The sequence below is a fragment of the Gossypium hirsutum genome, chromosome A04, assembly GCF_007990345.1.
Source record: "Gossypium hirsutum isolate 1008001.06 chromosome A04, Gossypium_hirsutum_v2.1, whole genome shotgun sequence".
Taxonomy (NCBI): domain Eukaryota; kingdom Viridiplantae; phylum Streptophyta; class Magnoliopsida; order Malvales; family Malvaceae; genus Gossypium; species Gossypium hirsutum.
In genome coordinates, this window is record NC_053427.1 from 72,098,599 (window position 1) to 72,170,687 (window position 72,089).

General features: G+C 31.6%; 2 protein-coding genes across 3 annotated transcripts; both read left to right on the top strand.

Moving 5' to 3' along the window:
- Positions 1 to 4,825: 4,825 nt before the first annotated feature.
- Positions 4,826 to 5,560, top strand: LOC107948879 (RING-H2 finger protein ATL33). Its single transcript, XM_016883533.2, has one exon. The coding sequence runs from the start codon at positions 4,826 to 4,828 to the stop codon at positions 5,558 to 5,560; it is 735 nt and encodes a 244-aa protein (XP_016739022.1).
- Positions 5,561 to 37,279: 31,719 nt separating this feature from the next.
- On the top strand, positions 37,280 to 38,781 carry LOC107948880 (dof zinc finger protein DOF5.1). Of its 2 annotated transcripts, none has more exons than XM_016883536.2 (2): positions 37,280 to 37,432; positions 37,638 to 38,781. In XM_016883536.2, exons 1-2 carry the CDS (start codon positions 37,430 to 37,432, stop codon positions 38,550 to 38,552), a joined length of 918 nt encoding a protein of 305 aa, XP_016739025.2. In that variant the 5' UTR covers positions 37,280 to 37,429; the 3' UTR covers positions 38,553 to 38,781. The 2 variants fall into 2 exon arrangements, with proteins under 2 accessions (XP_016739025.2, XP_016739024.2); XM_016883535.2 differs by having other exon boundaries at positions 37,282 to 37,480.
- The last annotated feature ends 33,308 nt before the right edge of the window (positions 38,782 to 72,089 follow it).

Sequence of the window (72,089 nt, forward strand, 5' to 3'; positions counted from 1 at the left end):
ACTTTTTATTCTTAGTTTTTAGGTTTTTACTTTTAAGTTTTAGTTTTAGTTTTTGTTCTTGTTTTGTTCTTCGGTGGATTCAAATTGTGAATCACTCAGACACTGTCAAGGATTGCACTTCAATACAATATTTAGGATTTTTCTGCTCTCTATTTGATTTTGCAATATTTATATGTTTCAATTCAAACATAAGTTGTTTGTTAGATCCATGAGTAACTAAACCCTTAGGAAGATTAACAAGTGAATGTGGGTTTAGTTGATGACTTTTTAGGGTTTTTTAGCAGATTATTTGGTTTGGAAAGGAAGAACTTAAACCCTAGGCTTAACAACCCTAGGAAGTCATTTAGGTATATATGAACTCGAAATCGGTATAGTCTACAGTGAAAACCTTAACCCAACCCAGTCTAACCTGTGACATCGAGAGATAAGTAGTGCTTTCCGACTCTTTAGGTTAGTGGAAAGCCGAGATGCCCTACTAGGTTAATGACTAGCTGATTAGATAGAACCCAAAATAGGCGTTAACTATGAACACTGAAACGAGTTAGTCTTTTGCCTTTAGAATATGAGAATGCATAATCTTTTTTCCTCTTATTTTACTTTATTTTCATTAGTCTTATTTTCACCTCTGTTATGAATCATCGTAATATAATTTGGTTAAAGTACTAGTTAGACCTATTAGCATAGAAATTAGTATTAATTTAATCAAGTTTCCTTTGGGTATAATCCTCGGAGTACTTCCTGTACTTCGTTGTACAAAACTATATTACAACCTGACCCATATACTTGCGGACACCACCTTAATTCCTATCCTTAGTTGTAGTATTCTCACTTACATCGTTAGTATGCCAGGAGGCGATCAGCTTTATTGATGTGAACTTCATGATTAAGGTGTTGGCTAATGACTTTTGAGAAGTTTTGAATTGTTTTCTCAACAGCTGTTAATAATTCTTGATATTCTCATAATGCTCAATTGAGCCACGAACATTAGCAAGAACTTTACTCTTTATGAACATGATACTTAAGCGATTAAATCGCTCCCATTTTTCATACAAAGCAAGATCAACTTGAGTATTGGTTTCAATAATATGTGGCTCAAATTTCCTTATGGCATAATCAATATACAAACACTCCAATTGGAGAAGAATACTCTCCTTCTAGAACTTAAAGTTCTCACTAGTTAATTTAGGGATATCTACTCTATTATCAGACATATTCACAAGTTGTAAAACTGCAAAATAAATGAACATACATGTTTAACACAAATTTAAGACAAATATAAATCATAATTTACCAGTGCAAATTATGTAAATATTGAATCTAGTGACATAAAAATTGTTTGTGAGCTAAATTTTTAATTCAATTATATCCATTTTATGACAGAATAATTTATTATCTTTTTTTTCTATAAAAATTATTAAATTCATATTCATAACTCCTGTAGATAATTATGAAAATTCATCTAATAATTTTATCTTAATAGATTATGTAATAGGATTTAATATCTATGCTTTCTGAATGTGATTTTTAACTTTAATAATTTTATTTAACTAATGATGTTGTAGCTAGTCTTTAACTAAATAAAATTTTGAAAATCACTTGGTTAGATATTAATCCTTGAACTTTATTCAAGATCATTGCTAAGTCATTATGCAACATCTAATGTCTATAAACCTTATGAAATCTTTACTACAATAAATAATTTCATTTAATTAAAGTTATTGTGGCTAATTCTCTAATTAAAAAAATTATTTAGATCCCTAGACATATATTCTAAAATTTTATTGCAAAATACCTAATGCAATAAGTCTAAAAAATGTAATGCACATAAAAAATGTATGTAACTAATAACCAAATAATTCACATACAACCATTTCCTCTAGGCATAAATATTCAAACAAAAAATTTCTAAATCATTTATAAAAAAATCTTAGAAATTTTATTTTGATAAAATCCAACGATTTTGCAGAAAAGTTTGTAATAAAGACTCTCAAAAAATGTTTAAAAATAATAATTTAAAGAAACATGAAATCAACATTTTGAGAAATTTACAAACTTTTAAAACCGGACAAGATAGAGATACACTTGGCTCGGATACCAAATGTTAGCATAAATAATAATTTATAGTATAGTGCAGCAAAAAAGATCGAACATAAATACTTCTAGTTATCGCTTGAACCAAATGCCAAAATCAAATGTTGCGACACCACTGACAAGTACATCAAACCACCGATGAGGTCGTCAAATTTAGCCTACGAAAAATTGAAAATTGTCAAAGTCTTCTAAGCACTTGAAAACCTCACTAGATGGAGTATTTTTTAATTTTTAATTTTTCGGTGCTTAATGACCTTATGCTAGTTGGTATTTATAGTGATAGTTCCCATAAAAAACCACCAACTACACATCCCACTATCTCACATACAAAGATGTGGAAGTTGAGGACAGTAAAAATGAGAATGGGCAACAAAACGTAGGGTTATTCCCACGATCCATTAACGATTCCAACATTTAGGGATATTTAAATATTTTAAATTGTAATAAATAAATTTCTTAAAACTGATGATTTAGTTAAAACACTATTACTTTACCTTTTTAAGAATATAATTATAAATAAAGAAATGATATTGGTAAGATGCAAAAGTAAATTTTGTATGTGAGATAATATTAAAAACCTAAAAGAAACAAAAGGGGAGGGGAAAAAAATAACCATTGTTACTATTCAAAACACAACGACTGAAACAAATTATAGAGAGATGTTGAAGGACATTGGTAGCAATTGGGGATCCTACTCCTCTCACTAACCCTAAAGTGTTTTGTTTAGTGTTTTTTGAACACATGAATAGCAACGTCACAGCCCATATCTAATGAGTTTGGTGGAAATCACAGCACATGTAAATTAAACTCTTTATATATATATATACATATATGTTTTAATTATGTCCATAGCAAACAAGTTATTTGAGCAATTTGATATCTGCCATGTTATCATTGGATAGCAAGGGATTAGAATTTTGGGATGTGGAGCGGTAGGCTTCTTTTTGGATTTTGACCATAATACGTCTTCTATGTGTTCTTTTCATCTCGGGTTTCTTTTTAGCATATTGCATATTATATATTATTAATTTGGATAACCTTTTATTTCTTTTGAGGGCAAATATTTATACATCGTCTTTTAAAGCGTCACATATCTTTTAATTAATAAAAAGGACAAAAAAGCTTCTTAACTTTACTTTTGATGTTAAAAAAGGGTTAAAAAAAGTCTATTAACAATAATGCATTATATAATATTCTTTCTTTAAATATTTATACTCCTTACGTTAGCTTACACAGACGGTAACATTAGAGGTAACTTCGAATACATCCACCGATGGTCTTCTGGCTTATTTTTACTTTGTGATCCCATTCACATTTCTAATATCACTTGATACGAATTATTCATGTAGACCTTTAAAAGATTAAAAAATGTTAAAGCAGATTCATATAATATTACACTTGACGAAAATTGACATGTAGCAAACATGCCATCTGGCTGATCACACAAACAGATTACCTTTGTAATGTTGGTGACATGGCACTACCAAATAAGGAGACCTCTCTTATATATACCTCAACAAGCGAAGAATAAGGGATATTCTTCCCCTTTGAGCTCTCCACCAAAGAACCCATTTCCATACAACTTTCAACTATATATATTCTCCTAAGTCTTTTTTTTTTCTCCTTTCAACTTATTCTTTCGGTTCTCTACTTGTCATAGGTGAATTGACCTCTTAATAACCATTATCTTTTCTTCCTATCTCCTCCTCATTGAAATAATTTATTTATGAAATTAAAATAACTAGTATATCTAATAATAATAATAATAATAATTTATTTAATTTCTTTTTATTATTTAATGTTGAGCAAGTTAATTCACATTCCACAGCTCGTGACAACAAGCCAAACAACTGTTTTGGTTGGCATTTAAGTAATAAAAAGTTATTTAGTTAGGTATGTAAGAAAGCATCAGCACCGAGTCATCTTTCAGTTAACTGCACCATTTACATTAATTCTGCTGAAAGTAGAAATCCATCAAATGAATTTATAGAAAGAAAACTTGATGATTTTTCTGACGTGTTAGAATGAGAAATAATGATATGGAGCATAGGCTATAAATTCTATAGTCCACGATTTCATTTGCAATGATGATGGAAATGTTAGAAGGTTTAATTTTTTCTTCTTATCAACGTCACTGACTATCATCAATTACAATTCTTCTTTGGATTCACATCAAGCAACTGCTTACTTTTCTAAATATATGATAACTGAATTATTATTATTATTTGATAATGGAGTTGAGTTATCTTAGTAGAACCTAATTTCAATTTTCAAAGAAAACAGGTGGGTTTCTTCAATAATATCATTGTTAATTTGCTTGGAAGTGACCCAAAGAGAGAAAGGCAGGTTAATCAATGAAAAGAAGATATGTAATTCCATTCATTCTCTTATGACTTGGATTCTTGCCTAATATAAATTTGGGCCTGAATAATGTGGGCAACGGTTCAAGAACAAAAGTAGGTCGAGTTGCATTCATTTGGGCCTCCTTTCTTGACTTTTGCAGTCAAGATTTTAATTACCTTTATGCTTAAAAACTATATCCATAAACCAATAACATGCGTTGCTTTCATGATTTTATATGAAATTTGTCCCCACATTTCCCTTTCAATTATTGCTTTTCCAAAATACCCGAAAACTACATCTCCATTCCCCCACCACCGCCCCTAGCACCATTTCTTCCTTTACCTGTTCAATAAAAAATAATTCAAGTTTTACCATTGTTTTCTCCTTTATCATGGAGAACTCACCAACCGTTATCATGTCACAACCACCGCCGCCGCCGCCGTTCTTTGTGTCTTCGCCACCGGATTTCCAGCCTGACAACACGACTAACAGCACTATTATAAGCTCACCTCCCCCATTACCTTTCTCTTCATCACCCCAAATATACCCTCTTACAGATCAAAACGCATCCACTGTTACTATAGTGACAATCAATCAACCCCCACCTTTCCCTGATTCACCGAGAAGCATTGATTTATCCCCTCTTGAATTCATTCTCGCTCTTATGGCTGTCATAACTATCCCCGCTTTAATCTACTCTTTCTTTTTCGCCGTCAAGTGCCCTCCTTGGTCTTCCGGAGAGCGTCATCACGACAGCCCCGAAGACCTTCCCGGTGACAACCATGGGAGTAGTACTGTTGTTGAAATAACCGAGAGGAGGAGGGAGCCTGTTTCAGGTGTCAAGTACCGAAAAGAGACTCATTCTAAAGAAATCGGGAATGAGTGTCCCGTTTGTTTATCAGTGTTTGCAGATGGGGAAGAAGTAAAGCAATTGAGTGGATGCAAGCACTCGTTTCATACTACTTGCATTGATTTGTGGCTTAACAATCATAACAATTGCCCAATTTGCCGGGCTTCTGTTGCTGTAAAGAGGCCAAACAACAACCGTACGCCGCCGCCTGGTTCAGGCTCAACTAGATATAGTGATCACCATCAAGGCTTGCCAGATGCAGCCAGTTTGGTTTAATTTTTTTTAAACCCTTTATTGCTCAAATTTCAATAACTGGTAGTACTATAGAATCATGAGTCCAAAGTTGGAAATTGAGATATATTCACTTAGATTTGTCTGTGATTCTGCTATGAGAAGAACCCTTTTTGTGTGCATATTCCTTATTTTTCCAAATAGGGGTGGCCTTGTGTTGATAAATTGCAGCAAAACGCTTGTTTTCACCCACTTCATCAGTCTTGTAATTCTTTACTTGATTTACGAAAAGCATACCTCACACGCGTGATCCACGTTTTATACTTTTACTTCTCTCTTTGACACAAGTTGTATTCACCGACTGACCGTTAATGCTCAAGCTCAGTTTACATGATTGTTCCGGTAATAATTTAAAGAATACTTTAAATTAAATTAAATTAAATGTATATTATTTTTAATTTTAGATATTTTAAAGTAAGTATAAATAATTTATTAATTTTATTTGTTTTATAAAAAAAATTAGTGCATCTAAATTAAATTAAATTAAGTTAAATCACAACACAATACAAAACATAAAGGTTTCCTACGCTTCCGCTTTATCGAGGCACAGAACGTAGGATCAAATTCAGAACCCATCCACATGCTACTGCCCATCCATGCTAAGGTATTTGGGGCATTTATTACCCCTCCGTTTCAACATCACAAATTTAATTAAAGGAGAGTGTAATTATTAGGTAGTAATTTTTTTTTAATTATGAAGAATTGTAATTTTCTTTTATATGTTTGATTGACAGAGTGTAATTATATGATAGTTCTTTGTGCCATGCTTGGTAATATAAATAATAATTACATAGTTACATAATTTATATTTTTAACAGTAATAATTATTATAAAAAATTATTAATATGATAAAAATAATTTCTATTCAAGTAACACAAATTCAAATCAAATAATCATATATATTATGTTAGTCTAAAAAAATAGTTGATATTATGATTACTAATAGAAACAACAAGAAAAATAAACATCATATGCAATTTTATCTAATTGTTCTAGTCATATTTGTTGAGTTGTTTCCTCTTTAATATTTAACCTGTGCTCTTTATTATCATATGTTGGTCATTGACTGGGTTCATCATCATTTAAATTCGAACCCACATCATTAAAATTATCAAGATCTCATTCTTATTTGCATAATTAGCATCAACATTATAATACTTGAGTTCACAGTTCAAATCATATATAACTTTGATTATAAAAACTTATATAAACTTAATTTGGATATATGTTAAATCCTTTTTTTTATAATATGTAAATTAAATAAAAGTTAATCGAAAATTTATAATATATAATCTTTATAAAAATGTTTCTTAAATTGTCTAAAACTTTCATAGCACTTCTTAAAAATAATATAATTTTTTTCCGTAATTTTAGATTTTTTTTATAAATAAATATATTATAACACTCTCATAACATGTAAATTACTTTTTATAATAATTTTTTTGCCATAACTTTAGAAGTTTTTTAAGATTTAAATAATATATTTTTTGTTATAACTTTATAAAATACACAAATTATTTTTATAATATAAGATATTTTTTCCATAACCATCTCAAATACTCGTATGTGTTCATGCTTATAATATAATTTTTATAACTTGTATTAAAATAATTTTTTAAAAATTAGATTTGGGTGTTGTAATACCCCTTGCACCACCCGAGCGTTGCGTCCGAGCTACAAGATCTCACATTCGTTATCGAAGTAACTACAATCAATTGCAACATAATTTCTATTGATTCAACATATTATCTCTACTGACATGATCAATACATCGTTATCTTATAATATATTATCTTATCTGGGGTTTATATGAACTTACGAAAACTCTTTTCATAACCCGAGACCACTGGAGGACTAAACTGCAAAGTTTCAAAATGTTTCAGGCTGGAGTCGCAACTACAAGGGTGCAATGTCACGACTTCCAAAACAGTAGGTTGGTGACACAACTTGAAGACTAAAATGTAAAGTTTCCAAACTATATCGAGTTAGCGTCACAGCCTCAAATAGGAGATATCGCCATCAAAGGGGTGGTGTCGCGACTCTATAGGAAGAATACAATAATTTCAATCCCCTTTTTGGTTTCAACCAATCATTTACACAATATATAAAATTTTAGGACCTATAATGACAACATTCCAAGGTAAGAGTTATCTCAATTTCATCTAATCACAATATCATGCTAAGTTATGCTGCAATTTCAACTTAGGAAATCTTTAAAAACCAAATGGTCAAATGGAACACAACTCATGGGCCAAAAACTAGGCACAACTAGGCCATATGTCAAGCTTAATATCCACATAACCATAGGTACAAATTCTACATTTGTATTCATAATTAGGAATGACCATTTACATATCAAAGACCCTATATACTTGCCACAATATAAGATACCAGAACAATCTTATTTTGTAACCCTTTTATACCTAACCCAATTTGATGGATTCGAATATAAGATGTCATAATACTTACATATTTAACAACCTTTTTACAATATACGAAAGTCATACTAAATGTAACTCTTATTTATTTAAAATCCTTTCTAGGACAATAAGTTTGAATAAAACATTTATCGTTTGTCACAGACCTTCAAAAGTAATATAAAATCTTACAATATAAATATTTGATTTAATAGAAATATTCGTAGCTTGTATTACTATTTGTCATTTGAATAACATATTTATAATAATGTCCCTGAGTATGCATAATATTGCCTTCGGTCTACCACCATGACGCATCCCTAGCTTGGTCCCTCCTGACGCACTGGTTCGATTTTCAAACCTGCATATCAAAAGACACATATAAGTTCAAAGGAACTTATTGGGCTTTACTAATTATTACCTTTAAACGGTGTTGTAGAATTCTTCGAATCAAAGGCTTGTATTCCTTTTTAGACCTTGGCGAATACTTTTCTAATTCTTGGTTAGTGGATAAGCATACGCCAATCTTTATACCTAATCGTCTTATACACATTTCACCCGACTACCAGATCATATACCTCACACCATATTTTGAATCCCATTTCACAATGTCTTTGCAAATATTAGTTGGTTACACTTTCCAGAATGATACTCAGCGGATGCTACTATTAACATATTCTTTCACATAATCAACAATTATCAGAACACCAGTTAATCATACTATCAAATCAGTCCCGACAATTAAACTTTCTTTGAAGAATGTAATGTTTAATTCAAGTGATACAATCCCAGATGACTTCAATATCGAACCTAAGAAATTCCAAGTTTGGCGGACACTTACACCACCAATATTTCAATTACCCTAAGTTCCCTGTCATGGGGGTCACCATGACGAAATCATTAAACAAGTTCACTACCAAGAATTATTTCAGATAATGTGTAACACCCTTAACCCATATCTGTCACTAGAACAGGGTTATGGAGCATTACTGAAGCATTCAGAATATTTACAAATGATTCATGTTAATTACTATTCATTTACCGAAATTATTCATAATGTCCCTTAAATGGACCATTGAGGCCCAAATCGAGTATTAGAATCGAGTCAGAACTTAATTGGGAACTCCAAGAATTTTTCGCAAAATTTTCTAAAATTTTCTTAGGTACAGGGCTCACGCGCTCGTGTGGTCTAGGGACACGCTTGTGCTGCAGGCAATGTTCGACCCATGTAACTCTCTGACTTGTGCCACACAGCCAGCAACACGCTCATGTGAGTAGGCTGTGTAATTAATTTAATTTTCAAAAATTAGGTGCAGGGTTCACACGGCCAAGACACACGCCCATGTTCTAGGCCGTGTAGCACGCACATACGCCCGTGTCTCTGTCCGTGTGTTCAATTCTGAGCATTTTGTTTCTCGAATTTAAGATGCAGGAGACACACAGCCTAACTGCACACGCATGTACCAAGCCGTGTGTGTAACGCCCCGTACCCGAGACCGTCGCCGGATTCGAACACGAGGTGTTAATAGACTTAATTCATTACTTAAACAGCTCAAACAATTTATTTTTAAAATTTTCAGTCAAGCTAACAATCTGCGTCATAGTCGCTTAAAAATTCATATCTCGAGTTACAAAACTCGAAATACAATTCTGTAAATTTTCCCTGAAACTAGACTCATATATCTATTTACTAATTTTTTTATAGAATTTTTGGTTGAGCAAATTAGTACAGTTTATTAGTTAAAGTATCCCCTGTTTCAGAGTTTGACTGCTCTGACCTATGTGTATTACAAATCAAATATCTCCCTGTACAGAGTTTCAATGAGTATACCGTTTGCTTCTAATAAAACTAGACTCAATAAGGAATCTGTACATATAAATTATGACTTCTAACTATCTTTTAACAATTTATGGTGAATTTCCAAAGTCAGAACAGGGGATCCAGAAATTGCTCTGGCCCTGTTTCACAAAAATTTAAACATCTCATAAAATATAACTCATATACCTGTTTTGTTCCATCCATATGAAAATAGACTCATAATTATTCAATTCCATATATTATTCATCATCTAATTGTATCTCTACTATTTTTAGTGATTTTTCAAACTCACGTCACTGCTACTATCTGAATCTATTTTATGGTAAATTTTACCTATTTCATGGTTTCCATGGATTAGCTAGCAATTTAGCATACATAACACCAAATATGATCATGATTAGCCATTCCAATGGCTAATCATTACCAAGCATTTCCATACCACTCAATAACCATATCATAAGACCATATGCACAAAATGATTATAATGCTATACATGCCATACTCAAAATATACAAGCCATTATGCCAAGATGGTATACGGATAGTGTGAGCGTGCCTCCGACCGTTTCCGATTTCCGAGCTGGCTTGTCAACACTACAAGGAATGGAAAGGAGGGAGTAAGCATAAATGCTTAGTAAGTTCACATGCAAATAGCAAGTAACATAACTATATAAGCAAACATAAAACATCATTTGCATAATCATCACCGAGACATTCATATCACATTTTCATTTATCATCTTACCATATTGTTGTTATATCGAGTTTTCAACACGAGGGTTAAGTACATACCTGTTCAAAGTATTCATTTCACAACACTTACCAATACGTCCCTTTTATCTTGAGTATTCCTCCGCTTGAGTAGAATTTTACCCGTTGAACACATCGGAATATAATTCGGATACATGGAAAGTTTGCACATAAGTGCTACATATGTAGCCAAGCTACCATGTAACCCGCCCATAAGTGAACTCGGACTCAACTCAACGAGCTTGGGCGTTCGCATCCATAAGTGAACTCGGACTCAACTCAACGAGCTCGGATGCCTAGTTACATCTCTCGAACTCGGACTCAACTCAACGAGTTCGGACATTTGCATCCATAAGTGAACTCGGACTCAACTCAACGAGTTCGGATGCCCAAACATCCTAGTGACATGTCACTTGTATCCTAATCTATTCCTAAGGTTCAAACGGGCGTTTTCCTCGATCACACATCTTTGCCATCTTCCACGGAATATCGAAATTGATACTTCGGTGATAGTTCATATTCATCAAGTAATTCACATAATTACATATTATTCAACAATAACCACAAAGCATAATATTTCATGATAATAATCAGCATCATATCATATAAACAACATTAAATTGCTTAAAATGACAATTATGTTACTACATTTACACATGAACTTACCTCGTATGCGAAAATGGCTACTTTTACCATTTCGTCCACAACTTGGTATTTTCCCCATTTTAGCCTGAATTTTAGTTTTCCTTGCTCTATCATTTAAAATATAGTCTAATTAGGACTCACATTATTCAAATTGACCCAAAATCATATTTTGGAAAAATTATAATTTTGCCCCTAAACTTTTGCTTATTTACACTTTTTCCCCAAAGCTCGTAAATTAAACTTCAGCCTATTTTCTTATGTTTTATGACATGCTGATCATTTTTCCCTTCTATGGAAACATCAAATTCTCACTCTAACATGTACTTATGACTATTAGGTATTTTTACCGATTAAGCCCTTTTGCTATTTTTCGCTTAAAACTGAGTAGCACAAGTTGTCTAACATAATTTAAAACCTTATATTCTATCATAAAACACCAAAATACACAAATTTCACCTATGGGTATTTTTCCAAATATGAACCCTAGGTTGAATTATTGCTAGCATAAGCTTAATCGAGCTACCGGGACTCCAAAAACGTAAAAATCATTAAAAACGAGGCTAGAACGGACTTACAATCAAGCTTGGAAGCTTGAAAAACCCTAGCCATGGTTTCTCCTTGCTATATTCAGCCATGGGGTTGAAGATGAGCAAAATTGGCTTTTAATTTTGTATTTTAATTCATTTTACCCCTAAATGACCAAAATGCCCTTACTACTAAACTTTCCAAAAATTCCATCCATGTCCAATTTTTGTCCATAGACTTAGAAATTGGTAAAATTTCTATTTAAGACCTCCTAATTAATATTTCAAAACAATTTCATACTAGAAACTTCTAGAATGCAAGTTTTACAAATTATTCGATTTAGTCCCTAATTTCAATTTAAGCACTTTATGCATAAAATTTCTTCACAAAATTTTCACACAATCATGCATTCATATCATAGACCTCAAAATAATCATAAAATAATTATTTCTATCTCGAAATTTGTGGTCACGAAACCACTATTCCGACTAGGCCCAAAATCAGGATATTACAGTGTGTCACATACAGTTTAGACACACGCCCGTGTGTCTGCCCATGTGGACAAAATAAAGCTATTTCTAGCTTCATTTTTCACCCAGAATTTTACCAATATCCTGCACCAAAACTTACATCCAAATACCAACTAATCCAAACATTATTTCAAGACCAATTCAAGCATTTGATTCAATCAAATTTTAACATCTAAATATGGTATAACATAACATACACATATGTTTATAATCTTACCTTGGTTTAACCTAGACATTAACAACATTTGACCACATACATTTAACATAACACATGTTTTATTCATGATAACTTATCTTATAATACCAAAATAAACCATTACTAGCCATTCCAATGGCTAGGTTACAAACATCATTTTCAAGCCACTAATGGCCAAGTATCCTATACATGCCATTATATCAAAATGATTTTTACTATATATACGCAAAATAAGCTAGTGGATAGTGTGATGATGCTCCAACTGATCTCTAACCTTTGCGAGCTTCCAAGCACTATAAAACAAGGAAAATAAAACTAAATAAGCATTACATGCTTAGTAAGTTCATATAACATGAATTAAAACTTACAATTTACATTTATTAACATTAAGCATTCAATAACATGCTTTTTCATCAATTTGGAAAATTCACCTATACACATACACTTAATCAAATAATTTAGTTACATAAATGTTCACATAAGCATCAAGTAAGCATAGATGAGCTCATCATACTATATTCTTTCAAGACATCATTCATTTGGTCTCATAATTCTCATATTATGTCAAGTATTTTATCCGTTGAATCATTGAAATTCTTATGGATATTCAAACAGTACACTCAAGGTGTACAATTTAACAACATGCCCATTCATATTCAGGAGTACCCATTAGGGCACTAAATCGGAAAGCACACTCTCGAGCCTCATAAATATAACAGGATTACCAGTCCAGGCCAAATCATTTTTGTAATATATGCTCAGAAGAGCTCAATTAGGATTACCAGTTCAGGCTAAATCCTAATTGTAACATATGCTCAAGAGGGATTATATCAGGACTACCAGTCCAGGCAAAATCCCGTCAGCAACAATGTAGGACCTCATTCAGTAAGGAAATTTTGTTTATCCATTGAAATCCAATATTCAAACGGAATTTAACCCTTTTCAAACAATCTCAAGCATGTAATCATTTCTTATGTTATAACATTCAAATTAACTTACATAAATATAAAACACATTCCATACAACACAACATTCAATTTATCATATTTACAAAATCAATTAAGTTACATGAACTTACCTCGACACTTGTTCGCGTATATAAATCTACTAATCCGGAACTTTATCTTTTCCTTGATCTAGCTTCGAATTTGTGTTATCCGAATCTATAAATGAATTTATTCATCAATTTATCACATTTCACCTCCAAGTGGACTCAATTTACATCCTAGGCAAAATTACCATTTTGCTCCTAACTTCTCCATAAATTCTAATTTCGTCCCTAGGCTCGAAAAAAATGAAATTTATGCAATTTCCTCCCTATTCCAAGCTTAACCAAAATTTCACTATAAAATTTACAGCAATACATTCTATAAAATTCAGAATTTTTCTTCAATTTTCACAATTTTACATTTTAGTCCCCAAATCATGTTTTCATCAAAAATCTCTTTCTATTTATCTATTAACAACCTTTCACTTTCTAACATAAATTTCAAATTTTCAGCATATTCATCCATGACCTAATTTCCATACTTTGATAACTTTTTAAATCAATCTCCCAAATAGATAGATTAAGCTATCTTGGTTTTAAAAATATCAAAATTACTAAAAACGGGACAAGAAAACTTACCCAATTAAGCCAAGAAAGTTTCTTCTCTCTCTCCCAGGATTTTCATGTATTTTTGGGATGAAGATGACAAAATAAAATGATATTTCTTTTATCATCTTTTAATTAATTAAATTAATTTAATTTCCAATTTAGTCCTTACCCTTTTTCTAAATTTCCATGGATGAGTTACCAAAAATATCTACATACTTTTCTTTAATGATCTAATTACCATACAATGACCTTAATTTTTGAATTCCATAGCTATTTAATCCTTCTAGCTACTAAAATTTAACTTTTTCATTTTATGCGATTTGGTCCTTCCCGTAATTAAACACATAATCGGTAAAAAAAATTTATCAGAATTTTCACATGACATTTCTAACATAATACGGACCATGTAATGAAATTAAAATAAAATTTATTTTCGCCTTGGATTTGTGGTCCCGTAACTACTATTCCAATTTTACTGAAAATTAGGCTGTTATATAATGCCTCATAGGCATGCTCAGGTCTTACCACAAGGATGAAATAACAACTCACTACAATGACTTTCTAGATAATTCGCTACAAAAGTTTTCCAAATGGTACACCACAAAGGCTTTCTAAAGAATTCGCCACAAAAGCTTTCCAAATGATACACCACAAAGACTTTCCAGGGAATTTGCCACAAAGATTTTCTAGAGAATTCTCGAGTTTACAGCCTCAACAGAGCTTGTGTTTATTGTCCCGACGAACTACATTTTTGTCGTGCTAGCCTTTCTGTTTACTATTTCAATGGACCAACACAATGGATGTTATGGAGCATCACTCACATGGTCTTACATGTAACACCCCAAACACAGCCTAGACGTTATGGCCGCATCCGGGAGTGTTACGAAGAAGGGTTTTGAAACCAATGATACTTCGATAAAACCATGATTAGTTACTTGATAAAACATCCTAATTTTATAAAACTTATTTATATATATTACTGAAACCGTTACATGTTGTCCTTTAAAATTAACTAATTATTTCGTAACAGAAGTTTGAAAACCATTTAAAAACAAAACCACGCTCGTGTTTTCAAAAATAACATTTTTTCGCGTAAAATCGATATTTTGTCGAATCATCATAGTTTTGAAATCATACCTCAAAAATTCAAACCAAATAGTCCAAAAAGTCTGGAGAGTCCAAAAATTACAAAACTCTCATGAAAAGCAAAAAATTCAGTAAAATCGTTAAATAATTATAATAATAGTTCCCGTCAAGTGGTCACCGTTGAGCCTCCGTCGCACCAACCTGCTTATGTTTGTGGATTATCTGAACAGAACAGAAAAACAGATGTGAGTTTTCGTTAACTCAGAGTGTAACCCAACAGAGATAGTCATGCAACATATACAGAATTTCATATACAATCAGATACAGATTCAGACCTAAGTCTATAACAGAAACAAATATCAAAATCAGATGTACAGAATCCTACCCCCATTCTCTACACACCACCTCTGACTATCCCATCACACCATGTGAGGTTAAATACTTCCATCCATCACTACACATTATATAGTGTCGATGTGACACATAACAGATAATATGCAGTCAAGCTACCAGAATATAGGAGAAAGGTCACCGTACAGATCACTTCCTCCACATATACAAATCCCACCCCAAACACAGATACAAAATACAGATGCAAAAACAACAGAATAAACATGCTTGACATGCTCGTATATATAGATAATTACATACTTAATAATACAGTCAAACATACAAATCAGTTTGGATTGTGTGTTGACGCAAGAGGGAAAAGTGATAGCTTATGCCTCTAGAGAGTTGAAGCTGCATGAAAAGAATTGTAACACCCCTTACCCGAGTTCGACGTCGGAACAGGGTACGAGGAATTACCAGACTTAATCGTTCATAAACATGCAAAAACCAGGCTACAAAATTTCTTTTAATTCATAACTTTTCATACACATGCATAATGTCCCATACAAGGGCCTACGAAACCCTAAACATACATAGGGATTGATTCGAGACTAAACCGAGAACTTTGAGAAGTTTCAGGAAAACTTAAAAATTTTTCCCATGGAACAGGGTCATAGCCCGTGTGGACATAGGGACATGCCAGTGTGCCTTTGACACGCCCGTGTCCTTAGGCCATGTAACTCTCTATTTATGACGTCAGCATGCAAATCGAACCACACAGCCGGGCCACAAGCCCGTGTCTCCAAGCCGTGTCCCTCACACGGTTGAGACATATGACCGTGTCTCAGCTCGTGTAATCAACACTTAAGCTATTTTCCAAGCCTTCATGTTACCCATAAACCCTTACAACCTTATGCACATTAAAACCACAAATCATGGCATCATTTTAGTGATTAAACAACCTTTATTAAGACATTTTCATAACATTAACATATCCTCTTACAAGCTACGCATCTACTCATGCAATACCAAGTCTAGATTCCTTAATCCACATTCATAAGACTAGTCATTCTAACAATCACTTTTACCATTATACTATGGTTACCAACTTATCCATCAGGCATTCATGTTTAACCATTATCACGTTATTTTTATAACGTGCAATTACTACATGGCTATGACCACTTCAATTGGTCATAGAGCATACATCCAACACACATGTCATATTACCAACCAAGCATGGTAAACAAACATAATCGCATCATAAACATTAAACATGACATGAATAGCTAAGTTTACAAGCCATAATCAATATGAGCCACATCTCATGGCCATATACATATAACTCAATTTAAGCCAATACATTTGCCCAAAGCATAATAACACATGTCAATAAACTAGATCCTTATACATGCCACTCACTCGAAATTTCTAATATATGCTTCATTATTCCAAAAGTAGAGACTTGATAGTGTGATGCTGCCTCCTACGATCTCTAACCCCGAGCTAACCTGACAAGCTAAATGAAATGGAAAGGAGGGAGTAAGCTTCATGCTTAGTAATTTCATATGAAAATAATAAGCAATATGCCAACATGCTTCTCAAGGTAATACAACCATAATTACACTTTTACTTATATTCTATTCATGCTGTTTTCTCGACTCATAGTTACCAATTTATTTATATATAGAGCTACAGAAATACAAATAAAGATCCGAAAATTTTCCCTGAAACTAGATTCACATATCTTCTTACCATAAAATTTTCAAATTTTTTGGGCTAGCCAATAAGTACAGCTTATTCCTTAAAGTTACCCATTTTTTGTTGTCTGATAGTTTTGACCCCTCTTCAGTAAAAAATAATTATCTCATAATACAGGAATGGATGACGTTCCTGTCTATTTCTCTTGAAAATATACTCATTAATAATTATAAGCATATAAATTATAACCCATAACTATTTTTGTACAATGTTCAATGAATTTCTCAAATCAAAATAGGGGATTTCAAAATCATTCTGACTCTATCTCACAAACATTTAGATATTTCATAGTATGAAACTCCTTTGCTTACATCGTTTCTTCTATGTGAAACTAGACTCATTAAGCTTTAATTTCATATTCTATTCAGCCTCTAAATCAATTTAAAAAAATTTTGGTGGATTTTCAAAGTCGGACTATTGTTGTTGTCCAAAACTGTTTTAGTGTAAATTAATGATACTGAGTTTATCACACCTTATTAATTCATTTTCACCACATTGGTAAAAATACATGTTTGTACATCATAAGTACAGACCTATAATCATAAGGTCATCACAAAATCATTTTCACAGGCATGACTTACCTATTTACATCCTCACCAAATGTGTATCATAAACCGAAATCATTTCTCATGAGTTTGGCATACATACCTGTGTTACTCAACATGCTCATATACTTACTCATATTCATTCCTTATCAATCATGCAACATGAATTAGATTCACATCTCATCAATTTCATGTAAGTGTCTGTACCACTCACAACATAGCCATAAGCTCTATCATTTGATATAAATCATACATCTTACGTTAAACCATTTGGAATACTACAGGATATTCAATAGCCCCAAACATGGGATAAGATGCCGACGCCATGTCCCAAACATGGTCTTACACTGGCTAGCACATCAAAGTTGATGCCATGTCCCAGACAAGTCTTACACTAACTTTCATATATCGAGGCCGATGCCATGTCCCAGATAGGTCTTACACTGGCTCTCATCCATCGGTGTCGATGCCATGTCCTAGACAAGTCTTACACTGACACAGAACAAGCTGGCGCCATGTCCCAGACAGGTCTTACACTAGCTTGTATATCTCGAGGCCGATGCATGTCCCAGACATGTCTTACACTAGCTCTCGTCTTAATATCGATACATGTCCCAGACATGTCTTACACTGGCTCTCATAATGTGGCCGATGCATGTCTTAGACATGTCTTACACTAGTACACATATCACTCAATGTCATGACATGAATATCCAAATCTATTCTTAATGTTCAACCGGGAGTCTTTATTACATTAATTTCTCATCATTTGTACTCATATTCACAATCAAAACAATTTATGCAATATTAATTCAATCACACATCATAACAATATGATTGCATTATTAACATACAACTTACTTGTTTCAATGGAATGTCATATTCCATCAATATATAATTAAATACAATCATAGCAAAATAGATTTCAAGTATATTAACATAATATAGATAACATCATTATTTATTCACACAGACTTACCTTGAATGAATTTCGGCTAATTACTCAATTTTAGTCCACAACCTCGTACTTTCTGATTTAAGCTCAAATCTCGATTTTCTTGATCTAACATGATGAAATTCACTCATTTAATCATTACATTAATTAAAACATTCTATAATTCACAATTTAGAAAAATGACCGTTTCGCCCTTAGACTTTACAAAAATTATGATTTTGCCCTTAGGCTCGTAAATCGATTTTTATCAAATTTTCACACTACCCAAGCCTAGTCGAATTCTTTTTATACTAGGAGCAGCCCACAATTCTCATTATTACTCATACTTATCACTCATTTTTCCATCTTTACAAAATGGTCCATATTAGGTGTTTTCATGAAAATCCTTTCACAAAAGTTATTTGTTACACAACCAAGACTCATTTTCTTCCATTAAAATTTAGAAAACAACATAAATCCTTTCATGGAAAATCCCTAGACTATTAACCATTTCACAAAATGGCCTCCCCCATTAGCTAGATGAAGCTTTAGGGGTTCCAAAAACACAAAAATTATTAAGAAAGACCACCAAGAAGACTTACTTGCAAGAGTTTAAGGTTGCTGAAAATTTTGAGCTTCCATGGCTGTTTTCTAGAAGAGAAATTTGTGGAGAAAGAAGGAGAGAGATGAGAAAATGAAAACTTTTCCTATTTGTTTTATTTTATTTAATTTTATCACCTAATTTCCACCAAATGTTGACTTTTCTATTGTAATGGCCTAAATTCAAGGTTATCGGAACAATGGTTTCGTAACCATAGATCCGATTTAAAGAGAAATTTATTTCAATATTTTTGCTTGAAAATTGATATGATAGGAAAATCGTATAAAAATATTGATAGGAAAATTTTATCGATTTAGTGATTAGTTAGAAAAAGAAATTATTGAAGAAATTGGGTAAAATAAGGTATCGGGACCTCTATCTCGTAAAACCGAGTCGAAAATAATTTTATAAATATTTATGAAATGTTATTAATGTGGTATTAAAATTTCGTTAGGAAATTTTAATGTTTGGGTAGTCAATTAAATGAAAAGGACTAAATTGTAATAGGTGTAAAAGTTGCTAGAGTGATTAAATAGCTTAAGAGTCTAATGAGAAAGGATTTAAAAGGAAATTAGACCCAAAATTTATTTGAGCTGGACGGAAAGGGTATGAAATCAACAGAAAAATTGATAAATTAAGGGTAAAATTGGAATATTGCAAAATTAACTAAATAAAACTAGGACTAAATAAGAAATATCTAGATTTCTCTTCATTTCTCTTCAATTCCAGCAGCTAAAAATGCCATAGGAGGGTTCTCTAAGCTCGTATTTCATAATTTTTGCACCAAGTGAGTTAATCCTTGCCTTTTTCTTGTAGTTTTTGTGTTTCTAAGACTTTTACAACTAGGTCCTACTATTAAATTCATTAGTTTTTGATTTCATGGATGAAATTGAAAGTCACCATGGTTGAGTGCTGTAAGTTTATGATGAAATAGAATGAAATTAAAACTTTAATTTGTGTATGATATGATTTTATTAGGCAATTTCAATGGAAATTGATTTTTAGGACCTAATTGTGAAAATGTTTGGAATTAAAGTCTATTGCTGAAATTCTGATTCCTAAAGGTTGTAAACTAGTTTAAGGTGATAGAATAAAATGTTAATTGAGAAACATCAGCTCAATTGAGAGGCTAATTGAGTAGGGATGAAATTATCATTTATTAAAAGCTTAGGGGAAAAATGGTAATAAACAGCTTGCACTAAAACAGTTTGGACAGCAGCAGTAGACTAACTTTGAAAAATCACCAAAAAATTGTAGGAATCGAATTAGAAGATGAAAAAAATATGGAATTAAAGCTTATTGAGTCTAGTTTCTCATAGAAGAAATATTGTAAGCAATGGATTTGTAAATTTTGAGATATAATGAATTTTGTGAGACAATGTCAGAATGAATTTGGGTTCCCTTTGTTTTGATTTTGAAAAATTATAAAAAATTGAATAAAAATAATTAGGGACTTAAATTTATATGTATAGAATTTTGAATGAGTCTATTTTTAATAAAAACAAACGAGAACATCATTTGAATTCTGTATAAAGAGATAATTTATTTTTAGTGAAGAAGGGTCAGAACTGTTAGACAACAGAACAGGGGTGACTTTGACGAATAAAATGTACTGATTGGCTAAACTAAAAATTCTGAAAATTTTATGGTAAAAATATATATGAGTCTAGTTTTATGGAAAATTAACAGATCTTAATTTGGAGTTCCGTAGCTCAAGTTATAAATAATTTAGTGACTATGACTCAAGTAGATAGCTTTGAATGAATTATAAATAATAGTTGAATTATAGAGAATGTTGCATATGAACATGAAATGTATTAAATTGATAATTAAATTTATTTATTTAGATCCAGAAGATTCAAATACGAAGCTAGATTGAGGAAAGGAAAAAGTTCGGGATTAGTAGATTTTTACTGTTTACAAACAAGTATCAAGGTAAGTTCGTGTAACTTGAATTATATTTTTAAATGCTTGAAATGCATATTTTTTATATGAATATGATTTGAATGTTCATTATATGGAAATTTATGAAACATTGATATATTTGATAAAATGGGAAGAAATCCCATTTGAATGAAAGGAAAATTCGATGGATCTCTGAAAAGGAATTGACGGTAAAAAGGATCTAGCCCGAACGGGTGATCCTATCTTGATATAGCCCTCCCGAAGAATATGTGTAAAATGGATTTAGCTCGGACGGGTAATCTGAATTAGGGTCTGAATTTAGCCTGGACTGGTAATTCAGATCCAAGCTCATTAGAGTAATTATCGTTGCAGGGGATTTAGCCTGGACTGGTAATCCCGACAATACTCTATGAGTTTAAATTGGAGGGGATTTAGCCTGGACTGGTAATCCCACTGCAAGGTTGAGGTTCGCGGGAGTGTGCTCTCTGAAATGAAAATGTGCGCACATGAATATGAATTGACAGACCCGGAATTGTACACTAAAAGTGTACCTCTGAAAATCCATCAAAAATTCCAAGAAATTCAATGGGATAAATATGGAAAAATAACAAGGAAATGGAAATCATGGTATTGACGAGCTCATCAATCATAGTATATATTATTGGTACATGGAAATTATTGTACTAACTTGAATGTTGAGTTTGTGCATATTAGGGTAATAATGCATTGAATGGATATATGGATGTTTATTGTATTGTATTGAAAATATTAGGTAAGTATAATTCTTGTTACATGAGCTTATTAAGCACAAAGTGCTTACCCCATTTCCTTTTTCCCTGTTTTGTAGTGTTCAGAGCTCGGAGGTCGGATTTCGTCGGAGACACATCACACTGTCAACCTCAGGATTTTGGTATATAAAGAAACTTTATTTTGGAAATCAATGGCATGTATAAGCTAACAAAGTAAGTGTTAACGTGAAATGAATGTAAAGTTAGCCATTAGTATGGTTAACAAACCTGGTTATAGATATGTGATGACGTTATCTTATATAAATGCATGAATCTATCATAAAAATATGTTGAATTGATTTGGTTGATGTGGATTGGTCTCGATTTAATATTGCAGGGAAGGTTAGATATTTATAAAGGGGCTATATTGAATAAAAAAATATTTAATTCGTAAACTCCGGTAATGCCTCGTACCCTATTCCGACAATGAATACGGGTAGGGGTATTACATCTATTTCTTTGTCTCCCATGGTCGGCCACCTCTCTCAAAAGGGTCTATTTGCCCTTTAAAAACCTCACAATATGATTCATAGTTAATTTACACATTTAGCTAATAAAATAGGACTTTTGCATTTTATGCGATTTAGTCATTTTTCACAATTAAGCTCACAAATGCTAAAATTAACTCATCAAAATTTTCATGCACTCATATAATCATGCTATAACACATAAAATAACATTAAAAATAATTTCTCCTGACCTAGAATAGTGATTCTGAAACCACTATTTTGACTAGGCCCAAAATCGGGCTGTTACAATTCTCCCCCCTTAGGAATTTTCGTCCTCGAAAATCTTACCAAGAAAGTGGTTTGGTTCTTCACGTAAACTTTTCTTTTCCATAATTATTGATAAAGAACTTTCACTCGACTGTGTCTTTAATACTTATCTCTTTACTTGTCATATCAGTCTCATAAGCAGTTCATTGCTATACTACACCTCGGCTGAATTTCAACCTCTATCCGAGAGTTTATATACACAAAAGTCTGATCTATGTCATCATGTCACATATCATACATACCTAAATCTTTTCGAATTCAAATAGTAAAACTAGCCAATTCATCTTGGCCTTATACTCTATTACCTCGTATGGCCCAATAGTTTACGAATTCAATTCTCAATTACTCTTAAATTCTGAAACACGGAAATGAAACATATTGTCAAGAATCTGAACCGATCAAACCAAAAATGAAATGCGGTTCCAAAATACAACCCCGCATTCAAAGCTTTCTATGAAATCTAACAACCTCGGAGGTACACGATTCCATTGATTCGTTAAGTGAAAATTCAACACATACTGAAATGATTTGTAGATTTCATCAAACATTTAGCAACAAGCCACAAAACATTTTTCTCTTTCAAAGATAAGAATAATACTGATAACAATTCATGTATCCAAATACAAAAATCAGAAATGTCGAGTTCCAAACTCGAGTACCAATACATCATTCCTGTGAGTTTTCTTACAAACTCTCTCTGTATAAGCTCTGGATTTTCTACCCAAGCACTTGTAATCAGATTTTTCTTTTCTCAAAGATCATACAATAACTAACTCAAGTCATCTACGTTATCACAATTTAGATCTGTCTTTAACATCGGATACTTTAAGCTATCATATTGCCTTATAGTCTCATAACACATCACTGAAGGTCAAGGAGTCTTTGCCCAATGCAGACTAAACCAGTTCAAAGGCTTCGGTTAACAATATTCTCATTTGACCAAACCTTTCTAACAAGTAATAGACTTTTCAACTTCTGTAAGACAGAAATTTCTATTGTTCAAAGAAGCCTTAAATTATATCAAAGCTTTATAAGAACTATATACTTTTCATTCAAACTGTCCGTCCTTTACCCATAAGGAAATGAAATCCTATTCCCAGACACACATATCTCATTTAATCCTCCAAACAATAACCGATTACTGATTGAACAACCAAGCCAATCTTAATCATCAATAAATGATATTTCAAGAAATCTTCTCTTCCAGTCGATAGAACGACTCAACATGTAATCATTCAAAATTCACTTTAACTCAGAATAACAAGAATATCTCGACTGAAGGCATTAACTTTAATTCTCAGGAAAAAAAAATCCAGATACTGGAATTATCATGTTGCTGTAATCAAATTGGAAACATAGTTGTAATTGGCGTAGTCTTCATAAGCCAAAGAATACACTTTAGGTACGAACCATGATTAATAATTTACGGAATAAATATGGCAAGAAAAACCCATATAAGGATGTCCAAGACAAAGATATCCAAGATAAAGAAATTCTATGATTTAGAAATCTAAGACACATTATCAAAATAAAAGATTCAAAATAAAGATAATAAGAAAAATATGAAGGGTCTCGATAATTCCTCAGAGAAAAGAAGTCTGGAAGAATACATCATTCCAACCCACTGGAAGTAAATGCAACAAGAATGATATACCTTCCCATATATATATACATATCTAATAGAACATCAATTAGAAGAAACAGAGTTATATCATCATGTGTTCTTTTTCATAAAGTTTCAATAGATGAAACGCAATCAAATGTCAGAGGGAAATGGAGCAATACTGATTATATATACGAGTTGGACTACCAATACTTTTGTCTATACATCATGATTAGAAAATATTTCCATAAAACAAAGGTTTAATTAGAAGAGTAAAGGCCATAAGAACAAATCTCAAGAACAATTACACATATAGAATACCTCAAAAGAGACAGTCAAAATTCGTTCAGCCATAACTGTCACACTCAATGTCTTACCTTTCAAATATTATTCCTTTAACTATTTCTGTCATCACTAATCCCGTATTATTCCTTTCATTGAAGAAAGTAAGTTCAGAAGGAATTTCAATTACTACATTCTTTCGACGTCGTGTCTGAATTAGTCGACTTACCAAAGTTAATTTCTTCTCTCATTACAATATTTTGTAAATCGAATAATCTTTAAATCAACTTGATACCTTTCTAGTTATGTCTTTACTTATCAACTCATTCTCAAACTCTGACCATATTTACAATTATTCTACCGCTGAACTCTTTTGGTTTCATACTTGTGAGCTTATTTCAGCATAAGTCCCATGAAATCCTTTATAAACACCACTCTGGTAAGGGGGTGAGGTCGTAGGGCCTCTGACTCGACTCTTATATACATATGCTTATGACACAACTTTCATCATCATAGCAACACCATCACAATCATGTCATTCATTTCAGGAAAAATTATCATTCATATTTGCATTTCACAATTTTCCAATTATCTTATTCACTCAAGTTCACTTATGCACACATTCTATGGATTCTGGATAACTTTTCTCGTCACATTCACTTAATTAAACATATCAAACACATAATATCATATGAGGGCCAACAAACATGGATGAATATACATTACAATTGAAACCTTGATTTTACACATCATCATATGCATGTCATTACAATCATATAAATCTCTCCGAACAATTTAACGCATTTACTTAAGCTATACGAGCTTATCAATCATAATCATTCAAATAATTATAAATAAACACTCGTTCTACCTGTATTTTTAGTAAGTTATCTAAACACATGCATTTACTCAAACAAATCAATCATATACACCATGGGATTGTCGATCAATCATAAGTAAGCTCATTATGCCATGTACACATTCTATTTCATGTTTCTCATATCACAAATATGTATATATACATATCACGAATTCTTATTTGTTCCTTTCTGAGTTTCGATTCATCATAACTGCACTTTATTAGAATACCTTCGTATCTCTGTCTACGTGATCGGGTGTAGCTCGGTTGGAGAGTACTTTTGTCTGAGCAAGATAGTTCTCATTTGCGTCAGGAGACATATCACACTATCACAAATCTGTAGCATGTATAACTAGACTCTTACACATTCTAGGTTAGTCCGAGAATCGACTAAACCATAACTTTAATACCACTAAATGTAACACCCTTTACTCGAGTCTGACGCCAGAACAGGGTATGAGGCATTACGGACTTAACCATTCACAAACATGCAAAAACCAGGCTACAAAAATTCTTTTAATTCAAAACTTTTCATACACATGCATAATGTCCCATACACGTGCCTACGAAGCCTTAAACATACATAGGGATTGATTCGAGACTAAACCGAGAACTTTGAGAAGTTTCAGGAAAACTTAGAAAATTTTCCCATGAAGCAGGGTCACACGCCCGTGTGGACATAGGGACATGCTCGTGTGCCTTTGGCACGCCCGTGTCCTCAGGCCATGTAACTCTCTGTTTATGACGCTAGCATGCAAATCGAACCACACGGCCGAGCCATATGCCCGTGTCTCCAAGCCGTGTCCCTCACACGGTTGAGACACACGACCGTGTCTCAGCCTGTGTAGTCAACACTTAGGCTATTTTCCAAGCCTTCATGTTACCCATAAACCCTTACAACCATATGCATATTAAAACCACAAATCATGGCATCATTTTATAAAAAACCTTTATTAAGACATTTTCATAACATTAACATGTTAAGCTATGCATCTACTCATGCAATACCAAGTCTAGATTCCTTAATCCACATTCATAAAACTTGTCATTTTGACGATCACTTTTACCATTATACTATGGTTACCAATTTATCCATCAGACATTCATGTTCAACCATTATCAAGTTATTTTTATAACGTGCAATTACTACATGGCTATGCCCAGCTCAATTGGTCAAAGAGCATACATCCAACACACATGTCATATTACCAACCAAGCATGGCAAACAAACGTAATCGCATCATAAACATTAAACATGACAGGAATACCTAGGTTTATAAGCCATAATCAATATGAGCCACATCTCATGGCCATATACATATAACTCAATATAAGTCAATACATTTGGCCAAAACATAATAACACATGTCAATAAACTAGATCCCTATACATGCCACTCACTTGAAATTTCTAATATATGCTTTATTATTCCAAAAGTAGAGACTTGATAGTGTGATGCTGCCTCCGATGATCTCCAACCCCGAGCTAATCTGACAAGCTAAAAGAAATGAAAAGGAGGGAGTAAGCTTCATGCGTGGTAATTCCATATGAAAATAATAAGCAATATGCCAACATGCTTCTCAAGGTAATACAACCACAATTACACTTTTACTTATATTCTGGTCGTGTTGTTTTCTGGAGTCAGAGTAACCAAATTATTTATACCTAGAGCTATAGAACTCTAAATTAAGATCTGTAAATTTTCCCTAACACCAGATTCACATATATTCTTACCATAAATTTTTTAAAATTTTTGGTTTAGCCAATAAGTACAGTTTCTTCCTTAAAGTTACCCTTTTTTTACAATCTAATAGTTCCGACCCCTCTTCACTAAAAATTAATTATCATATAATACAGGACTAAGATGACATTACTGTCTATTTCTCTTAAAAAAAGACTCATTAATAATTCTAAGCATATAAATTATAACCCATAACTATTTTTGTACTATTTTCAATGAATTTCTCAAGTCAGAACAGGGGATTTCGAAATCATTCTGTCTCACAAAAATTTAGATATTTCATAGTATGAAACTCCTTTTCTTACACCGTTTCTTCTATGTGAAACTATACTCATTAAGATTTAATTTCATATTTTATTAAGTCTCTAGCTCAATTTCTAAAATTTTTGGTGGATTTTCAAAGTTGGACTACTGCTGTTGTCAAAAACTATTTTAGTGTAAATTAATGATACTAAGTTTATCACACCTTATTAATTCATTTTCACCACATTGGTAAAAATACATATTTATACATCATAAGTATAGACCTTTAATCATAAGGTCATCACAAAATCATTTTCACAGGCATGCCTTACCTATTTACATCCTCACCAAATGTGTATCATAAATCAAAATCATTTTTCATGAGTTTGGCATACATACCTGTGTTACTCAACATGCTCATATACTTACTCATATTCATTCCTTATCAATCATACAACACGAATTAGATTCACATCTTATCAATTTCATGTAGGTGCCTGTACCACTCACAACATAGCCATAAGCTCTATCATTCAATATAAACCATACATCTACTGTTGAACCATTTGGAATACTACAGGGTATTCAATAGCCCCAAACATGGGATAATATGCTAACGTGGGAGCTCGAGGAACCTATGAGAAAACAGTACCCTAACCTTTTTTATGGTAAGATTTTCGGTGACGAAAATCTCTTAGGAGGAGAGTTGTAACAGCCCGTTTTTCGTCCAATCGGAACAGTGGTTTTGGGACCACAAATCTGAAGTTGAAATATTTATTTATTAATATTTTAAAGTCTACAGTATTAATATATGTTTATGTGGAATTTTCGTTTAGAAATTTTATCATTTGAATGCTCAATTTGGTAAAAAGGATTAAATCGCGTAAAGTATAAAAGTGTTGTTCTATTAGTTAAAAGTGTCTAATAGCTATAGAAGAGGTCGTTAATTAGTAATTAGACCATTTATAAAGTTAGTGGACAAAGATGGACATTATTTGAGTGAATTTTAATGTTTTAATTAAAGGTTATAATTGTAAATGGTTAATTAATGAATAAATAAGTTAAATAAAATCATTTTTAGTCCATATTCTTCATCAAAACTGATTGGAGTTGAGAAAAACACCATGGATAGAGCTTCAAACATTCGGCCATAGTTTAACCTTACATGTAAGTCCATTTTTCATCCCATTTTTAATGATTTCTATGTTTTTGATTTCGTTGCAACTAGGTCTAGCTAGCCTAGGTACTATTTTGCAAAAATGTTAAAGATTTTGAAAGTTTCCATTGATGAAAATATGTGTTCTTTGATGTTTGATGATGAAATATGAAATCTTGTTGCTAGGTTTACATATTTTGTAAAGTGATTTTGAGTAAAAATACAAAATAAGGATTTATTTGTGAAAATGTGAAAATATGTGGTTAAATGTGTGAAAATTTGATAAATGTGGCTTGCTAGGGGCATTATAGTAATTCGGCTAGCATGGGTTTATTTTGAATTTCATTAATTTGTGATTTTATGGAATAAGGACTAAATTATAAAAGTGGTAAAACAATAGGGGCAAATGTGTAAATGTGCTTAAATGCGTATTCTAGATTAAATTTAATAGAGAGATTATTAAATGAGTTAATTTTGAATATATTTAGATCAAGAGAAGCAGAATTTGGATCTAGATCGGGGAAAAACTAAAGTTATTGACTAACCGACTTATTCCGTCATTTTCACATTTGAGGTAAGTTCGTATGTGATAAATTTCATTATAAGTGTATTTTAATTGTTTTGATATTGTATAAATTGTGAATATAAGATTTCGGATAAGTTTGACAATGACTCGACGGTAATTCGATATTTGAAATCCCAGTTGAACCTTAGGAATAGTTTAGGATATTAATGACATGTCATTAGGGGATACATTGAGTTGGCTTTGGGTCATGATATTAGCACTTCGGGTACGAGTTATACCGATTTGGCTTTGGGTCAAGAATATCAACTGATTTGGCTTCGGGCCATGATATCAGTACTTCGGATATAAGTTACCTTGATTTGGCTTCGGGCCATGGTATAGGTACTTATTGTGTAAGACTCCTGAGTATCCAAATTCTATTCTGAATGAGATTGGTACGAGATAGTACAGGTATGTTCATAAACCATATTAGCTTTGAATCAAAGAAATGATGAAGAAAGTATATAGTTTTGTGAATGAGTAATTGAAAGGTTTGTTAGTTGATGTGAATTCATGTATCTATAATAAATCATTGAATTATGTGAATATGATTATATTGAGTGTATTTCATACGAGATTACTAAGCTTTATAGCTTACTTTATTTATTTTTCCCGTGTTTTATAGTGTTATCAAGCTAGCTCAGATTCGGGGATTGTCGGATATCGCTTCACACTATCCACCTATTACTCGGTACCTATGAACTTTGGTATTTTAAGTATATGGCATGTATAAGGAATTTGGTCATGTTGGTTACGTTTTGGTTATGATTTTGGCCATTTGAATTAGCTTGTAAATGTCTAAGGTTTGGTTTGTATATTTGGCCATGTGAGTTGGCATATTTTGGTTGATGTTGGTTATGTTATATGTGTACAAATGACTTATGTTGTGTGATTAATGTTGGAATCATGGTGCTTAATGATAATTGGTGATTTGAATGTCAATTGGTTGATAATTGGGAAGTTATGTGCTTGTGAATTGGTGAATTGGTGAATGATGATGGATGTTTGGAAAGGTTTATTTAGTTGATTTGTATATGTGAAGTTGGTATGATTTGAATGAGTGAAACTTGAGATAATAAGCATGTTGTTGATATTGAAATGGTATGTTTTAGCATTGGTTGTGGTTGAATCGAATGTACATTTATGCTATAAATGAGTACCATTGGATTTGTATAGGTCTACCTAAGTTTGGGTAGAAAAATGGTTTGGTAAATAGTCTATTTTTGTTCACATGGGCAGAGACACAGATGTGTGTCTCAGCCGTGTACAACACATGGTCATGTTACACGGTCGTGTGTCCCCTGGTGTTGAAATTAAAATCAAGTCAGTATACCCCACACAGCCTCACACACGGGCGTGTGACTTGGCCGTGTGGCATAAGTCAGTATACCCTATAGGTTTGGCACGGCTTAGCACACGGCTTGGTACGTGGGCGTGTAGGGCCATTTTTAGGGTACACGGGCGTATGTGTTGGCCGTGTGACCCAAGTCAGAGAGTTACACAAGGTCGGGCATGGGCTAGAACACGACCGTATGCTCTAATTTCGAATGTCCATACGGCCTGTGACACGGGCGTGTCTGTTGGCCGTGTGAGAGACACGGCCGGGCCACATGGGCGTGTGTCCCCTGTTTTGAGAAAATTTTTCTATGTTTCATAAAAAAATTTCTTAAGCTATCGGTTTAGTCCCGAACCACTCCCAAAGCATGTTTAGAGCCTCGTAGGCTCGTTATAGGGACATTATGATTGAGTTTGAATGATAATTATATGAAATGTGTAAATCTATACATAGTGAATGCTTAATTGTTTTATAAGTCCGGTAATTCTTTATAACCCTATTCTGGCGTTGAATACAGGTGAGGAGTGTTACATACTTACTTACCAGAATCCATTTATCTTTTGACTATATCTCTATGTCAATTCAACCGATTAAACAAATTTTAATAAGCAAATGTGTTAATGCACATACATACTTACGAAATCAAAAAAATCTTTTGTACATATCTCTATGCCAATTCAAACAATTAATTCAATCTCATAAGCACATAAAAGATCATGTGAGGTAACAATGTATTTCCACCTTGAAATAGTTTAATCACAATAATCTTGCAAGTTATACAAGGCTAATGTATCGTTAGATACCGTTACTAATTTAACCCTCAGCTACCTTAGATGATTAAACATGCACTGATTAAGTATCGTGTCAATTAATTACTATTCAATCCATTTAAATAATTAATTCATTAGTTACCTTACAATAGTAATGCAAGAAATACTTATTCATGATTTTACTTAATCAAACATCTTACTGAGGCCTATAACAACACAAACACAATTTTAATAACTCAAGTAGACAAAATGTAATCAACCTAACACGAATTAAATTTAAGCCATATTAATTAAATTAAACATATCAACATCACAAATATTCATAGACATGTTCATCATAACAACAACAAAATTAAAAGGATAGGGAACAAGAATCAAATCCGGTGTTTTTTCTTCGTGGCTTAACTAGTTTGCTCCACTCTTCATTCTCCACTTGTTATTGTCGAACCAAGGCTTCTACGAACACTTGAATACTGCTCCAAATGGTGGTTGATTGAATCTTTTTCAAGAGGTGGAATCGGCAAGGGAATATGGGAAGGAAATGAAGAAAAATAGAAGGGAATGAAGAGAGTAAAAGGAGAGAGAAGTAAAGAGATGAGAAGGGTTGAGATATGTTTGAAGTGAGCAGCAAATGGGGTATTTATAGGTTGAGATGGCTGCTAAAATTAGAAAAAATTAGCAGCCATAGAGTTCCTCCATAGCCGGCCACACATGTGGCAAGTTGAAGAATTCAAACTTGCTATTTTAAGGTAGGGGCAAATCTAGAAAGGCACAAATAGTGAAGGGATTTGAATGCAATTTGAAGGAGTCTTCAAGGGCCATTTTGCAAGTTAAATAATCATCCAAGCAAGCTGATTAGGTCAGTGTGTGGGACGGTTTTGGGTTGCCTAGTGCTCGGTTGGATCGGTTTGTAAGAGTATGCCCAAAGATCAATCACGAGATGGTTGTAATAACATACTTGATTTATCATGTTTATTGATATAAGGCGTTGCGATTATTATTTCAGTTTCTTTTCTGTATACATAAATAAACTGTTTTATAATAATGTCCTGAGAATAATATGATTATTTTTAAAAGATCCTTAGTCAAGTATTATTGTTGGCTAGGACAACAATAATGCATTAAGACTAACATGTAGTTGATTGATGATAAAGAGTTGTCATTGATATGGAGTGTCAAAATCAATGCATGAATATGTGTGTTAGAGAACAACATATTGGAATGACCTGCTATGAGTATGTTTCTTGGATTATTATGTAATTGTCACAATATTACTCATAATGATTGATATGTTTATGATCCTCATACTTGAGATCATCATTATCCCAACATCGTGAGTTGTATATTTCAGTATAGTCAAACGAACATCATAACTGGTTGTTCTATAAAGACTGATGTTGGATATACCACAATCTATGTAGAGGGATATGGTTGATCAATATAGGATAAGTCCCTCCTACATAATGGGAGTAATATTTTAGGCCACTTGATTGAGTGAGACTAGAAATGCATGGCCATGCTCAAATAAGTTGATATAAGATGTCATACTTATTTGTGTATCATAGTTCACTTAAGGTATCAAGAAACATGGGATGGGCTATGCAAGTGTGACTATTCCATGACTTGTGTCCATTCCAAAGATATAGGACTTAAGGATTAATGCATGAAAGGTTAATCACAAAGGGTTGTGTCGAATCATGACTTCTCGTAACTTAGGTAGCAATGATGCATTGCTAGATTCCACTCATTGTTTGTAACATTAGAATCGTTCTAATATTACTACTAACGTTACAAGAACCTATAGGGTCACACCCTATGGTTGAAATGAACAGAGTAAAACATAGTTAGTATTGTATTCTGATTGTCAGATGAATTAAATTAATTATAGAATTAATTTAATTGGGTAATCAAATTGTTGAACATACTATACGTACAAGGATGTTGTACACATAATCAGAACATAATTTCATTAGTATATGAATTTGATTCGTATATAAGTTTAAATAAATATAGTTTACCGAAATCTTTATTATAATTAATGTAATTATAATTTTCGGTTAAACATTATTATATTTATTTTAATGATGACTATTATGTTCAGATTAATTTTAATGAATTAATATTCATTAAAGAAAAAAGATATACCAATTAAAAGGGTGTTATATATGGCAAGGGTAAAAACCCTAAAGAAATAATATATAAATAAGCCTGAAACTATGCTAAAGGGTCTAGCAGCCGTCAAGCATAAAAATCACTGAAATAGTTTCTGATATTTTTCTACCGTTCATTGTCAACTGGGTGCACTACGTAGAGGCCAACATCGGAAAAGTTGCAGCTTGGTTCGATAGTGGTTCAGGATTCTCGTTGCCTAGGCGTTGCTGTCTACTCAGATTAAAGTTTCGGTAATTTCGAAACTTTTATCACCCCGATACGTTCCTTAGACATGGATCCATGGTTTGGATCGCCGGAATATCTTTAATTATTTTATTTTTCCGCTGCGCCTTGGAGGCACCGGCGTTCCAATATAGTTTTCTCGGTTCAGCTCAACTAGGCCACTTTTCATAATGACTTAATAATAATTTATTTAACCCAAATTAAATTAGATTAAAATTGAAATTAATTATATTATGAATTAATACACATAATTTTAACCATCTTAGGCTGAAAAACTAGTTCACCTTGATGCTTCAAAATTGCTTCTCGGTTTTGTGCTTCTAGTACTGTCTGCCGAGCCATTTTTCGCCATTTGTGCGAATCTATCGAAAATGATCAAAATTAATCAAAATTTATTATAAAATTAATTAAAATTAAACATTTTAATAATTAAAGTACAATTTAATTATTTTATAATAATTAAATATTTTTCGACAAGAATTTTGCCGAAACTGCATGAATTTGAGTTAAAAGGGCATGAAAAAGTGTGTATATTTTCGTGTTTCCACTAGTAAAGTAATTATACTTTCAAAAGGAAAGGTTAAAGGGTTTATGCCTACCTATCCTATGCAACTATCGATCATAGATTCTATCACCACATCGATCTAATGTTTTTTGTTAAAACTATCAACTTCATTTATGTGGGGGATTGTTGGAAAAAAATAGATTTTTGGAAGCTTTGAGGCATATTCTCGATTGGTAAAGGCGGAGATTTGAATCATAAAATTATGATTTTATATTTTACCCCATGAGACCTTTACAATAATATTTCATATGCTCAAAATGGTTGAGTGATGAATGAGAAATTGATGCTTCAAGTAAGCCACTTGTGAATTATGTTGAGGAAACTGGAAAGCTTAGTTCCACATTGGTTAGTTCCAACTTGTTGGTTATTGAATGACTAAGCTAATGCTCTACCTCGCGTGCAGGGGGGTGCAAATCCAAACCCGCCGGGGTTGGTGGCGCACTTGCATGACGTGGGTGACGCGAAATGTCCGGATCGATTGGACCCTTCTAGATCTGCAAATATTTTAGCCCAATACGTAATTTTATTTTTCCTCAGTAGAGCTCATCTCTTCAAATTCTATTTGGAATTAAAAGGACAAATATTAAATTGAGTTTAATGACTCATTTATTTTAGACATTAATTTAGGTTTTTAATGGCTCCTTAATTCACGGATGTTAATGGCTCCATTAGTAAAAAAATTCCAAAAGTTATTTCATTTTAAATATGTTATTTAATCTACAGGAGAAAATACACACTGAATTTAATTCACACTGAATTTTTTCTTTATTTTTCCTAAAAAGAATTTCGAGATCTTTTTGCTGCATATTTCAAACCTGTTTTCGGTGATTGAAGAAAGCTAGGCTATAGTTCATTGATCACTACAACCTTGCTACTGCCGTGCTCATCTCGTTGTTGTATCCTGGGAGACAGTCGACCAACATTTCTCCAGCACCAAAGGAGCGGCTAAATCTATCTTGAGGAAACTGTGAAAATAGGCCTCAACTATTAGTCGGATTTCTGACTACATGCGAGTACACAATTTCGATTTAGTTTTATTTCCAATTTCTATTTTTCAAATTTTATATATATATATTTATATTGTTCTGGTTCTATCTTGTGATTTAAAATAATATTTTACATTACTGTTTATTTCTTTAATGTATTTGTAATAACTTTTACAATCGTATGGCTACAATCTCTTCCACTTGGTTTGACATCCACACATATTGTCAAAATATAAATATATATATTGAATTTGAATTCCATTGTGAGGTGACATTAATTAAAGTAAACAAAATCGACCACATAGAACACAATTTATTGAATCTTTGGATCCCTTATCAATTGCTCCTCATATTAATATCAAATCATCTTTCCAGTATGTTGATTATGGTCATGACAACTAGACCATATATTAAATTACAAAATGTGAATACATATATAAAACATTTAGAAAGTAATGTATTTTAGGATTTATAGTTTTAATTTTACCTTTTAACTAAAGGGAAATTGAAAAGTTCAAAAGGTGTAGGTGCAATAAACAAAATTCGGTAGGACCCTCATGATTGTAAAATCTCAAGGGTAATTCATTTCCTTATTTCCTACTTTACAACCTATGCACAACTCCTTATATTAAGTAAGCCAAAATGAAAAAACTCCAACTACGTGTACCAACCATTTGAAAATTTGATAACAATAGAAGGCATATGGCATGAATTATGTTGCCTAACATTTTTGGCATAAGCACACCTCTAATCAAGCTAAGAACGCATGTTCGATTATAATGATTAATATCTACAGGAGTTGGATTCTTTAGGAGATACTCTAATCGTCTCTTCAACCAGCCTAGCTTCACTCGAAACCCTTTAAAATTAGATGGAAGGTCAGTACCTATTTTGGGAGCTTCAACAAAGACTTGTTCTAGATTGTGCTCAAAACTTCCATTACAAGATGCTCATACATTGGAGGCCCTATCAACAACTTTACATATTCCAATGTTTTTGTTGCTTCGCCACATAAGAGATGAAATGTATGGGTCTATTGTTCCCATTGTTCAATTAGAGCGAATATGAATTAGAAAATGTAAGCAACTATCCTAAATTGACTTGCATGATAGAAATCAATGTCTATTAATTGAGAATGGTTCTCTAATTTGGAAGACCTATATTCATATTACCACGAAGTTGAGCCACGAAAGGATACTCTAATGTTGTTGCATCTTGAGAAACATATCTTTGTTTAGATTTCAATAATTGAGAAGTCATTACAATATGTTTGGAAATTGTAATTTGAAGGTACTTAGCTATATAAGGTTTAGGGTAGAACATAGAAAAAGTTTAGGTTTGGTTTTCTATGAAAAACTAGCAAATATGATTGCCAATTTATAGGTTTTAAATTTAAAGTTCTATTTGGGTTTTTATATAAAACTCGACACCCATTATTTTTTATTTCAACTTTTGTTTCACTAAAATTAATTTTGATTATGTTGTTATTTTAAAAAAAAAATCGGTTCACAACTTGACACTGGTAAATATCAAATTTAAAATTTAAAATTATTTGTAACTATTTTAAAATTAAATTAAATTATTATCATTTAATTTTAAATATTTTACTATAAATTTAAAACATATAAATATCAAAATAAAATAATCATATCATAATAATTACTTTAATTTCAAGGGCGTAGGAAAAAAGTTGGAGGCGTTGATAAGTAGACTAAACTCAAAACAAAACAAATGGATATTCAAGTATTCCTAAAAAATTGTATGCTTCAAAATAACTTTTTGATACACATAATAATAAAAAAATATTAAATTTTATATTATATAAAAGTTTAAAAAAAAACCTTAAAAGGATACACTAAAATCTCTTAATATACAAGTTTTTTTTATAAATGAAAAATTTATATTTCTTGACAAGACGACATCACTTAATCATTAAAAATAAACATTTAATGTGGTAACACACAATCATTATATATGCTGTAACTAATTATAAAGTATACATATTGGTCCCTCCTATAAGTCTTTGGCTTCTCTCTTCATTCAACATCTCTTTCTCTTTTCCTTTTCTCTTTGTTTGATGTGATTCTCCACTATCATCTTAACACAGACGCAACAAAACTTTACGCAAGGAAATTGAAGACCAAGAAAACCATGGTTTTTTCCTCCATCCCTTCTTATCTTGATCCACCCCACTGGCAACATGTATGATTTCCTTTTTGAATATCTTAACATGGTTTTCCTTGACAAAAAAAAGCAAAAATTCTAAAAAATATATATTCTTCTTGTTACCCTTTTTTTTTTGGTTAATATCTTGTTGAATATACTAGGTATTTGATTTCTTTTGCTTGTATTTTAACAGCATACAAATCATCAAGCCGGTCCTAGCAGCGGCACAAGCGGTCATCAGCTTCCTCCTCCTCCAGGACCTCCACAACCACCACCAGCTCAACAACCACACGGAGGAGGTGGAGCTGGCTCGATCCGACCCGGTTCAATGACCGATCGAGCTCGTTTGGAGAACATACGGATGCCAGAAGCAGCATTAAAATGCCCAAGATGTGAATCAACAAACACAAAGTTTTGCTACTTCAACAACTATAATCTCACACAGCCTCGTCACTTTTGCAGAACTTGTAAAAGGTACTGGACTAGAGGAGGTGCCTTAAGAAATGTTCCGGTCGGAGGTGGATGCCGTAGGAACAAAAGGAGCAAAGGAAGTAGCTCGAAATCTGCGGTCACCGATGACAGGCAAACAGCTTCTAGTTCTTCAAAGAGTAGTGGAAGCACTGATATTTTAGGCCTTGGAACTCAGGTTCCTCCACTCAGGTTCATGTCTCCTTTGCATAACCTTACTGATTTTGGATTGAATTATGGGACAATTTCAGCTCCAGTTGGTGGACCAAGTGACCTAAGTTTTCAAATAGCAAGTACTTGGAGTGGGGGTGCCACCGCTGCTCCAGGTATGATTGGTTGGGAACAGTGGCGGCTACAACAAGCGCCGCAATTTCCCTTCCTAGGGGGCTTGGAATCTTCTTCCGGGTTATACCAATTTGAAACTGTAGGTGTTGAACCCTCGGGTCACGGTGGCGGACCTAAAATTTCAAGCTCAGCAGCAACCCAGATGGCTTCAGTGAAAATGGATGGTAATACCCAGCAAGAATTGAATTTATCAAAGCAATTTTTGGGAGTTCCTGGAAATGATGAGTACTGGGGTGGAACTGCATGGACAGATCTTTCCCGTTTCAGCTCTTCATCCTCTAGCAATCCCTTATAGATTTGGCTCTCTATGTAACGCTCTCTCATGTAGACATCAAGGACTTATGGTTCCTCAGAATCGACTGAAACCCTAAAATTGGTAGACTTTCACTTTCTTACTAGAATGGGTAGATTTTAATTTATGAATATGTCTTCCATCGTGAGCGTATCAGCAGTTTTATTTATATGTAGAGCTTGTATAAGGCATATATATTGATGATATACACTGCGCAAATTATGTGTTTTAAGTTCTATAATTTGATGATTATATATATATATGCCACTTAATATCTTCTTTACAAGTGAATCGCAAATCAGTTTTTACATTGTTAGATATATAGTTCATATATTAATCATTTTAACTCCACATTTTAATCCAAATTTGGAGCTCATATATATATACATAGAGAGAGAGAGAGAGAGAGAGAGAGAGAACCATACTTGAACTTCTTCTTATCGTTTCTACATTTTAAAACTTTCACTTTAGTCTCAAGTTTCAACCCAAAGCAATGCTCCAAATTTAGAAAATGGAATAATATCGAATTTAGTTTTACATAAATAATTTCTGATTCAATCTACTTTACTTTATATTTTTCTTTTGATTTATACGAAAGAGAAGGCCGTAAAGGATGATTGTATTCCGCATTTGCATTAAATGGTTACAACACTCTACATTTCAGTATCTATATGGTTGACATAGGTGTTTCCAAATTTTCCTTTTCGGGTTCGTTTGAGTCCCTAATGATTTAGGAGATGGAAAGCAATTGGACATGTTAGATTGCAGCATTATTACTTTGTGTCTAAATCCAGTTTGGTAATGATAATTTGTGAGAGATAATGAAGATGACATGGATGCTGGTGGCAGGGAATGATTTTGTAATAATTTGAGAAACGTACTTGTTTGTATTGAGATATGAGGGAGAGAAGATTGGACCAATGAGAAAAACCGAATAACTTAATAATTATTATACTGCAAGGACAAGTCTCAAAAGACTCCAAATTCCTTTTCATATTCTTAAAATATAAGGAGAAGTTGATTTGTACTGTCTTTGAGAGTTATGGAATTTGGGTTTGTTCATATTTGATAATAATAATAAGTTGCCTTTAGAATGTTATTGAAGTGATAAAAACAGAAAAGAAAAAGAGTAGGTATGATGATAGCAAGGTCAAAAGAGATTTGGAAGGCGAAGCAACTATAGGTTTCTGTTCTGACAAAGAGAATGGAATGTCTGACCCATTTTCCTAAGTTTGACGCAAGAGACCGCGTGCTGTCTTCAACACTCACTATGAGACAAACTACTGGTTTGTCATCATGTGGACCTCACTTCTCAGATTCTTGTCTCCCTCAATGTGCTGCCGGTTTTTCTAATGCTTAATGTATTATGTCTGTTTTAAATTAATATTTTTTTTCCAATTTATCTTGCTTTATCTCCCTTATCCTATTGGCTCATGTCAAGCTTCAGTGCTTTGGTCCAACACAGAGAGGAACCATCACCCAAATAATTATTTCTTAATTGATGCAAGTGCTGAATTAGTCAATTGTCCAATAAATTTGGCTTCATGTTTGTGGAAAGCTGGACAAAAAATTCAGCAACACGAGCTAATTAATTAATAAATTAAATGATCATTTGAGTAAAAGCATAAAAAGTACAATCACCGAAATATAATCATCAAACCCAAATTCATGATTAAAATGGTTAGAACAATCACAAGTTTTATACTGAGTGTTGCATCATCATATGAATGAAACAGAGCATCACTATCAGTGCTGTACATAAGTTCGGCATTGACGACAGCACAATGAGAAAGATGGTTTAAGGGATAGATTTACCATCTTAATCTCTATTATTAGTATGAATACCTAATATGATAATCTATCTCTTCTTACCAGCTTCACTCGATCAGACCACAAATTAAAATCAATGACAAATAAAAGTAATGTAATTAAAAATAATTTAGGCAAACAAGCATAAGGTGATGTTGAAAGAAAAGAATCTGAGGGAGGGTTTGGGGTTTTGCTTTTGCAAGAACCGAGGCTGCTTATCAAGCAATCGTATAAAGCAGAATCAAGCCATGGAAGGATGCTGTAGTGGGTGATTCGGTCAATCCCCTTTTTTCTCAGTAATCAATGGGATAGAACTTTACAATGTTTGTTCAAATTAACGTTAACACAATGTTATAATAACAATAAATGAATAAACTAATTTTTAAGGTTCGGAAATCCAAGCCAAATCACATCTAAACTTTGTATTTAGTGAGTTCTCATGTGGGTTTGATTAGGGCACATGCAACTCTGTGCCCTAAGGATTTATTGCTGCAGGCTCTCACTTTTGTTTTATTTTTACAGCATACTAATTGGATGTAAGTGTAATGATTATGAAGAATAATAAATTTTTAGACATGTTTGAGTGATAGAGTATAATTACACCGTAATTCTCTATATCATGTTTGGTGTACAGATGTTTATGTGTTGGGCTATGCCTAAACATGATATTAACACATATTATGCTTATCCAAACTTGATAGGCTCAAAATATGAGCCTGAAATTCTGTCCATATCAATACATATTTGTAATTGGCTAACTTAAGCTTATTTTAGACCCACCCATAATTTTTTTTAAAATACATATTTATATATTTTTAATTTAATATTTAATATGATTTTATACATAATCATCTCAGTTTTTTTATGTTTACATTATAGTAATATTATATATTAATATAAATTTAATTTTTATGTGTTATAAATTACATAATATATAATATAACACATTAAAAACTTGAAAAATAGGTCGGGCTCAAGCCTTGAATTTTCGAGCCCAAACCCAATCCATGTTTTAAACGAGCCTAATATTTTTGCCCAAATGCTCCCAAAATTCAAGAGAGCATTCAAGCTTGAGTGGGTAGTCTGGGCCATTATCAGGTCTAGTTTGGTAGTACAAATTGTAATTACAAATTATAATTATATAATTTATTTTTTTTAAAATATTAATTACTATAAAAATTATTAGTACAATAAAAATTTTCTACACAAGTGACAAAAATTAAAATTAACTAATTACATGTAATATATCAGTATAAAAAATTAATCGATAATGCAATTATTAATAAAATTAACAATAAATAAGCATCGTATAACATGGAGCATCAAAAAGTTATGTGCATTTTTTTGCCATAACTTTTTTATAATTATAATATTTTTATAATATGTAATTTAATTTTTAAATATACTTTTTTGCTTAGAAATTTTAAGGATTCAAATAATATAATTTTTTGTATAACTTTATAAAATACATATAATTTTTTATAATATAATATTTCAGGATTTATAATATAATTTTAGAATTTTTAGTTATAAATATCCTAAACACTTATATATGTTCATGCTTGTAATATAATTTTTATAACTTAAACTTGTATAAAAAAATATTTTTTTAAAAAGTTAAATCATGTATGATTGCTTGGGAAGACATAAGATAATTGTATTTGAGTGTAATTACCTATGTAATTACTTTAATTCTCATCCTCTCCCTTAAAATTGAAAAGTGTAATTGGTGTACTCCAATTACATCCAATTCAGTGATACCCATCAATTGCAATAGTTACCGAAACATGTCACCCTTCTCTAATTACAAACAATTACACACGAATTCATTTACTATGCGACTTTCCAAATAATACCTTAATGTAATTTTAGTAATTGAATTTGATAATTAAATATATATTATATTCACTTTAGTATTTGAATTTGATTTTTTTTTCATTGTAGTCCATGAACTTAGATTTTATAAAAGTATAATGAAAATTTTAAAATAAAAGTAAAACTGCAGGTGAGTATTTTGTTTTTCAATCGAGTCCATCGAATTATCTTAATTGTTAACCTTCAATATTAACATAATTGATTAATTGATTAATTGACCTAACTGAACTAACTTAACGTCAATAAATTAGATCAATGAAATTGATTAATTGACTTATATATATATTATAAATAGAAGTATTATGTATTAAGTTGGTAAAGTTAGTTAGATTATGAATTTTAATAATTGATAGTTGATAAACTAAACTGTACCTATAATCGTCTAACCATTTGGATGAATGGTGAGATTTACTACGATGAAATTAAAAATAGTAATGACGTTGGAATTAATTATTTTAGCGATTAGATTAAAACTAATGATATATATATGTTTGTGTGTGTGTGTTAAAATCCAATTGTAACGATAATTTTGAGATGATAATAAAAAATGATTATTAAAAATATTAAACTAAAAGTGGTACATAACTAAAATTTGAGATTATTTGATATTTATGAAATTATTAGAAATATGTGAAGTTATATTTCATTAATCAAATAATGATATGTATAGAATTTTTTTTATTTATGTAACTATTTAGTATTTATATAAATCATGATGTAATTATATATTTTCTATTTTTATATATTTATTAAATCATATAATATTTATTATAAGGTTTAAGCGAAAAAGCTTATGTGAAGGTGATATGTGGATTATTCAAAATTTGAGTTAATTAATAATTTTAAAATTTTGCGATAATGTTAAAAAATATATGTATAGCCCAATATTTGCCCAACCCATCACAAAATTAAACCAACCCTAACCAAACCCAATTTAGCCCAACAGACTAAAACCCTAAGCCCAGCCCAAACCTAAACAATTTTCAGCAAAAAAAGAGAGGAGAAGAACCCTAGCCGCCGCCCCACCTTGGCCCGCCACTACCAGTTGTCTGCCACCAGCACACCCACTTGCCTCCACCACTCTATGCCTGCAAAAGAAGACAAAAAAGGACAGCAAAGAAAAACACCAAAAAATGAAATTCTTTGTATTTTTTTTGGATTTTGGGCTATATAAAAGCCCTATGGTCATTGTAAACGAGGAGAGGATTTTGATGTTTTTTTTGGAGATTTCAAAGGGAAGAATCGGTTGTATTTTGGGGGGACCCCCTTTTTTTTTTTTTTCCTCTTCTCTCTTTCAATTTCTTAACCAAAAGCAAACAATTGATATCCGAAATACTACAATCTTAACATCAAAAGGCAGAGATTCGAACACCCAAAAATCAGTAAATCAACAAGTCAAAAATCAGAACCGGAAACCTAAGGTGGTTGTGAATCTATTCTTGTTTTGTCTTTTGTTCTATTTTCCCATATATATATATATACTTAAAAATATAAAAATAACAATATAATATAAACATAAAAAAAATTAAAAAAAAAATATTTTTTTTACCTTTTTCGGCCACCGCGTGCGGTGGCCGGCGCCGGCGCCGGCGAGCCTCCGGTGGCCGTCCGGTGACCGGCCCCCCTGGCCGGATTTTCCTTCCCCCCTCCCTTCTCTCTCCCTTCTCTCTTCCCTCTCTCTTCTTTTTTTTTCTTTCCCTCTCCCCAAATGATTTTTTGGTTAGTTTAGGCCTTATATAGCCCTCCAAAACGACGTCGTTTTGGGGGCTACACTTAAGCCCCAAAACGACGTCGTTTTAGCCATGCCCGACCCATCCGACCCGACCCGCTAGAGGATCCGCGTGTTCTCATTTGAATGGGATATTTATGCGCGCAGTCCTTCCGCTTTTTCAGGGTTTTGCAATTAAGTCATTTTCTTTTTTTTTAATTTGGCCCCATAATTTCTCGCGCTTTTTGATTTAGTCCCCGCTAATGTGCTGCGTTTTAATGGAATGGAATAATTGTTGTTTCGGTCCCCTATGTTTTGTGCGCGCTCAAATAAGCCCATTTCTCTTCATTTCCTTTCACATTTGCCCCACAACTTTGTTTTTAATTCAATTTTAGTCCTTTTTTTCGTTTATTTTTATATCTTTATTAAATATCCTTGTTATTTTTATATTATTAGTATTATTAGTATTAGTATTATTATTATGTATTAGTATATATTTTTATTATGTACGTGTATACATATACATATTTTCATATCTAATATTTTTATTTCATTTTTATTCTAATATTTTATTAATCTTATGTTTGTTTCTTTTATATTCCAATGTTATCATTATTATTATTATTATTATTATTTTTATTAGTTTATGTTTTGTTATATATCTATATATTTATAATACGTATATATACTTGACATATTTGTATATACCTCGGTAATATTATTACTAGTTTTTAATATACGCATATATTACCTAAATATTTTAGTATTATGTATATTCTTCATGTATTATATATGTGTCCTTAATACTATACTTTATTTGTGTCATGTTTTTTTATGTCGTATTATTATATTTTAATATTATATTATATAATTATATATACATATATCTTTTATATATATTATCATTGTATATATTTTATTATTATTAGTTATATTTTACATTATTATATATATTTTTCTAATATTATATTGTATATACTGTTGTTTATATATATATGTGTATGTATTTATGTAGTGTAGAAAATAGTTTTATTATCATTCTTATCATTTCTAAGGTATGCATATACTATATATGTTCTACGTATGTTATATGGATTCTTAATATCGCTAAATATATATGTCATCATCTTATATATTATTTATATTAAAATATTTTAATATTCATAATTTCAAATTGTTGATACATTTTTATAATATATTTACGTACATACTTTTCATTTATTATAAATATACTTTTTATATTTTTATATCTCATATTTTTATGTATACATAGGTATAAGCATAAATACATACATCTTAATTCATATATGTATATATACGTACTTATACATACTTAAATATATTTTTCATCTTTCATAATTTTTATATACTTACATATATTTATGCATATTTTACATCATATACATACTTATATATATTCTTTATATTCTTAAAAATGCTTTTTGTATACTTCACATATTTTATAATTCACATACATATATTTTATATTATCACAATTTGTAAATATATATAAACACATATTTACATTTTTATTTTTATAATACTTACCGATTTTTTTATATATGTATATATTTATCTATGTTTTCATATTCTATAATTTATATGCGTTTCTTATTTTATGGCTAAAAATTATACATGTATATACATTTTTACATAATTGTATTTATCGTCATCATTGTTATTTGGTGTTTGTTTATTTATCCATGTACACTTGTGCTTTTTCTAAATGTTAGTTCTATTTATTTATTTGTATGCTTTATTTATGTAATCGCCTCGTCATTTCATTTTTGCCTATTGTATTGTTGTTACTCACTTTACTTTGCTTACCTTGTCGTATTCGTTATTGTTTTGTCAAGCATTAACACCAAGCATCAAAAGGAAATTTTTCTAAATAAGGCAATATTTCGCGTTTGGAAAATCGAGAAAACGTGCCCTAACGTGCTGGGTTTCGATTTCTCGTTCGACTAAATAGCCAAATATCCTCTTAAAGCTTCAAAGTGTGATTTCATTAAACTATAAGGTGATCTTGGTTTCGATGGTTTAGAGTATCGTGTCCTAACGTGCTGGATGTGATATTCCTTCGGAACAAGAGAATCTTATATTTCAATTCACGTTATCAGAGTTTCTTTTAAGGATAGTATTTTTAAAACTCTTCAAATTTTCAATTTTCGACACTAAGACACTAATTAATCAACTAGGTACCAATTTTGGGCGTATCGAGGGTGCTAATCCTTCCTCGTGCGTAACCGACTCCCGAACTCATTTTTCTGAATTTCGTAGACCAAAATCGTTGTTTAAATAAAATTAAATCATTTATTAAAAACAACCACTTTTTTTTGGTGACCCGATCACACCTCGTCAAAAAGGATTGGTGGCGACTCCCGTTTTCATTCTTTTTTTAAAATCTAAGTCGACCCCGTTTTCATCAAAAATGGTGTCAACAATATATATTAGGTTAGTAGAGAAAAAAAATTGCTCTATTTTAGTAGTTTGAACCGACCCTGAATCGGTTATGTTTAAAATATAGAATGTTAATGTCACGATCGATTATTGAATATTGTTGTCATTTGCGAACAAATTTTAATAATTTTAAATTTTGTGACAAGTTAAATTAATAAAAAATATGAAATAACATGAATAGTAGAAAATATATTATTTAATATTTTTTATAAAAATTTAATAATATGAATTATATTAAATGATAATGTTTTTATTACAAAAAGTTTAAGTTATTTTTATTTAAAATTGTAAAGATTAGAATTCTATTATATTATATTTCGTAATATATTGAATTTAAATTTATTTTTATATACGTGATAAGGTCAAAGAGTAAAAAGTGACAAGGTTAACAATGCAAAAATTTCTCATTTTCCTTACAAATATCTATATTTAAAAAATAAATAATTTTCAATATATGTGATAAGTTCACTAAATAAAACAATTATTTTAACATATTGTCAATTTCACTTCTCTAATATAATTTTAGAAAATATCTTCTATTTTCTCTTCTTTTCCTTCCCTTCACAATCCTAGTCATCGTCATAAGTCATCGTCATAAGTCATCGTCATCTATAGCCTTCTTTAGTTGATCTGACATCATATGCTTTTTCTCATCTTATTGCTTAGATCTTCGTGAAATTATGTGGAAATTGCAAATTCTCAAATGGAAGTTAGGATTTGACTACTGTGATCTGTCTTTTTTATCATTGGTCGTTTTTTATCATTAGATCAAGTTATGATTTTAATATGTTCATCTCCTTTCTGATGATAACCTTCACACCATTTAGATTCCAATCCTTACTATTTTAAAACCTAATAAACCCAAAATGGGTCCTTATTCTTCTTCTTCTTTAATGTTGATTCTCTTCTCTCTTTTTTTTCCTTTTTTAATGTTGATTCTTTTCTCTTGCAAGTTCTTTCCTTTTCTTTGTGCTAAGTTGTTGTGATTTTTGGTATTGGTTTAAGTTTAGGTGACAGTGATAAGTAGTGGTCGAGAGTGTTAAAGATAGTGACTTGAGGCATGGTGTGGACATGTCTAGAGTGGAGAGTGATGTGGGTCTTGGGTGAGGGAGAGACTGAGGGTGGCAATAAAGGGTTTGGCAATGGATTCTATAAGAATGAGTAAATTGATGATGGTAATGACTACGAAAGGTAGACTTGGAGGGAATAAACAAAGGGACCACTTTTAATGCCCATAAGGACTAAAGAATAAGGATCTCTCTCTTAGCTATCTATCTTGCTCTTCTCAAATTTCAATCTTGGTCAGAACTTAAAATTTTGATCACCCATGATCATTTAAGGCTTCGTCTAACCGGTAAAAAACAACAACTATATTCCCAAGCTTTTCAACAAGCGACCAAAATGAAAACTTGATGTGGTACCCTACCTATAATCATATTATAGAAAATGTTAAAACTAACATCAATAATGACAATTTAGAACAATCATAAAGCAATAAGAAAAGAAAAATAAAACACACAAATTTTAGGTGGAAACCCTTTCGGGAAAAAATCACGGCCAAATGAGAAGAAATTCATTAATTTTGTTGAAAACTGAATGATACAAGAGGAGATTCGACTACTTCTATTTAAAGGTTGAAAAACCTTATTCTAATCAATATCAAATAGCAGAAGAGTAGTTCTATACGGATTCCACTTGTGCAGTATGGTCACACAACTCTAACCGAAAATGAATAAATATACACCATGTAAACTAATAATGTCAAATTTTAGTTCCCTTTCTTTAAAAAAGTAAAACAAAAGCTATAATTTCAAAACAACATGCCATTGAAGTAGCCTTTTGTTGCTCTATGCACTAACCATAAAAATGAGGATTGTTTGCTTTTATTTTTATTTAGGCATAATTTAAAAAAAAAACACTAATTGTTATAAAATAAAGAGAGATGGAGAGAATAAAGAACAAAAAAAATATGAGAAGGAATAGATAATGTATTTTATTGATCAATGGGATGATTACAATACTTCTTCAAAGTCTCTATTTATAGGCATAAGAAGTATAAATAAAATAGAGATCTAATTCTAATAACTATTAGGATTTAAAATACATCAAAACTTATCTTGATCTTGATGGACATCCACTTAATAAGATATTCATAACACTCCCCTTTGGATGTCCATTGGTAGATAACGTGCCTCGTTAAAACTTTATTAGGAAAAACCCTGTGGGATAAAAAAACCTAATAAAGGAGAAAGAGTACACAATCTTCTATTACAAGCTGCCTCGTTAAAAACCTTTACCAGTAAAACCTAATGGGACAAAACCTTGGTTAAAGGAAACGAGTACAAATTGTTTTTTAGACTCCCTCTAATGGCAATATTACATTACATCTTTGAGTCGATGCATTCTAATTTTGTGTAGTAGTCTTTCAAATATTGAAGTTGGCAGTGCCTTAATTAAAAGATATACTAGATTATCACTAGAACGAATTTGTTGAATATTTATATCACCTATTTCCTCAAGATCATGAGTGAAGAATAATTTTGGTGAAATATGTTTCGTTTTGTCACCTTTGATGTAACCACCCTTCAATTGAGTTATACATGCTGCATTATCTTCGTATATGATAATTGGCATTTTTTCTTGTAAAGGAAAATTACATATCTTTTGGATATATTGGGTCAATAACCTTAGTTAAACACACTCTCGACTTGCCTCATGCATTGCAATTATTTCTACATGATTTGAAGAAGCAGCAGCTAATGTTTGCTTTGTTGAATGCCATGATATGGCAGTACCCCCACATGTAAAGAAATATCCTATTTGAGATTGACCTTTATGTGAATCTAATAAGTATCCAGCATCAGCATAGCCAGCTAATAGGGATTTTCAATCATTTGAATAAAATAACCCCATATCAATGGTCTATCTGTGATATCTAAATACATGTTTAATTTCATTCTAATTTCTACATGTTAGAAAAGAACTAAATCTTATTAACAAGTTTATAGCGAAAGCTATATCAGGTCTTATGTTGTTTGCAAGATACATCAATTCCCCTATGGCACTTAAATATGGTACTTCAAGACCAAGAAACTCTTCATCATTCTCGCAAGAATGAAATTGATCTTTATTCACATCTAACGATTGTACAACCATCAGAGTACTAAATGGGTGTGCTTTATTTATGTAAAATTTCTTTAATATCTTTTCTGTATAAGTTAATTGATGAACATGAATTCTATCTTTTAAATGCTCGATCTGTAAGCCAAGACAAAATTTTATTTTTCCAAGATATTTCATCTCAAATTATTTCTTTAAATAATTTATTGTATCTTTGAGCTCTTCAGGAGTTTCAATCATATTTAGGTCATCAACATAAACAAAAATTATCACAAAATCTGATCCAAACCTTTTTATAAAGACACATTGACAAATTGGATCGTTTTTGTAACATTTTTTTAACAAGTATTCACTAAGACAATTGTACAACATACGTCCAGATTATTTTAATCCATATAAACTTTTCTTTAATCTGATTGAGCAATTTTCCCAAGAAATTCTATATCATTATGGGATTTTAAATCCTTTAGGGATTTTCAAATAAATTTCATTATCAAATGTACCATACAAATAGGCTACAACAACATCCATTAGATGCTTGTTAAGTTTTTCACGTACTACCAGACTAATAAAATATCTAAACGTGATTGCGTCCACCACAGGAGAATAAGTCTCTTCATAATCAATGTCGGGCCTTTGCGAAAATCCTTGTGCTACAAGTCGTTGTTTATATTTTACGATTTCATTTTTTTCATTTCATTTTTGCACAAATACCCATTTATATCCTACCGGATTTACAACTTTAGGTGTTTGGAGTACAGGTCCAAAAACCTCACGTTTAGAAAGTGAATTCAATTATGCTTGAATTGCATATTTCTATTTTGGCCAATCTTTTCTATTTCTGCATTCCTCAATAGATTTAGGCTCAAGATCATCATTTTCTATTTCTACTTCAATATCAATGTTATATGTAAAATTGTTGTTGACAACTATATTTTTCCGATTCCATCTTTTCCCCAAAGTAACATAACTTATTGAGATCTCTTCGTTATTATTATTTTCAAGTACCTGAATCCCTTCTAGGGTTTTATGATTATGATTACTTATATCTTTGGTTTCTTCTTGGGAACTTGTCTCCATAATATAATCACCTTGAGTATTTGCTCCTTTCCTTTTACGAGAATTTTTATCTTTGGAACCAACTGGTCTTCCACGCTTCAGGTATGGATTACTTTCTTTTGCACTAACAATTTGCCCTATTGGGATTGTATTGGAACATTTTCAGCTAATATGTCAGATTCTGTAATTCTCTTTAAGTCAGTAAATGAATCTAATAGTTGATTGGCGATGTTTTGCAAATGTATGATCCTTTGAACTTCTTGTTCACATTGACTTGTACGAGGATTTAATTGAGATAATGATGATCCATTCTATATAATTTCTTTTACCAGTTGTATTTTCTCTCCCTCTAATGTTGGGAATATTTTTCATTAAAGTGGCAATCAACAAATTGTGCAGTAAATAAATCTCCAGTTAATGGTTCAACATACTTAATTATATAAGAAGATTCATAACCAACATATATTCCCAACCTCCTTTGAGAACCCATCTTTGTTCATTGTGGTGGAGCAATTGGAACATATACTATACATCCAAAAATTCTAAGATGGGAAATATTTGGCTCCTAACCAAAAGCCAATTGCAATGGGGAGAATTTATTATAACTTGTTAGCCTGATACATATAAGTGTTGCTGTATGCAAAATAGCATATCCCCAAGATGTAACAGGGGTCTTTGTTCTCATAAGCAATGGCCTAGATATTAGTTGGAGGTATTTGATAAACGATTCAACTAAGTTGTTTTGTGTGTGAACATAAGCTACACGATGTTAAACTTTTATCCCAATTGACATGCAATACTCATTGAAAGCTTGAAATGTAAACTCACTAGCATTATCAAGACGGATAGTTTTTATTGCATAATTTAGAAATTGTGCTCTTAATCCAATTATTTGAGCAAATAGCCTTGCAAACGCCATGTTGTGAGTCGATAATAAGCATACATGTGACCATCGACTAGATACATCTATCAATACCATAAAATATCTAAATGGTCCACATAGTGGATGAATAGACCCATATATATCACCTTGAATACGTTCTAGAAATGCGGCAGTTTAGCTGATGATGGTCTAATAATTAGTTTACCTTGAGAACAAGTATTACAAGAGAAATCTTTGAATTCAAGAATCTTCTGATTCTTTAATGGGTGCCCAATTGAATTCTCAATTATTTTTCGCATTATAATAGATTCGGGATGGCCTAACCAGTTATGTCAAATGGTAAAAGTATATGGTTCTACAAACTTCTAGTTTATAGTAACATGTGCCTTAATTGCACTAATATGTGTATAATATAAACCTGATGAAAAAGCATGTAGTCTTTCCAAAATATATTTCTTTCGACATTCAACATTTGTAATATATAGATATTCAATATTTTTCTCATTTATAGTCTCAATATGATATCCATTAATACGAATATCTTTAAAACTCAATAAATTTCTTGGAGACTTACTAGAAAATAAAGCATCATCAATGACAAATTTTGTACATTTAGGTAATAATATAATAGCTCTTCTAGAGCCTTTAATAAGTTTTGAACTATCCGATATTATTTTAATATGATCATCACTTATTGTTAAATGAGAAAAATATTTTTTATCTTTGAGCATCATATGTGTTGTAGCACTATCAATAGGACACATGTCTCCATTGAATTCAGATCCAACAAAATTTTTTTGATCATTTATATTCTTCGTAAAAATAAATAAAATATAACATTAGAAATGTTGCAAATATTTATTGAATATATGTAACTTGCAAGAAAATAAACATATTTTTTTTAATCAAGAAAATAAACATACTTAAAATAACATAAAAATGCCAAAATAACACCAACTTATTCTTTATGCAAGAAAACGAAACATACTTTAAAACAAAATAAAATGCTAAAATAACACCAATTTTCTAATGATTCTCAAAGAAATCTACCATATTAAGGTGAGTTATATCATTAAGGCCATGAATTACATCACCCTCCTCCTTTGCCTCAATTTCATCATTTTGGGATATAAAATTTGTCTCAATATTATTTTTCTTCCATTTAATGGATGCTTGATAAAGTTTCACTAAATGTTCAGGCGTACGATAAGTACATGCCTAATGTCCCCTCATACCACATCGGTAACATAAATTCTCAATAACCTTTGAAAGATAATTTTGACCACCTTTTTCCTATCCTTAGTTGCTATTCTTTTTTAGTGGTTAGGAATTCCACTATTATGAACACCATGATAACGGTTACTAGTACGTCCTCAACCACACCCCCTACTACGTCCATGACCACAACCATGATCGCGACCTCTATAATTTTCATTTCCATATTTATTGTGTACTATATCATTCACTTCAGAGAGTGGTGCAATACCAGTAGGACGAATTCCATGATTTTTTATCAACTCATTATTTTGTTCAGCCACTGAAAGGCATGAAATCAATTCAGAATATTTTTTAAAACCTTTATCATGGTATTGCTACTGTAGGAGCACATTAGTAGCAAGAAAGGTTGAAAAGGTTTTCTCTAACAAGTCCTTATCAATTATCTTCTCTTCACATAATTTAGTTGAGAACTAATTTTGAAAAGTTCTGAATTGTATTCACTTACAGTCTTAAAATATTGCAACCGTAAGTGTATCCGATCATAACGAACTTTAGGGAGGATCACCATTTTTTGATGGTCAAATCGTTCTTTCAAAATTTTTCACAACTCAAGAGGGTCTTTCACAGTGAGATATTCTACTTTTAATGTAACGCCCCAAATTTTGGGGTTAAAAGTTTTGAGATTTGTGATTAGGGTCTGCGCGTAGCTTGACCAATTATGTGTGTTTTCACATTTTAGTTTCAGAATGGGCCTGTTAGTCTGGTAGTTGGTTGTGTGTTAGTTTGTCTCTGGATCCCTAGTTCAAGTCTTCTTGTGTGCATTTTGGGGAAACAATTTTGCTTTAGTATGGTTTTTAGGTATAGCAGATTTTGTTTATTATTTTATTTCTAGTTTATTTTTTTATTTTAGTTGGGGGAGAGAGAAAAAAAAAGAGGGGACCCCAAATTGTTTTACACGTTCCCATATTTCTCTGTTTCTTGTTCAATTATTATTATTATTTTCATTTTCTCTCTTTTCCCAATTTTGTTCTATTATTTATTTTCTGGTGTCTTGATCTTTCGTTTGGAGTCTCCAAACGTTTTTGTTAGAGGAATTATTCGCTAAGTCGTCAGGTGTGAATCAGAATTGGATAGTTTGAGGCGTCGATTGTTTTGGGCATTTCGATCGCGAATTAAGGTATGGGTTCTGAACTTTCCTTTTTATTATTGAAATACTGAATTGGTTCTAGGTAATTCGACAAAATGAGTGTGTTCTAAATGGTATAACTCGGTATTGAATTGCTTCAAAATTCGACAACTCTTTTTGTGTGATTTAGTAGTTGAGCAATTGAGGTTTGTATTGGCTTTAACTAGTATGAATTCAGTTTATTGTGGTGTTTTCTGAAATGCTTTGATTAGGAGTCATTTTAGTGATTGAAAAAGAGACTTTCAGTCAATTTCGGTGGGGTTTATTGACCACACGGGTGGCTACACGGGCGTGTGCCCCATATGGACAGTTTACACGACTGTGTGCAATTGGGATTGAGGGTTTTTGGGCTAATTTGGGGATTTAAGGATGGGGATCTCACACCCATGTCAGCCCTGTACTTCATTTTAGTACAAATGGATAGAGAGTTATACGATCGGATCATACCGCCATATCCCTAGGTCATACGAGTCTGTGCCTCTCCACATTGGCGTGTTGACCCCCCACAAAGCCTAGGCATTTCCATACGGCCGAGGTACATGGTCGTGTGGCCCTTTCTTGCTGATTTTTTATCTGTGTTGATTTCAGGCATGGTTGTGTTTTTGTAGGTTCTAACTCTTAGCTAAGTCTCAGTAAAGGTAATTAGGACTTTGTTTTGACTTTGACTTGTGTGTTTTCATTGTTATAGCTTTATGTAAGCAACTCGCTGAGGGTATTCGATGTTATTATTAAATTGATTTTAAATCTGGGATAGTGTATGTACGTATTTCTAAATCTGTTTAATTGGTGTGTGGGAGTTTGTATGTGATGTGCATTCTGCGGCTGCACAAGAATTCTGTGATGATTGTCTAGATGTGACTTTCTGTGTCCAAATAACTATCTGGAAATTTGTATTTTGATTTTGTACACCTGTTTGCATACGTACTCTTGCATAAAATTATTTGGGGTTTAGTTGTGAAGAAAAAGAAGACTGATTCTGATCTAATCTAGCAGTTTAAACTGCAACATGTCTATACAACGGTTTATCGCAATACACTATATTGTAGATAAGTCAACTTTGTTGCGTATTGTTATCTGAGGGACTTAGTCCACTTACATGGTGTGTTGGGTTGGATGGGCCTTTCGAGGTCCTATGTGGTGTGTTTGGGTGGATAAGCTTAAACAGCTTTATTGGGGTGTGATTGGGGGACGGAGAGGTGTTTTGGCTGGATGGGTGGGTTTTTACTACTTGACTGCATTCATAAGCATTTGTTTAAGTGATTGGGTGTAAGTTTGTTTATCTACATTCTGTCTATTTGACTTATCATTTGTGATTGTTCTTATGTGTAATGACATTTGGTAACACTGTGTGTGATGATAAGTGCTTTGCTTAAATACGTTTCAAACTATTATACTGTTATCTAAAATTCCGGTCTGTAATTCTATTATTGATCATGTCTCAAACTCACACTAAGCTCGTGTAGCCCACCTCTTAGTGTTTCCCCTTTTAGGTACACTCTCGATTTTGGTTGCTAGACTCGACACGTCAGAGGTTTTAGAGTTACGCGCTTTAAATAATTAGTTTAAGTACTATTTTAAAAATTGTGGTAAGAAATTTTGTATTAAATACAAGCAAACATTATTGGGACTGAGTTTCTTTCTAATATCAGGTTTTTATGTCTAAGAGTTTTTAAGAAACTTAAATACCGTAATGTTTTCAGTTTGTTAAACTAAAATTTTTCCACAATCACTTCGGTGATTAATGTAACCTCCAGAATTCGGTTAAAAGTTCTAGGCTGAGTATTGGGGTGTTACATTTAGTGGTATCAAAGCCAGGTTTTCAAAAAATCGACCTGTATTTTTACGTATCTGTTTGCGCACGTAATCGTTGGTTAAAAAAAAGGAAATTGAGAAACTTTACCATAGTAATTTGAAACGATTTGTATTTTGGAATAAGCTTTCGTGAAAATGAAATGTCTGAGACTCCAATGTTGGTCCATGTGAACTTGAGAAAAAGTAAGATTAGTTCTGTAATTTTAGAATCATAACGTTTCTGTATGTGAAACACAAATGTGTATCTACTTTAGTGGTTAAGTGTTCTGGATGTCTGTTTGAGGTCTTAAGTTTGGTATGGTACTGCTCGAGTTTAGAGTATGCAGTGGGAACGTAGTGGTGGACCCTGGATTAAGTGATTATTCTGTTAGTTCAAAATTTCGGGGACGAAATTTCTTTAAGGAGGGGTGAGTTGTAACGCTCTGGATTTTGGGGTTAGAAGTTTTGAGATCTGTGATTAGGGTCTGCACATAACTCGACCAATTATGTGTGTTTTCGCATTTTAGTTTTAGAATGGGCCTGCTAGTCTGGTGGTTGGTTGTGTGTTAGTTTGTCTCTAAGTCCCTGGTTCAAGTCTTCTTGTGTGCATTCTGGGGAAACAATTTTTCTTTAATATGGTTTTCAAGTATAGTAGATTTTGTTTATTATTTTATTTTTAGTTTATTATTTTATTTTAGTTAGAGGAGAGAGAAAAAAAGGAGGGGAACCCAAATTGTTTTACAGATTCCCACATTTCTCTGTTTCCCAAATTGTTTTACACATTCCCACAGTTCTCTGTTTCTTTTTCATTTTTTTTATTATTTTCTTTTTCTCTCTTTTCCCAATTTTTTCTATTATTTATTTTCTGGTGTCTTGATCTTTCGTTTTGAGTCTCTAAGCGTTTTCGTTAAAGGAATTATTCGCTAAATCGTCAGGTGTGAATCGAAATTGGCGGGTTTAAGGCGTCGGTCGTTTTGGGCATTTTGATCACGAATTAAGGTGTGGGTTTTGAACTTTTATTTTTGTTATTGAAATACTGAATTGATTCTGGGTAATTCGACAGAATGAGTGTGTTCTGAACAGTATAACTCGGTATCGAATTGCTTTGAAATTCGACAACCTTTTTTGTGTGATTTGGTAGTTGAGCAATTGAGGTTTGTATTGGCTTTAAATAGCAAGAAGTCGGTTTATTATGATTTTTTTTGAAATACTTTGATTAAGGGCCATTTTAGTGATCGGAAAACAAGACTTTTAGTCAATTTCAGTGGGGTTTTTAGACTACACGGGTGGCCACACCGGTGGTTCAGATAGTTGTGTGCAATTGAGATTTAGGGTTTTTAGGCTAATTTGGGGATTTAGGGATCTCACACGGCTGTGTTTGCCATGTACTTTATTTTTAGTACAAACGGACAGAGAGTTACATGGCAAGATCACACGGCCATGTCCCTAGGCCACATGGGCGTGTGCCTCCTTCCACACGGGCGTGTGCCCCTCCACATGGGCGTGTTGACCCCCACATGGCCTAGGCATTTCCCGATCATGTGGCCCTTTCTCGATAATTTTTTATCTGTGCCGATTTCAGGCTTGATTGTGTTTTATAGGTTCCGACTCTTAGCTAAGTCTTAGTAAGGGTGGTCGAAACTTTGTTTTGACTTTGACTTGTGTATTTTTGTTGTTACAGCTTTATGTAAGCAACTCGTTGAGGGTTATTGGATGTTATTATGAAATTGATTCTGATTCTGGGATAGTGTGTGTACACATTTCTGAATTTGTTTTATTGGTGTGTGGGAGTTTGTATGTGATGCGCATTTTGTGGCTGTATGAGAATTATGTGATTGATTATCTATATGTGAGTTTTTGTGTCCAAATAATTGTCTGGAAATTTTGTATTTTGATTTTGTATGCCTGTTTGCATACATACTCTTGCATAAAATTATTTGGGGTTTGGTTGTGAAGAGAAGGAAGACTGATTCTGATCTGATCTGGCAGTTTAAACTACAACATGTATATACAGCGGTTCACTGCAATGCACTTTACTGCAGATACATCAGCTTTGCTACGTATTATTTTCTGAGTGGCTTAGTCCACATACATGGTGTGTAGGGTTGGACGGGCCTTTCGAGGTCCTATGTGGTGTGTTTGGGTGGATGAGTTTAAACAGCTCTATTGGGGTATGATCAGGGGACGGAGAGGTGTTTTGACTGGATGGGTGGGTTTTCACTACTTGACTGCATTCATAAGAATTTGTTTAAGTGATTGGGTGTAAGTTTGCTTGTCTGCATTCTGTCTGTTTGACTTATCATTTATGATTGTTCTTGTGTGCAATGACGTTTGGTAACACTGTGTGTAATGATAAGTGCTTTGCTTAAGTACATTTTACTGTTATACTGTTATCTAGAATTTTGGTCTGTAATTTTGTTATTGATCATGTCTCGAACTCACACTGAGCTTGTGTAGCTCACCCCCTTAGTGTTTCCCCTTTTAGGTACATTCCCAATTTCTGTTGCTAGACTCGACACGCCGGAGGTCTCGGAGTTACGCATTTTAAATAATTAGTTTAAATACTATTTTAAAAACTATCTTATGAACTTTTATATTAAATACAAGTAAGCGTTATTGAGACTGAGTTTCTTTGTAATACCGGGATTTTATATCTGAGAGTTTTTACGAATCTTAAATACCGTAATGTTTTCGGTTTGTTAAACTAAAATTTTCCCACGGCCACTTGGGTAATTAATGTAACCTCCAAAATTCGGTCTAAACTTCTAGGCGGGGTATTGGGGTGTTACATTTAATCTTTCATGTAGATGATAATAGATGAAAATCATTGTTTTTGCCTTGTCTTGGTTAGATGCTTCTTTATTTGCTACTATAGTATTCCCTAGACCTTTAGCATCTAGGTGAATTTCAACATCTAACACTCATGACAAATAATTCTTGCCTGAGATGTCTAGGGCGGAAAATTCAAGTTTGGCAAGATTTGACATTATAATCACTAAAAAAAACTAAGAAAAAAAGATATTAGTAAAATAATAGTAATCAAATTATTTGTCAAATGTAATTATAATAATGTATTTAGGAATAAAAATAGGAAATAGTATAAAACAATTTATGATATAAAATTTAGGATTACCTTAAGTCGATTAAATTCGATTCCTCCCGAGAACTTTAAACAAATCGTTGCACAAGTTTGAACCCTCTTTTTTCATCAATTTTGGGGTAGTCAAGCAACCAATTTGAATGTTAGGTTAGAAAAATAATGAAAGTAATTCAATGGAGGGTTAGAAAGGGATAGAAAGCAATTGAGGTATGGGTTTCAAATTTTTTGAGGGGGGTTATCAAATGAAAAATAAGAACGAGGTGGGTTTAGAAAAAAAATTTGAGAATCGTGCTGATAACATGTTATAAAATAAAGAGAGATAGAGAGAATAAAGAACAAAGAACAAAGAACAAAGAAAATATGGGAAGCAATAGAGAATATATTTTATTGATCAATGGGATGATTACAATGCTTATTCAAAGTCTTTATTTATAGGCATAAGAAGTATAAATGAAATAGAGATCTAATTCTAATAACTATTAGAATTTAAAGTACGTCAAAACTTATCTTGATTTTGATGGACATCCACTTAATAAGATATTCATAACGCTAATAAAATAATTAAAAAATTCAATTAAATTCCTAATTGAAAATTACAATCAATTGAACCTCATAAAATATAGGTTTTTGTTGAATCCCTTAACGAGCTGTTAAGTGATGGCATGGATGGCTTAATTAATTATAGTTGACATGAAAAAAAATGATAATGTGGTTTTTGAAGTGAAAAAAATGTTGACATGGATGACTTAATTAATTTTTTAATTATTTTATGAGGACTTAATGGATATTTTAATTATTTAAAACTAAAAATTATTAAAATATTATAAAAATTTTAGAAAATTAGAAATATTATAGAAATACTATAAAAATAGAAATATTATAAATATTATTTCAATATAATTAATATATTATGAAAATTTTGAAAATTTATAAAACTATTATTGAAATTATAGAAAATTATAAAAAAAATAGAAATGCAATAGATATTATAAACTATTATTAATATATTATAGAAAAATATGAGAGAATTATAGGAATTTTAGAAATTATAGAAAAATAAAAAAGTTATAGAAAACTATATAAAAATTATAAAAACTTGTAAAACTTATAAAAAATCTGTTAACAATTATTAAAGAAATAGAAAAAATTACAAAATTTTTTTTGTTATTTCTAATGTTTGAAGTGTGATAATAATCAGACTTGTAAATGGTGCTGAGTGAGGGGCTTGAGTTATTATGAGTTTAGTGTTGGTTGAGGAGAGATGATGCCAGGGAAGTTTATAAGAATGGATGAAGGTTGGTAAAAGCACTAGGGAAGCCCTTGTATTTAGGGGCGGATTGCATATTAGTCCCTTTACTTAAAAAATTGGCAAATTAGCCTTTATACATTTTAAAATGGGTAAATTAGCCTCTCCATTAAATTTTATTTGTTAAATGATGATGTGGAATGTTAAATTCATGCCAAAAATTATTTTTTTATTGATAAACTATAAAAATGGTCACCCAACTATGCCTTTCGTTTTATTTTAGTCACCCAACTATTACTTTTTTATTTGGTCGCTGAACTTTTCAAAATTAAATATTTTAGTTACTTTGAGTTGATGTGGGTTTTTTTGTCTAGTAACAAAATTAGCCCTCTAATGTTTACATATTCTTTCAGTTTGATCCTAAATATAAAAAATTCAACAAATTTAGGCCTCAGTATTTACAAACCTTGTCATTTTAGTTCTAATTATGAAAAAATAAACAATTTGGCTATCAAAATTTGCAAAATTTGTCAATGTAATCCTAATTCTAAACTTAAAAAAAAAATCATTTTTAGCCCTTTATAACCCATCGTTAACCCATGTGAGATATTAAAATAAGAAAAAAAGTACCCTCTTTCAAGTTACTTGCAACAATTTCTTTTAGTATAATTTATGCTTCATATTTGACCAAACCAAATTATTTAGAACCTGGAATAATTGGCTGAATTATTGTTGAGTTAATCTATGTGCAATATACCCAGTCGTCATAAGTAATAAAGTAGTAATATAAGAGTTATTGTCTCCACATGGATTGTATATGAAAGACAAAATATTTATGAAATTATTAATCACAATTTGGTAAGAGAAAATAATAAGAGGTGATTTGAATTTACTGCCACTAAATTAAATCTAAAATATTATTAAGGTAAACAAAATATGATCACAAAATTAAAAACAACAATCACAATATTAACAACTATGACATGAAAGAACCAAATTAGTTACTTTTCCTTAAATTAATAGTATTTACAACTATGTTGACAATGTTACGATAAATCCATTGGCAAATCAATCATTTATTAACCTAAGATTTCTCAAGAAGTGGCTATGCAAGGTAATATATATTGCTACATACCATTACTAATCTAATTATTAATCAATAAACAACCAAACATGCACCATACAAATATTGTGTTCACTAATTACCATCTTATTTTGATGAAATAATTAATTCAAATGCTTTCTAACAATTTATAATGCAAGAAGAACATACATGGTTTTACTTGAATGAGTAAACAATTGATGAAAAAAATATATCAACAAAGTAGAAATAATATTAAACAAAGAATTGAAATCAATCTAGCATCAAATAAAATTAAGCCATAATCTTTGAATTGAAAAAATAAAAAAAAATCATGTTTATCAACTTGACAAAAGTAAAGAGAAAAAGAGAAGCTAGAGCCAATTGTGTGGATCTATTGACATTGTCGTATTACTCTTCCGTGATCCTTCTCTTATGCCTCTGATGCAAAATATCCTTCAGATGTCGATTGGACAGCTCTTAAGTCTTCTTGTTTTTGCTCTCTCAAATATGTGTCTTTTCTCTTTAATGAAAAAGAAAAGAAATTATGGAAGGCGGGTCTATATGGCATGAATAAGGCAAGAAAAGATGGAAAGAATAATGGCAAGGTTTTAGGGTTTCAAAGCATGACTTCTTCTCAAGAGATGATGCCCCTTCGAAGTGAAATGAATATCCTATTTATACTTGAAATTTCCAACCGTCCACGACTAAAAATAGAATTCAAATCCCCCTTTTTCTCCATTGAGTGCCAACCCTTAGGAATAAGAAAGAAGGGAACAAATTTGCTATTTTTGGAGGAGAGTTGTCGTCCCCTTGTATTCCTACTTAGGAGGTTGGTTGACTCTTTGTTTGAAGGTGGACTGTTGGAATAGAGTAAGACCAAGTCTCCCTATCCATTGGAAGCATGTAGAATCATTGGGCTTCCTTGTTGGGCTAATCAGTTGGGCTTCTACTCCTTTATAGGTTGCATATTGATGTTCAAGTCTTCCCAAGTTGGGCCTTAATCCATTCTAAGGCCCCAATGACAATTCTTGAGATTCCCAGAAAAATTAACGACTCTATCTAATATGTGACTTTTCCCGGACATTTCCCAAATGGACCCTCAAAACATATAAAAACACATTATTTAGCATAAAATTTATTAAAATAACATTTCTTCATAGTATAATATATTTATTGCAAGATAATGAAAAATAACTATGAAATGTTATAAATGATCCAGAATTTGCATAAATTATAAGTTAAAATGTTATTAAGATAACTCTATAAATTAGAGTTATCAATTACTACTTGGACATATAACATTTTTCATGCATTTATTTTCTTTTGGATCTCAATTTTTGTTTTTGTGTTTTATCCCAACTTTTTAGAGTTCTTTTGTAAGTGATTTGAAAGAGTGCACTCTTTTTCTTATTTTAATATCTCACATGGGTTAGCCGATGGGCTATAAGGGGCTAAAAATGAATCTTTTAAATTTTTTGGAGTTAGGACTTAATGGATAGGTTTTTGTAAATGTTGAGGGCCAATTTTATTGAAGTTTTTAGAATTAGAACTAAAATGATAAATTTTGTAAACATTGAGGGCTAAATTTGTTACTAGACCAATAAAAAAAAGCCGACATTAGCTTAGAGTAGCTAAAATATTTAATTTTAAAAAGGTTAGTGACTAAATCGAAAAATTAATAGTTAGGTGACTAAAATAGAACAAAATGCATAGTTGAGTGATCATTTTTATAGTTTAGCCATAAAAAATAATTTTCAGCAAGGATTTAACATTCCACATCATCATTTAACAGATAAAATTTAATGGAGAGACTAATTTGCATATTTTGAAATGTATAAGAGCTAATTTGCCCATTTTTCGATAAAGGGGTTGAAATGCAATTTGCCCCTTACTATAGGGCTTCCTTAGTACTTTTACCAACAAAAGTTTAATATAAGGCGATGTTTGAGGGTTGCTAATATTTTTATTTTTTTTTTATAATTTTTTAGTTTTTTTATAAAAAATTAATAAAATATTTTTAAATTTTTATTTTTTATGTTTTTAAATAATTTTTTTCTATATTTTTAACTTGTAAAGTAAAAAAAATTAATTATGCCCTCGTAAAATAATTAATTAATTAAGCTATTCACATGAATATTTTTTTACGTCAAACATCATGCCAACCACTAGTGAATTGCCACATCATCACTTAAGAACTAGTTAAGAGGTTGAATAGAAAACTATATGTTAAAATCTCAATTACTTACTAACTTTAGATTAAAAACTCAATTAATTGGAACCTTGTGTGTTGACCTAATGGTTAGGGTATTCACCGCTACAAGTGTAATCTAGGTTTGAGTCGTGTTAGTCGCATTGCTGTTAAGGATTTACTATTCTCTTATAATTCACCAAAAAAAAACTCAATTAATTGTATTTTTATTAAAATCTTAATTACTTTACGAAAGGTTCTATTTTTACCTTTTGTTAATTAATCATTAATTTTGGGTTCAAACCATTTCCCTCTCACCCTTAATAAATATTTTTTCTTAATTTGCCTTTTGCCCAATTTTGTGATTGGTTTTGTATAGGGATGAGTGTTTGATCGAATTGAATGAAAAAATTTTGAGTTAATCGAGTTGACGAATCTTATTTTATCACCCTAACTCGATTTTGAATTTTCTCGAATTAAGTCGAGTGAGATGGAGTTCGAATCGAATATATTTGTTTGAGTTAAATTAAAAAAAATGACTTTGGGTCATTGTAACTACTATCACTCATTGTAATTAAATTTTCCCATCGTAATCAAATTTGTTATTAACTTTCATCTCCTCATAATTTATTTATTAATATTTTATATACGAGTCAGCTTTTTTTGCTTGCTTAGTTGCTTCAATTATCGTTTGATTTTTGCTACTATGTATTTTGAAATTAAAAAATATATTAAATATAAAAAATATGATTTTTTTAATAAAAATTATGGCATCATCAATAATTCAATTTTAATAGAAATTTATAAAGATTGAATATGATCAAACAATTCAATAATATAAATAATACAAAATGCGAAATTTAATTTAATGATATAAATAGTAGATATAAATAAAATTATTACTATTTAGAATTAGGGATTTTTTTGATGATTTTTTATTTGGGGTAAATGGTGAAAAATAAAAGTTTGGTGGAAAAATAAAACGTTTTGAGGGTTAGGAAAGTAAAATTTTGGGAGGAAAGTAAACGGGGGAAAATATTCAAACAACATTTTGGGGGGGGGGAATGAGTTTGGAGTAGATGGGGTGAGATGGGAGGGGAGTAAAAGTTTTGGGGAAAGTAAAAAGGTTTGAGAGTTTGGGGTAAAAATGTAAAATATTATAATTTAATATTCAGTTTATTCGAATTATTCAAGTTATTCAAATTCGAAAATTAAATCGATTTAAACTCAAAATTCGAAAAAAAATTTCAAGTTAACTGGATTAACTTAAAATTTGAATTTTTTTTTCGAATCAAATCGAATTTATTCACCCACTAATTTTGGAAGTTTTTGGACCCACTTATTATTTAAATAAGCCAATGAAAGTTGCTGATAGATTTCTTTCTAAGTGAATGGAATCCTAAGTTATCACTTTTTAGCTGTACATTTTGAAGTAGAAAATTAATTTGCATTTTATTTTTAATACTATCATAATATATTTCACTTCTCAAAAAGTGAAAAGAGAAAGAATATATAAAATTTGAATTTCATTTATAATAAAATCTTAAAAAAATTTATTCAAATGAAAAGAGAGAAAAAGAAATATATTTAAACTTTGCAAAAATTAATATGCTTTTAAGTCTTTTATGATAAAAGTGGTTTGCCCTCTTCTTTCATGCAAAACAGATATTTCTTGATCGCTTTAATATATTTTAATGTTCATGAAATTAACATATCTTTAAACATTGTCTTGTAGCGTAGCGTCTTTTTTTGCTTTAATTTGCATGGAATTGTAAATGGAATCAGACCAATATTGATTATGATTGTTTACTTTGTTCGTTTATGTTCAATTGAATTTTTTTAAATATTTTATAATTGTTAAAAAAAAAGATTGATGTTCGATCCATCATTATCACGAGTTTGGGTCCAAACTCTTCCATCATATAATCATTATTATACATACGGGATCAGCAATAAGTTTTAATGAGAGCTTAAACTTCAACAAAATTAAGTCGCATATAGGATTATATCTTAGAGGCAGCCAATTTTAGGAGGTAACCCAAAATTTTGGTAAATCTTGATTTCACCACCCAATATGGCTGTCACAATTACTAAGCACCAAGTATTTGCTGGGATAGGATTGTGTCTGTCGCCAACAACATCCAACCAAGCCCATGAGGTAGAGTACAAAGATGATATAATGGTGTGGCAAATGATATTGAAGGTGAATCACTTTGGTTCTCACCAATCCTAGATCAGTAGGAGAATTTAAAGCAATATCTTCTTTCATTAGGGTCTGTTTTCTCTACTTTGTGAAAACACAAATTTGCTACTAAGATGTGGTTTATGGTGAGGGGACTAAATCTGACGAATATAGAGATAATGAAAGCTCAATCTATACTAAGTACCTTCTTTCATTATCTCTATATTGGTAAGATTTATACTAACTCTCAGCTAAGTGCAACTTCACCTGAGTACGTTTAGTATGAACTTTCTCCGATGAGCATTTTCTATTGAAAGCTCTTGAATCTCAAATTATTAATAGGAAGTGAATAAAAAAAATTTCAAAAGTGTAAAATAACAAATGCATCCAACAATAATTCCTCAATATGAACATATGTTCCCACTAAAATCCTCTCCCCATTTTGTAAAGTCCCACAAGGCTACCTTCTATATATAGACTTCAATACATGGCTTGTGGAAGCTTGGAAGATTCCATGTAATGTGGGATAAGTAGATTGATTTATTTGATCTTCAAAATTCATTGACTTTATATTCTCTTTGTTTGAATAAATATGGATTATTTTCTCCCTTTATCTTCGTTGAGCTCAAATTACACCAAGAGGAGGGGTGAATTAGTGATTAAAAATTTAAGAAATGAAAAGACAAAAGAAAGACACAAGATTATTAGAGTGGTTTGACCTCTACTATGTGACTCAATTATCTTAGCTTTCATCAATTAAGGATTTTCTCAATCAACTAATTGGTACATTTTTAGGATAATGTATAACCTTTACACAATTTCTATCTTTTAGTTTAGTAAGATGGAACCTCTACTCAAAGGTTTTCTACCCAAAAACTTTATGTAGTCCCTTAAAAATGTTAAATGAAATAAGAAGGAATATAGAACCTCTCAAAGGTGAATAAACAATATTAAGATCTCACAAATACAATTAAACACTTGTACAAAGAAATACAAATAAACTCAACAAGTGTTTTTAATGAAATAGGAGCATAACAAATGAAAGATTTGAAGTTTTGCTCAATAGACTCTGTAAGCTTGTTTTTTGTCTTCATTTGGGTGTGCTTGGACCACATTTATACCTTTTCATCGACTTGAAGACATTTGGAATCATTGAAGAAAGTTTCTAGCTGTTGGGAGCATTTATTTTGCACATTTAATGCAATTTGTAGGGTCAAGTATCAATACTTACAAGGGTCTCGATACTTGGTTGAAAAATGGTCATTACAAAAGCCTGAGTTTCGATACCATGAAGGCAGGTTTCGATATTTTTCTATAGAACAGAACTCGATACCATGCTCCTCTAAATAAGTTTGTGGACATTGATTTGCAGAGTCTCAAGGCTTGCAAAACTAAGTCTCAGTACTTGACCTACCACATATTGAGACTGGAGACTTTCCTAATAAGTCTTGATACCATACCCTTCCAAAAAATTATTTTAGATATTGTTTAAGGGGTCTCGAGACTTGCAAGGCTAAGTCTCAAGACTTAACTTAGAAATTGCTTTTAAAAAGGTTTAGAAACACTTTGAAAGGTTTTGGAAGTACTGAAAAACTTTTATAATTTAAGGCATTTAGAAACTTATTTTTTAGTTTTATACCACTTGAAAATAATTTAAGTGTGGTCAAATTAATTATTGCCAATTTGATTAAGGGAAATTATGATTTATTTTGTTATATCAAAATATTTAAAAGTAAAAACTTACAACCTTCCCTTTTGAATATAAGAAAACCTTAGAAAAATTTGCCTCGAGACCTCCCTCTAAATCAAATATTATTTTCAAGTAACTCTCCCCTCTATTTAGAACATTTTATGAAGACTTGTTTTAAAAAAAAATTAAAAGCATTTTATCATGAATTTCAATGAAATGTAATGATTGTGAGTTTGATTGGAATTCAATTATTTTAACCATAGATGAAAGGTTTTTAATTTGAAGACTTTTAATTGCCAATTACATAATAGGTATAGGTATTACTTCTCCCTTTTTGGTATATCAAATAGAATTTGTCAAGGAAAAGCACCGCATACCAATTTAAAAATGATTTGAAAATCAAAGCTTATTGGGAGAGAAAGAGTAGCTTGAGAAATTTAGACTGTATTTGGTTTCTGAAAATAATTTTCTTTCATTTTCATTTTCAGAAAACAATTTTTATTTTCTATTTTAAAAAAAATTAAAAACCAAGATTGATAAATAAAAATAAAAGATAGTTTTCAATAATAGAAACATGACAAATAAAATAAAAAAAATTACATTTATATGGTTTTGAACCAGGATACCAAATTTAATACTTAAAAAATAACGGTTAAAAAAAAGAACATTTTTTGTGTTTATATGGGGTTTGAATACGAAGGAATTGATTTAAAGTTAAAAACCATTATTTTCACTTTTATAAAGCATTTTTAATGAAAACAATTTTTATTATTTTCTAGTTTTCACATATTTTTATTTTAATTTTTAGAAAGCTATTTTTAAAATTTTCGATCAAACATGTTTTTTTTTGTGTTTACCATTTTCCAAGAAAATGAAAACAAAAATGTTCAATGTTTCTTAAAACCAAATGGAGCCTTAGAAGCTTAAAAAATCATAAGGTATAAAAACAATATAAGCATGCTAGTAAAGATTTATTAATAAGGCTCAAATTAAATCAAATCATGCTTGCATTTAGAAATAGTATAAAAGTACTAAATCCTTAAAATGCCAAAATATAACATTCAACAACTGTAACACCCCTAACCTATATCCATTATCGGAATAGGGTTACGAAACATTACCGGAGGTTACAAATCAATTAATCAGACATTTCATATAATATAACATTCATATGAAAAATCAATTGAAATCATACATATTGTCCCTTATACGCGCCTCCAGGGCCTAAAATACACATTAGAAACAAGTCGGGACTAGATCGGATACTGAAAGAATTTTTCAGAAATTGTTGAAAAATTTCGAAGTTGCAGGGGACACACGGTCGTGTGACTCACACGACCAGGAGACACGCCCATGTCTTAGGCCGTGTGGGTATTCAAAATAGGGACACACGGTCGTGTCCCAGTTCGTGTCCATGCTCGTGTAACTCACTGACTTGGGCACACGGTCAAGTCACACATCTATGTGCTAGGCCGTGTTGAGCACATTGACTTGCGCAATTACTGTGTGTCACACACGGCCTTGTCAATTAGCCGTGTGCCACACACGGCTGAGACACAAACCCATGTCTCTACTCGTGTGGATGAAAATAGATCAATTTCTAAGCCACATTTCTCACCCAATTTGACATCAACCTAACTTAACATTTTTGCACATCAACAAGCCATAACAAGGCATTTAAAACAAGCCAAAGTCAAGTCTTAAACATGAAATATCACTACATACAACTAAGTATCCAAACTTACCTAAATGACCAAATACATATATGCATATCCAAACCCCATTTACTTTCTTTCATTCTACCATATCAAACACACAACAAATATGATAAGGCCACTTATATAAACATAAAAATATACCAAACACAAGCTATTCAAATGACTAGTCTCAACAAAACATTTATATACCAACATTGACCAAAATAACCTATACATGCCATTGTATCCGAGATTAATTTACTGAAAGTACCAAAAGGACTGATGGATAGTGTGAAATAACTTCGACCAGCTTCCAACCCGAACGAGCTTACTATAAAACATAGAAAAATAACACAGAGTAAGTATTTGAGCTTAGTAAGTTCGTATAACACAGAATTTAACTTACCATATATCCATTCAAAAGGTAAGTAAACATAGCATATCTCAACCAATTTGGCCAAAAGCTTAAACACATTATCACTAACATATTAGCCATGAAAATCACATATAAGATCCAACACACATGGTTGAATTCATCAAATAATCATATTTCATGTTTTTCATATAAATACCAATAATAGTTCATATCAAACTCATATAATCTTGTAACAGAACTATGCCCGTTGAACCGTTTAGAATATTGTTGGATACATGGGTAGTACACACAAGGTGTACTGAACTGTAATCCGTCAATTCATATACATGTATGCTCATACGAGCTGTAAATAGTAAGCTCTTACGAGCTGAATAACAGGAAGCTCATGCAAGTTGAATAATGGGAAGCTTATAAGAGCTAAAATCGGTGACCCTAATGACATGTCATTTGTATTCTACGAATTCCTAAGGTTTAAACGAGGCTCGGTAATTGTCGAATATATAATCGGTATTTATTCATGGAAATTGTACAATTCACAAACAATAATTCAATTTAACACATAAATGTTCAATTTAATTACACGAACTTACCTCGAAGAGTTTACATAGATACGAAAACGACTAATTCGATATTTTTCTTTTGCCTCGATCTAACTCTGTACTAGGTCTAACCGGATCTATAAGAATGAATTTAACTCAATTCAAAATAATTCATATCCTATTTAGTCCAACACACTTTGAAAAAATTACTATTTTACCCTTGCACTTTTAATTCATTGCAATTTAGTCCCTAGGCTTAAAAAATGAAATTCATACAATTTAATCCTTACTCAAGCCTAGACAATTTTTATACATATTAATAGTAGCCCACGTAATTTACAATTTCACAACTTTTACCATAAATTTATTATCTTTTTCAATTTAATCCCTAATTGATATTTTCATGAAAATTCTCTTTACAAAAGTTGTTTATCTAACAACAACCATTCATTTTTTAACATCAAACTTCAAAACTCAAGTATGTTCATCAATAGTAAAACCGTAATACTTTAATAGTTTTGCAAATTAATCCCCGAGTTAGCTAGATTAAGCTGCCACGATCTCGGAAACATATAAATCATTAAAAATGGGACAAAAATACATACGTAATTGAGCAAAATAAGCCTGCTAATATTTCAAGCTTCCATGGCTAAGTTTCTTCTTTTTATTTATTTTTTATTTTTGGTGGAAGATGAAGATAATAGTTTATTTTATTTTATTTATTATAACTTTAATCATTAATTTCTAAAATTAACCTTAATATTTCATGAAATTTCCAATTATGACTATTCATACTTATCCACTAACCACCTTAATGGCCTATCTACTATATACGGACCTCCAATTTCAAATTCTATAGTTATTTAATATCTTTATCTATCAGAACTCAACTTTTACAATTAATGCAATTTAGTCTTTTTTATGAAATTAGGTATGTAAACGGTAAAATCTCTTAACGAAATTTTTATACGGTATTTCTATCATACTGTAGACCATATAATAATAAAAATAAAAAATTTCAACTTCGGATTTGTGATCCTGAAATCACTGTTTCAATTTCACTGAAAATGGGCTGTTACAACAACATACCCAAAAAAACAGAGAACTAGTATCTAAAACATCATATATCAATCTAAAAGCATTTGATCCAAAATAGAAAAACCTAAATCATAGTAAATCATTTAAAAGTCTAAACATAAATCCTAAAAAGTGGCATTCACAAATAAACACCAAAGCATAGCAAGCACCTGACGATGGCGATGGAGGTGAAAATCAAGCCAGGAAAAAAGTTATTGTTAGAGATCATGTGACCTGAATCCTATCATTTGTTGAAGAAATAAATAAAATGGTAAAATAAGGAGATCTGTGGGGGGTGAAAGGCTAAGGGCCATAGCCTGCCACAGATCCCCATTAAGCATAAAACTGGATGGGGGTTGCGACCGGGGGGGTAGGGGGTAGAGCCCTCGCGATACGGACCATACAGTAGAAGTTGAATCTGTATAGAACTATTCTTCTTCTATTTGACTTTGATTAGAATAGAGTCTTTTAACCCTTAAATAGATGTAGCCGAAACTCCTCTTGTATCATTCGTTTTTCAACATTAGTGAATTTCCATCATCTGCTTGTGGTTTTTTTCCCGAAAGGGTTTCCTTGTAAAATCTACGTGTTCTTATTTTTCTTTTCTTATTGCTTTGTGATTGTTCAACCACCATTATTGATGTTTATTATAATAATTATGTTCTCCTCTAATTGTGCAATATGAGGCACCACATCATTGCGATAGGCATCAACCTCATCCTATGTATCAATACCTCATATGGAAAGTATTGGTACATTGCTTCTTGGTTACAATTCAAGCCAAGTCAATAACCAAAATTTTAAAACTAGAGAGGCTTGTACCGGTACTAGACCTCAAGGTTTCGACACATGTTCTTATGTGTTGGAACATGTCCTACAACATATTGGTACAAGGTTCTATGGAGCTTAGGTTCCTTAGAGCTTACTTTTTGAATTTTTGGGCATTTGTATTTGTACAATAGTCCTAAGTATCCATACTTGGCTCACTAATTTTGCATTTCTTGACCCGAATATAGTTCCAAAGCCCTTTTTGTTTAATTATCACCAATGGATCCTTAGTAATCCTAACTATCTTTATAAATGTTTTATCAAGTTAATATAGAATTCAAGTAGGTTTGGTTGGTTTGTTTGGGTTGTTTTGGAAACCAATGTGGTATCCTATATTCGATATTCATTCGGGTCAAGTGTAGGAGGTTACAGACAATCTATCATCCCAAATACAAACAAGTACAATGATAATGTTTCTTTAGAA

Coding starts and splice junctions, on each gene's coding strand:
- LOC107948880 (XM_016883535.2), top strand. CDS start 37,430: ATGGTTTTTTCCTCCATCCCTTCTTATCTTGATCCACCCCACTGGCAA. Junction 37,481..37,637: donor ATCCACCCCACTGGCAACAT/GTATGATTTCCT, acceptor GTATTTTAACAG/CATACAAATCATCAAGCCGG.
- LOC107948879 (XM_016883533.2), top strand. CDS start 4,826: ATGGAGAACTCACCAACCGTTATCATGTCACAACCACCGCCGCCGCCG.